Source organism: Lactuca virosa, chromosome 7 (genome assembly GCF_052849685.1).
Source record: "Lactuca virosa cultivar CGN04683 chromosome 7, Lactuca_virosa_CGN04683_v6, whole genome shotgun sequence".
NCBI classification, from domain to species: domain Eukaryota; kingdom Viridiplantae; phylum Streptophyta; class Magnoliopsida; order Asterales; family Asteraceae; genus Lactuca; species Lactuca virosa.
Window position 1 is genome coordinate 239,931,754 of NC_136432.1, and position 72,089 is coordinate 240,003,842.

The 72,089-nt window shown below is 36.8% G+C and overlaps 2 protein-coding genes and 1 long non-coding RNA gene across 14 annotated transcripts; all 3 read left to right on the forward strand.

Annotated features, from left to right (window-relative positions):
• The first annotated feature begins 17,960 nt into the window (after positions 1 to 17,960).
• Positions 17,961 to 18,494, forward strand: LOC145127661 (uncharacterized). The gene has a single exon (XM_079062814.1). It carries the CDS (start codon positions 17,961 to 17,963, stop codon positions 18,492 to 18,494), a length of 534 nt encoding a protein of 177 aa, XP_078918940.1.
• A 2,910-nt stretch (positions 18,495 to 21,404) lies between these two features.
• LOC145124260 (putative receptor-like protein kinase At1g11050) lies at positions 21,405 to 23,918 on the forward strand. The gene has a single exon (XM_079059530.1). The coding sequence runs from the start codon at positions 21,730 to 21,732 to the stop codon at positions 23,638 to 23,640; it is 1,911 nt and encodes a 636-aa protein (XP_078915656.1). The 5' UTR covers positions 21,405 to 21,729; the 3' UTR covers positions 23,641 to 23,918.
• A 5,950-nt stretch (positions 23,919 to 29,868) lies between these two features.
• LOC145124667 (uncharacterized) lies at positions 29,869 to 33,523 on the forward strand. Of its 12 annotated transcripts, none has more exons than XR_013715672.1 (11): positions 29,869 to 30,446; positions 30,716 to 30,787; positions 30,944 to 31,064; positions 31,147 to 31,270; positions 31,403 to 31,468; positions 31,554 to 31,614; positions 32,008 to 32,148; positions 32,225 to 32,458; positions 32,554 to 32,639; positions 32,849 to 32,897; positions 32,981 to 33,523. It is a non-coding gene; the product is annotated as an uncharacterized LOC145124667 (long non-coding RNA). The 12 variants fall into 12 exon arrangements; XR_013715673.1 differs by having other exon boundaries at positions 30,969 to 31,064; XR_013715667.1 differs by having other exon boundaries at positions 29,869 to 30,787; positions 31,211 to 31,270.
• Positions 33,524 to 72,089: the final 38,566 nt, after the last annotated feature.

Consider the following 72,089-nt stretch of genomic DNA (forward strand, 5'->3'; position numbering starts at 1 on the left):
AAGATTAAACAAGTTCAGTCCATATGAGTTTGGATTTGTCATAAACCTTATCTTGGGATAATGGTTGAAAATGACAGATTTATGTGGATAGGAACACATACACCATTAAATCTAAGTGTCATAAGGTTTCTCTCCATTTCATGAAAATGATTGTGAGGAAACGCTTTCACTAAGTAGATTTTAAAGGATTAGAGTTAGCAATGTGATAGTTGAATTCTCAAATTCGTTTATGATTACGGCATCCCTTTTCATAGTTCGAATTGTGAGAAATGGCAAAAAGTTTTAATATTCGGGACTTATTAGGTTAAGTTCTGAAAAGTTCAAACACACACGTGTGCTATTTAATCTAAATGGTGTATGGGCTTGATAAGTCTGGTATAGACTTATCAAAGCACCGAGTATCAGAAATCTGAAATTTGGTAAGAAAGTCAATAAATGTGGATTTCTAGAAGTCCAGTTGATTTCTAGGTACATGTCAGAGCTAGTGAGAGCATAAGTGTTATGCTCGTACGGATATAATTATCATGTTAGTGGGAGCATGATTATTATGGTAAGTGTTGCAAGTTACCAATGTTAATTATAGAAAACAAAAGTCTCAATTTGCAAAGATGCAGGGTTTGAAAAGTTGTTTTGCTATAATTAAGGGAAAGGAAATTATACTTCATTCCAATTCTAAAAGCTTAGATTGAGATTTTAATCAAATTTAGTCAAGTATATATATGAATGTTATGTTGGAATGGTTCAACATAAGGAAATTCTATATATGGAAATGTTAATTGCGTTCTCAAATTCGATTATGATTACGGCATCCCTGTTCATAGTTCGAATTGTGAGAACATGGCAAATAGAAACATTATAGTAAAAGACTGGTCAGGTATCATGTCTTTATGTGATACATTATAAATCGTATCCCATATGCTTCGGGTATAGGATCGATTGCATATGCTATAATATTTATGTGTTTTGAATTTTCCAAATGCCTAGGGCATTAAGAGCGAAAAAGGAGCAGAACTGGATATGACTAAAATGGTTAAGTAATTGTCGAGGACAATCTGAGGTTTACCAAAGCTTGGTTGCTTATGGACAGTTGGAAGTATAAGTTTTGGAAGGTCCATATTGGCAGGTTCTGAGAAGATGTGACTCTTGTTCAGAAGTGCTAGTCATATGGAATTATGGAAATGTCCCATAAGTGGAAGTTAATCATAAAATATGTGTAAGATTAGAAACCTTAATGCAAGAAAGATGTTCAAAGGAATGTACTTTGAATATGAGACTTCGCTTCCATGGAATTGTTTCAATAACCAATGTCCAAAGGGAATACTTTGTAAAGTTATTGGCATAGTTTTGTGACTTTGTGCATTGACATTACGAAAGGATTATTGCATTTAAGTTTAGAATCAAACAGATTATAGTAAAAGGCAAAAATTTGGAATTCTTACACTTACTATGGGGATTTGGAATTGTGAAATTAGCATCATTGAAATGTTTTCAATTGATCTATTTCACAAAGAAATGATCATAGATAAAAATAGTGTGCATGCTTGGAGCATGGGATAACTATTGTTTTAATTCAAGTATAAAGTTGATAATTCGAAACATTGTAAAATGAAAAATGAATAATCAATATGGTGATTAAATAAAAGGTGTTTTATTTACACTCAAAAGTTTTGGGGCCATGTAGGATTAAGTATTATTCTTGTGTTTCACTTTGCATGTTTTAACTTCCCGAATAATAAGATTGTTCAAATTATCCACATTCGATCATACTTTGGAAGTAGGTATGAAGCAAGACTGTCATGAGTTGGCTTGTAGATGTCTAAGGTGTTATACATAGCAAAAGTCTGCTACACCATTCATGAGTGCTTGTGAAATAAGATTTAAGCATTGGATCAACCCGCACTTACCTGAATCACTTCATGGAATTTATCACGAGTTATTGTGAGATGATAATATCATATAGTCTTCAAACCAAGATATATGAGTTGTTGATTACGAATTGGTTGTGCATTGATGATACGAAAACGCATCAGTAACTTGATGTTATAAAACGCATCGTTGTGCATGATTTAACGAGTAGTTAGTACAAGCATATAATGTCGAAGTTTATCTATTCCTTTTATCCCAAGAGGATTAAAAGTGATATCTTGGGCCCCTCGATGATTTTGTTTTGACCTATGTACCAGGCCCGGTCAGAACTAAATTGATGTTTTCAATTATATTCTATGTCAAACTAATCAGAAATCGGGAAACAAACTGCTGGACATAAAGTATAACATTGTTCCATGTATTTGTCGGGCTGATATCTTGTAGAACAGAGGATATATGATCACTTATCTAAGGAAAGTCACTGACTAGGTCAGAGTTCTACTGCGTCTTTTGAAAGCTTACGATTGCTAATTGGTTCTTGAAGTCGTACTTACAGTTATAGTTATTAGACTTATCCAAGTGGGAGACTGTTGGATTTGGTGTCTAAGCCCATAACTATAACTGGTATGTACTTGACCCGATAGTAGCATGGTCCTTTTGGGTTTCCTTCACCAGTGCAATTTGATAGGATGGACTTTTGAGAATAAGGTTATTGGTGATTATTAATATATTATAAGTATAATATATTAATTGAGAAATCATATTATTTAATTAGTATTGGTCAAGAATTAATTAGGAATTAATTTAGTGATCAAAAGAGACTAATTAAATATAAGGGGTTAATTATGTAAATCAATCATTCTTGTAATGTGGGCCAATGATCCATTAGGGTGGGCTAAATGGTTCATGGATAGTCCATGGAGCTTTAACCCATGGAGCCTAAGGGATATGGAAGGTTATGGAGCTTTAGGGTTTCATGGATGAAACCTTAACCTTTGCAACACTATATAAAGACCCCTCTAGAGCCAAAATCGTTGCCTAATGCATTCTTAGTGAGTGAGAAACAATTTGGTGCAAGATAACTTATTCTTTCAAGCCTCCTCTTGCATATGGTCTTTGTGACACATTAGAGGCATCACACTTGAGGTGCTAAAGCTTTCAATGGCCAAGAACTACAATTCCTAGTAAGAGGCAAGTCATCTAAGTAGTTGAATTGTTCAAATTGTCATATTGTATGCTAGTTGTAGGCTTAAAGCTTTGGAAACAATATTGCATGTATAATTAGACAAAACATAGATCCAAAGCTTTTAGGGTTGTATGTGCACCATAGGATGTTGTAGTATACAAAACCCAACAAGATGAATGTACTCCTGGATCTTGTTCCTCTTCCACAAGCTTGCTAGCTCCAAGCTCTTCCAACTATCTTCAATAACACAAAAACACACTCAAAATCTCAAAAGTGAAGCTCTCAATCGAATTAGGGTTTCTGAAGGGCAGGGAGGCTGGTAAGGGAGGCCCAAAGGGGGTTTAAGTGGCTTAAATAGGGTGCAAAACCCCGAAAATAGGGTTTCCTCCTGGCAGACCTACTCGTCGAGTCCATGCTTGGACTCGCCGAGTAGACTCTTTAAACCCCGCATCCTTTCTGGCATCTACTCGACGAGTTAGGGCTTCCAACTCGTCGAGTAGCTCAAGAATAAATACTTGATTAATAAATCAAATGTGTACCAGGAACGGTGTGTTACAATTCTCCCCCACTTGTTCTATACTTCGTCCTCGAAGCCTGCTGCGTCTAAAAACAACTCCGGGTAGTGCTCGCTCATCTCCTCCTCGGGCTACCATGTCCACTCTGATCCCTTGCGGTGCTGCCACTACACCTTAACTAACTCCACCCTCTTGTTCCTCAATTCCTTCGTCTTACGATCTAAAATCACCATTGGTCTCTCGATGTAGTTCGGGTTGTCGTCAACCTGAATGTCCTTAAGGGGTACCACTGCTGAGTCATCCACTAAGCACTTCCGCAACTGAGAAACATGGAACGTGCTGTGGATCTGGTTGAGCTCTGCTGGAAGATCTAACCGGTAAGCAACCTGACCCACCCAGGCCAACACCCTAAACGGACCTATGAACCTGGGGCCCAGCTTGCCCCGCTTCCGGAACCTGATAACACCCTTCCAGGGTGACACCTTCATGAGGACCATATCGCCCACCTAGAACTCCAAGTCTGAACGCCGCTTGTCGGCGTAGCTCTTTTGCCGACTCTGAGCAGTCTGGAGCCTGCTCCGGACCTGCTGGATCCGCTCGGTGGTCTTGAGTACTACCTCTGTACTCCCCATAACTCTCTGACCGGTCTCACCCTAACAGATTGGGGTCCTACACTTCCTCCCATAGAGCATCTTAAAGGGAGGTCGGTCTATGCTGGCATGGTAACTGTTGTTATACGAAAATTCTGCTAATGGAAGATACGTATCCCAACTGCCACCGAAATCTAACACGCATGCGCATAGCATGTCCTCGAGAGTCTGAATCGTCCTCTCACTCTGCCATCCGTCTGGGATGGAAAGTGGTGCTGAAGTGGACACGAGTACCCATCTACTCGTGAAACCGCTTCCAAAATCTGGAAGTAAAACGGACATCTCGGTCTGACACCACCGAGACAGGCACTCCATGACGTGCCACTACCTCTCGAACATAAATCTCGGCAAACTTCTCGGCCGAGAAGCTCTCATGGATCGGTATGACATGGGTGCTCTTGGTCAACCGATCCACGATAACCCATATCGAATCGACCCCACGTGCGGTCCTGGGAAGCTTAGTAATGAAATCCATGGTGATATCCTCCCATTTCCACACGGGTATGTCTAACGGCTGCATCTTGTCGTGCGGTCTCTGGTGCTCTACCTTGACCTTCTTGCAGGTCTGGCATCTTTCCACGTACCAAGCTACGTCCCGCTTCATGCACGGCCACCAGTAATCGGGTCGAAGATCTTTGTACATCTTCGTCACCCCGGGATGGATGGAGAACCTCGACTTATGGGCCTCATCCATCAAAATCTGCCATACTCTGCCCCAGTATGGAACCCAGACCCTCCCATGCAGGGTCAACAACCCTCGGCTGTCATAATCAAACGAGGCCACCCGGCCCACAATCCTTTCACACTTCTGACGCTCCTCCTTCAGGCCCTCGACCTGCGCCTCTCTAATCTGCTCCAATAGTGGAGTAACCACTATCATCCTCAGACAGATGTCTCGGATCGGGGCCGCAACCACCTTGCGGCTCAGGGCATTGGCCATTACGTTGGCCTTGCCCGGGTGGTAAAGGATCTCACAATTATAGTCCTTCACCACATCTAACCACCGACGCTGCCTCATATTTAGATTCGGCTGATCCATGAGGTACCTCAAACTCTTGTGATCCATGTATATGGTACACCGGACCCCATAGAGGTAATGCCGTCAAATCTTGAGGGCGAATACCACTGCCCCTAGCTCTAAATCCTGCGTCGGATAGTTAGCCTCATGAGGCTTCAACTGTCTCGAGGCATAAGCTATCACATGACCCCGCTGCATCAACACTGCTCCCATGCCTATGATCAAAGCATCACAGTAGACTACGAAGTCATCCACACCCTCTGGCAGAGTGAGAATCGGTGCCTTGAACAATCGCTGCCTGAGCGACTCGAAGTCTGCCTGCTGCTCAGGTCCCCAGCGAAAAACTACCGACTTCTTGGTCAGTCGGGTCAACGGAACTGCAATCTTGGAGAAGTCCTGAATAAATCTCCTATAATACCCTGCCAGACCCAGGAAACTCCGAATCTCGGTTGGAAACCTCGGAATCTCCCACTGCATCACAGCCTCTATCTTGGTCGGATCGACCAAAATACCCTTCTGGTTGACGAGATGCCCAAGGAATTGCACCTCGCGCAACCAAAACTCACACTTGTAGAACTTCGCATACAGTCTCTCCCTCCTCAGTGTCTCTAGCACCTCCCAGGTGCTCCTCATGTTGCTCCTGAGTCTTGTAGTAAACCAAGATGTCATCAACGAAGACTATTACAGACCGATCCAGCATCGGTCTGCACACACGGCTCATGAGGTCCGTGAACGCGGCTGGAGCATTGGTGAGCCCAAACAGCATCACCACAAACTCATAATTACCATAGCGAGTTCTAAAAGCTGTCTTCTGCACATCATCATCCCTGACTCGCATCTGGTGATACCCTGACCGTAGATCAATCTTGGAGAACCAAGATGCACCCTGAAGCTGATCAAACAAATCATCTATCCTCAGAAGTGGGTAACGGTTCTTCACCGTTACCTTGTTCAGCTCCCGGTAATCGATACACATGCGATGTGACCCATCCTTCTTCTTCACAAACTGGATCGGGGCTCCCCATGGTGAACTGCTCGGCCTGATGAAACCCTTGTCTAGCAGCTGCGTAGACAACTTCTGCATCTCGTGAGGAGCCAACCGATATGGCGCCTTGGCTATCGGAGCCGCACCAGGAACCAGGTCAATCCTAAACTCAACCTGTCTCTCCGGAGGTACCCCAGGTAAATCCTCTGGGAATACGTTCGGGTACTCTCGCACTACCGGTACATCATCAACAGTTGCCTTACCCTTATCCCGAGTATCCTTGACATAGGCGACGTATCCTGTACAACCCTTCTGGAGGTGGCGCCTTGCCCTCACTGCTGAACATAAGATAGGTCCACGCTGTGGCCTCTCACCCTTAATCACTAGCTCTCCCCCACTAGGAGTACGGACCCTCACTAGCTGCTGCTCACAATCAATCATTGTCCCATTGGAGCTCAACCGATCCATACCCACTATGACCTTATTCCCATGTAGGGGAATAGGAACCAGATCTACTGAAAATGGCTGATCGAATAATCGTAGTGTACATCCTCTATGAACCCTCGCAACCCTGACGCTCCTATCGTCGGCTATCTCTACATCAAGTGGGCAATCCAGCTCCCCCGGAGCTCTACTAAATCGCTTGCTAAGTGCGAGCGACACAAAAGATCGAGTAGCCCCCGAGTCAAACAATACCATAGCTGATATGTCGTTCACTAAGAACGATCCTATACACAAACATACAAACATGAGTAATAATCAGAAATAATAAAGAGATAATGGAGAAGATACATACCCGTAACCACATCAGGGGCTGCACGTGCCTCCTCTGCTGTCAACTGGAAGGCTCTGCTCTTCGCCGCTGGCGCCTCTGCCCGGCCCTGAAGGTCGTCTGTAATCCTCAAAGTGGTAGGAGCGGGTGCCACCACCTGTCCTGCTGATGCTAGACTCGGACACTGGGACTTCTTGTGTCCCCTCTGATTGCAATGAAAGCAAATCAGATCAGATGCTGCAGTGGTGGTGGTAGTAGCAGTACAATCCCTGCTGACATGTCCAGTTCGTCCGTACTTGAAGCAGCCCGAACTACCCACCCTACACGGCCCCTCATGCCCCCTACCGCACTTGCCACAGCGGCCTCGGCCCTGCTGGCCCTTCCCTCGGGAATCTACCTTGGGCCTCTTGCCCGAACCCTCCGTGCCAGACACTGTCTCTGGCTTCCTCTTCCTCTTCCTCTCCATATCCAAATCAATCTCCCTCTCACGAGCCCTCGCTATCATATCCTCCAGCGTCCTGTAGTTGAACCGGCTCACAAACTGTCTGATATCACTCCTCAGCATCTTATGGTATCAGGCCTTTTTCGTCTCCTCGTCCGCCACGTACTGCGGAACGAGAAGGGACCTCTCCCTGAATTTGGCGGTAATCTCCGCCATCGTCTCAGTCGTCTGTCGAAGATCTTGGAACTCCCTAGCAAGCTGTTGCACCTCAATAACAGGTGCGAACTCGGCCCTGAACCTGGTCGTGAAATCACTCCAGGTCATCGCATCCAACACTGCATCATCACCAATAGCTCTCCCAACCTCCTCCCACCAGTCACGTGCCCTGTCCTTCAGAAGACGGGACGCAAGCCTAACCTTGTCCCCCTCGGGACATCTACTGGTGCGGAACGCGTTGGAAACATCAGCCAACCACCTGCTGCTAGTAATGGGGTCCCGAGCCCCATGATAGTCGGGAGCTCCACATGCTATGAACTCCCTAAACGTCAGTGTGCGCGACCCCATCATCGCCGCTATCTCAGTATGAAAAGCGCTCTGCTTCTCATCCAGAAGCTCTAAAATACCCTCCTTGATCGACCAAAAGATCACAGGAGTCTGCTCTAGAATGTTGCGTGTAAACTCAGACGAAAGAAACTCCCTCGTCTGCTCATCCATCTGCTCGGATCCAGAGCCCGAGCCTGATCCCTCACCTGAAGTGCCCACCGGCCTAGGTCGTAGAACCACCATACTGAAAATACACCATAACAAACATCAGTATACTCATAAAATCTCGAGGGATCTAACATACTACAAGTTCCATGGATTCATCTCATCCTTTCCTGATTCGAGTACGAATCCTCTGCTTTCAGTAGTACAGGCCCATACTACCTTCCACGTCTATCCGTACTTTCCTCAAGAACTGCCTCGACTCCACCAAGTCCCTTCCACTACTACTACTGCTGATCTCATACTAAACTCTTCATGGGCTTGCCCTAGGGTAATCACCAACCCACTCTCCGCTATCAGCTGCATAAGAAGTCCCTGCTACCTCCCCCTAACTAGCTCGTGAATATTATTACATATTACTAAGACTAGATAATTCTTCGAATGAGAGATCCTACCCTACAACGGTTGGATTCAAACAAGAGTTGCGCAATAGAGCTAGACCTAACCTTCTGAAATTATTTAATCCTCGCAATATGTAACGTAACATATTCATTTACTAGTTAGTAAAAGATAACTAAGACTCCTAAGAGCACAAAGCAAGCAGCTTTCGAGCATCGAGTAAACATAATCAAGCATATCTCTTTCAGGATATCCCTGACAAATCTGTACTAGCATGCAGTTCATAAGCTGAGATACATATAACATGCACATAAGGCATCCTTCCTAGATCCTTAGTCCTAATCTAGCATGCAATTCTCATAAAGATGATACACATATAATAGGCACATAAGGCATCCTTCCTAGATCCTTAGTCCTAATCTAGCATGTTGTTCTCATAAAGCTGATAATCATAACATAAAATAAACTTGTATGGGTAATTTGGGAATACTTACTTGAGCTCGGCTGATTGCATGCACCACACCCTTTTCTCTTATTCAAAACTCATTTCTCTTTTCACAATTCTTTTCTTTTTCTAAAATTTCTTTTATGAAAATGATTTTCTTTGAAAATTTTCATACCAATTCCTTAGTTTGAGTTCAGACACACCCAAGAGCGTGCCTGAATCCCTCAAACCAAGGCTCTGATACCAACTTGAAACATTCCAAAAATACGGTCCAAAAATTTCGTTTTCAAATCATTATTAAAACCATAAATCCTCCATACTCATAAATAAAATCGTGTATCATGTATCATAAAGTATCATAATATCTATCACATGTCAAAATCTCATATCAAAATATCAGAGTAAAACTCTCAGGCTGAAGACTGTGGTGTGTGCCATGCGATCATCTCAAGCCCTTCCCCTTGCTAGTGGAAGTACCTGAAACCAAAACTGAAAACTGTAAGCACGAAGCTTAGTGAGTTCCCCAAACTACCACATACCATACAAATAACATGCAACTAGGAGATACGGGCCCTACCCACTCTCATGGAGATTCAGGCCCCGCCCACACTCCGCTGTCTAGGAGATTTGGTCCCCGCCCACACTCTGCTATCTAGGAGATTCGGGCCCCGCCCACGCTCCGCTGTCTAGGAGATTCGGGCCCCGCCCACACTCCGCTGTCTAGGAGATTCGGGCCTCGCCCACACTCCGTTGTCTAGGAGATTCGGGCCCCGCCTACACTCCTCTACTAACATGCATACGAGTATCACACAGACAACAAGTACATCTACCAATCAATCACATATCTATACTCAAATAATAATATAAGCATCGGGCCCCGCCCACTCTAAACTACAATGAGGTTCGGGCCCCGCCCACTCTAAGCTACTACATATCACTTATACGGGTCGGCCTTAGTGTCGTAGACCCGTTCCTACTGAAGGAAACTCACCTCGCAAGACTGACTGCTGAAAATATGAGTGAGAAATCCATGTTTGCTGCTCCGGTAACTCTCCGGCTATAAATTTCATAATGACACTTAGTCAGAATCTGATAACTATTCTTAGGGTAAAATGACCATTCTACCCCTGGTCAAAGTCAACATCTTGGTCAAGGTCAACTTTCCAAGTTGACCAGACTCGCCAAGTCAGCCTTGTGACTCGTCGAGTCCTAGAACTCAGAACCCTGGAATCGCGACTTGACTCGCCGAGTCACCCCATGACTCGTCAAGTTCCCAAGCTACTTGTTATCGCGATTCGTCGAACTGACTCGTCGAGTCATCCTCAGACTCGCCGAGTCCTGGCATAATCAGAAAAAGGACAAGATCCTCCTACTCGCTGAGTTCCTGAATCAACTCGTCGAGTCCTATGAACATCATCAAGGTTTCTTCAGACTCGCCGAGTTCCCTTATGAACTCGTCGAGTCCCTTGCAGATCTAACCTAGATAACTGGTTTCACACTTCTACAGCTCCAAAATACAGATCTCGGTTGTTTCCATGGTCCTTTTCTATAAAGTTGGAGACTTGATGGCTTTGCACACCTCAAATGGACCCAAAATCAAGTTATAGCAACCTACTTCCATAACCATGACCATGGCTTGGATGAAAATGGGTTCAAGACTCCTTTTATAACTCTAGAGGCCAAATATCACAGGAAAGAGGGATTGCTTAGCATACAACCCATGAGAAGCAACTTATCCCACTCAAAAGGGTCAAAAAGACCCACAAATCAACATTAAAGGAGATCTAAGCTATGGGTTATCAAGCTAAGAGCTTTTTACCTCCGAAAGCTGCCAAAGATGAATGTACTCCTGGATCTTGTTCCTCTTCCACAAGCTTGCTAGATCCAAGCTCTTCCACCTATCTTCAATAACACAAAAACACACTCAAAATCTCAAAGGTGAAGCTCTCAATCGGATTAGGGTTTCTGGAGGGCAGGGAGGCTGGTAAGGGAGGCCCAAAGGGGGTTTAAGTGGCTTAAATAGGGTGCAAAACCCCGAAAATAGGGTTTCCTCCTGGCAAACCTACTCGACGAGTCCATGCTTGGACTCGCCGAGTAGTCTCTTTAAACTCTGCGTCCTTTCTGGCATCTACTCGACGAGTTAGGGCTACCAACTCGTCGAGTAGCTCAAGAATAAATACTTGATTAATAAATTAAATGCGTACCAGGAACGGGGCGTTACACAACTTTTCAAATCCAGAGAAATACTATGGACATCTTAACCAGTCCGATAATCCAATCACTTCCCATGATACTACACCAATTCCTTTAGTTCTCATGCTGGTAACTAAAAACCACAAGCATTGCCATGCACTGACAAATATCCACTCCAATTTCCATTCTCAAAGAATTACTGAACTCTAACCGATTGAAACCCATACGGATATAAAACTCCCCTGGCACATCTAATGACCAAACAACTTATGCAACTGACACCACTATCTTCCTGTTGCTCTCCTCTCCTAGCAACAGTAGAGTTTGAACCCAAAAGTTCTTCCATACGAATCCGCCGATCATACCAGAACAGATGATAAAACCATTGAACCCTGACTTTATTGGAGAACCAACCCGCTAACCCTAACCATAGGTCCTCCAAGAAATACTCCTGAATTGATCCCAACAAAAGACCTGGAATAACAACAGGACACACTGAACCCACTCAACAAGGTACGACCCTCTGAAGATTTTTCGAAGACTCCCAGCATGCAGAATGGCATATCACAATCCTTGGCAATATAATCCAGGTAGTAGCAGGGGACCATCCAAAGACATAACTTACCCAAACCCAACAAGATTCCAATGTGATACAAATTCCCGCAAAAGCACCTGAAGGAATCCCGACCTCCTCCTCCTGAGGACATGGTGCAGAACTCCCCTCTGATCCCAACTAGTAAGAGCTAACAATAGGACCCTCCTTCCTGAAGGATTCTAGGGATCTACTAGCTTCGGGCTCTAGATGAGCCCCCTAAGAACCCTACCACAATAATGGTCCGAAAGGCCATGAGATGACCATCAAAGAGCTCCATAATCCCTTCTTTGGCTGAACCACAGACCACCGAGATCCGATCCAAAACATCACGAGTAATATCCTATGAGAAGAATTCCTACGACCACGCATCGATCAGCTCAGAACCTGCTTCTGAGCCGGAAACAGACTCTGAATCCCATTCTTGAGTGCTCAACATCATACCGAAGCAATATGCAAAAGATCTTAATATACCCAAGAATCCTTATCCCCACAGGCTTCTTAGATTCTCCTAGACTCTCCCTGATTCGAGTATGGATCATGTGCTTTCAGTAGTACGGGCCCAATACTACCTTCCACACTTATCCATACTTTCCTCAAGAATCCTCCCGAATCCTGTAAGTCACCTTCTCAAATCTATACACCAGACACTTGCAACCCAACGCAACAAAACCCACCGAAGAAATCCCTAGGATTTCCTAAGTTCCCGACCTCACCCTGCCATCAGCTGCTGAAGAACTCCTCATAATGTCAGTCACCCACCTCATGAATACAATCACATGCAACAATGCTTAGATAATCCTTCGAGTAACATACTCATCCCTACAACGGTTGGACTCAGACAAGAGTTGCGTAATAGGGTCAAATCCATCACTTTGAGATTATTCAACCTTTGTCACATGTGACTCGACATATTCACTTAGCAGTTAACTCCCATCACTTAAGAGTTTCACAAAGCACAGAGCAAGCAGAATTCGTGCAGTACACACCAAACCCACGTACTAGAACTCATACAAGGAGCTCCCACTCCCGCCACTGACTGCCCACACATCCAAATCGAACCCGATCTAGCATCCCATGCTTCCTACGCTACCAAGCATCACATAACAGGCCAACCTATCACTGGCTAATCAGAACTAGCATGTAAGTCTACAAGCTCATACAATAGGCAAACAAGGCATCTCTCCTAGCATTCTATCATGCAGAAACTGAGCAGATCCTTAGCCCTAACTAGCACGCGATTCACAGATTCATAAATCAAATCATAGCAGATAACATGTATGGGTATTCTGGGAGAACTTACTTTAGCTCGGCTGATTGCATGCACCACACCCTTTCTTATTTTAAAAAATCCTTTTTCTTAGAAATACTTTTCTTTTGGAAAAACATTACCGTCCGGTCGAGTCAGCTTTGCTCCTTTACCAAATCCTTAGTTTGAGTTCACACACACCCGAAAGTGTGCCCAAATCCCTCAAACCAAGGCTTTGATACCAACTTGTAATGTCCCCAAAAATATTGACATAAAATTTCGTTTAATTTATAAATGAAGGATCATCAATTACTTGTTTAAATAAAACAGATACATTATAATCAGAGTATAAACCCCAGAACAAGTCAAATGCGGAACAATAAGTGTGTGTGCCATGCAGTCAACACGAGCTCTTCCTTTAGAAAACCGAAGTACCCGAAACATAAACTGAAAACCGTAAGCACGAAGCTTAGTGACTTTCCCCAAGATACCACATACCATACATACAATAAACATATAGTAAACACCTAGTGGGGCCCCTGTCATCGGGCCCCATCCGACATCGGACCCCGTCCGGCATTGGGCCTCGCCCGACATTGAGCTGAGCTCGGTAAAACGGGCCCCGCCCAACATACAATAACATAAAACACATACACATGCAATAATCACATAGATAAATAGCATACAAATATTCATCGGGCCTCGCCCGACAACGGGCCTTAGCCCGGAAAACATATAAACACAGACACTTGCAAGAGTCACGGAGACAGCTAACATACTAACAACATAACATAAACATGGGCAGACATTGGTGCCTTCGACCAGCTAAACCCGGTGAGGAAACTCATCTCGCATTGCTGAAGTCCCGCGGATAAAACTCCAGTTGCTGGCTGACAGATCCCCGAACTGTCAACATCAAAACAATACCCAATTAATAATTGGGTTCCAATGCATAACCATAAATCCATACTTAGGGTTAGGGTTCCATCCTCCTTTAAAATGGGTGGGAAAGGGTAGTAACGGGTTTAAACCCGTCTCCAACATAACTTCATTCCATTTTTTACAAGATTGGTCCCTCCTCTCCAATTTTTTTCCAAAATAAATCTATAAATTACCATTCAACCCCCAGCTTCCAAAATCTTTTCAATTTAAGCCCAAAATCTACAAAACAAATCCAAATAATTTTTCTTTAGCCACATGCTCAATTATTCTTTACACCACAAACCCCGAAAGCACCCTTTAGACCTCCAAGACAGCTTATAATGCCAAATACATCCTTTGTCACTAAAACCCTTTATTTAAATTTCATTTATCGGAATAAAATAATACTTAAGATACATTCCCGGATTTAGGGTTTATTTTCGAAACTGGATGTTACAGTTTGGTTTTAGGAAGTTTGGGTTGGTTGTTCTGATGCTGAGGTAGCTGTGGGGCTTTTGTTGAGTAGTTCAGGTGAGTTTCCTTCATTATACTCGTGGGTCGAAGGCGCCAATGCCGACTCACTAGATTATGTTGGTAGGATAATAATTGTTTTCGTGACAATTTCCTGTATTACATGTATGTGTTTGTTGTCCCTGTGACTCTTATTGATATGCTTATTGTTTTGGTATGAGTATGTGAGAATTGCATGCTAGATTAGGGCTAAAGATTTGATCAGGATTTGCATGATAGAATGCTAGGAGATATGCCTTTATATGGCTGTTGATTGAGCTTTTGGAACTGCATGCTAGTATGGATTTTAGATTGTTTGATAGAATGTCTTGCTTTAAGTGAGGCATTGGTTTAGATTACTCGATGCTCAAATGTTGCTTGTTTTGTGCTTTTAGGGACCTCCAATAACATTGGATAACTATTAAACGAATACGTTAGGTTACATGTTGAGGGGATTAAATAATTTTAAAATGTTAGGTTTAACTCTATTGCGCAGCTATTGTTTGAGTCCAACCGTTGTAGTGTGAGACCTTGCAGTTGAAGAATTTTCTAGTTCCTATGGCATGTAATTGTATTAATGTGGTAGTTAGAAGTTTTTAGAGAGAGTCTCTTCTGCAACTAATGGGGGAGAGTGGTGTTAAGGGAACCTAGGAAAGCCTAGGAAGAGTGTTAAAATTTGGTTGTGTGAGAATTTTTGAAAGATAGATTCTAAAAGGAGAATCTAGGAAGATTAGCAATGTTGGTAGAAGTTCCTAGCATTGCAGAAGCAAGTTAGTTGGTGGATGCCTTTTATGTTTTATGGCCTATAGAATGTTATTGCCCAAATGTTGCTTGCTTTGTGCTTTGTGGAACTCATATTGATGTGGGCTAACTATTAAATGAATATGTTAAGTTACATGCTACAAACGTTAAATAATTCTAGAATAATTGATTTGGCCCTATTGCGCAACTCTCATTTGAGTCTAAGGAGTCGTTTGTTTTTTTTAAAAGAGCTACAACACCACTTTTGTCTGCGCCCCGCAGACAACGCGCAGACTTTTATCCCCGCAGATTGTTTGTTTTTTCGAAGGGCTAAGATCTAAAAACGTCTGCGCGAAGTCTTCACCACACAGACATGGACCACCCACTTCTAACATCTGCGGGATTTTAACCTAAAAAAAACGCCGCTACTTCCAGTCGACTCCTCCTTGAACGAACCCATCTTCACCATCGGCGCCTCAACCCTCGCTCCACCACCACCGATCTCCCTGCCGCACTCCACCGACCACAACACCGACCGTCGCCGACCACAACACGCCGACCAGAACGCCGGACTTCAGGCTGCGCTTCCTCTCGGCTGTCGGACCTGGTAGCTATCGAAGGTATGCTCTGTTTCCTTTTTTTTTTCAAATTTCACATGGAATTGGTGTTTATTCTTGCTGAAAAGTCTATAATCTTCTCAAATTTGTTGATTCATTTTCCTTTCTTGCATAAGCTTCTTGTTGGATGTTGCTGAAATTGATGAAATCAAGTGCTGGAAATAAGAAATATTGCTGTGAATGTTGTAATTTCTTGATTTCTTTTGCTGAAATTGTTTGTTTATTCTTAAATTTGATGTTTACTCTTGCTGAAAAGTCTATTATCTAGTCAAATTTCTTGATTCTATTTGCTGAAAATGGTTTTTTTTTTTCTTAAATTTAATGTTATTTGTTGTTGAAATTGATGAAATCAAGTGCTGGAAATAAGAAATATTGCTGTGAATGTTGTAATTTCTTGATTTCTTTTGCTGAAATTGCTTGTTTATTCTTAAATTTGATGTTTATTCTTGCTGAAAAGTCTATAATCTAGTCAAAATTCTTGATTACTTTTGCTGAAAATGTTTTTTTTTTCTTAAATTTGATGTTAGATGTTGCTGTAATTAATGTAATCAAGTGCTGGAAATAAGAATATTGTTGTGAATGTTGTAATTCTTGTTGATTTGTTCTTAAAATTGTTGTTGAATGTGCTTAAAATTGTCTCAAATTGTTGTTGAAAGTGCTTAAAATTGTTGTTATTTGTTGACTATTAATTGTCTCAAATTGTTACTTTTTTTTGTCTCAAATTGTTATTTTTTATTAGAAATGGGTGAAAAACAACAATGGACCAATGAGCATTTAAAATGCTTATTGGATACTTGTATTGAAGAAGTAGAAAGTGTTGGTAGAAAAGGCTTGAGTTTGCAGAAAGATTCATGGATAAGGCTTGGAAGAGTTCTTAAGGAGAAATTTGGGGTTGAGTTGACTCAAAAACAAATGAAAAATGCATATGACAATCTGAAAGCCAAATACACAGGATGGGTATATTTAAAAAACAAAACTGGTAATATATACAATTCTCAAACAAACACTTTTAACTTAACATCCGAGGAGTGGGATGATTTTAAGAAGGTACATATATTAATATATATAAAACATTTAAGTTTGAAGTTCCCTAATATTCTTATACTTTTTTTTTGTTACATTTGGGTTTAGGGGCATCCGAAGGCTGCTTCATTGAGAACAATTCCATTGCCTTTTCCAGATCTTTGTGCACGTCTTTTTGATGGAAATAGTGTCACTGGTAATTTTAGGAGTTACTCAACCCAGTCATCATCAGTAGCTGGAGCATCCTCTTGTCGTGTTCCACCACTTCAGATTACCGCCACCCCTTTTCATGCAATAGATGATGATGGTGATGACACTTCCCATCGTGAGCCACCACCTTTTGCTGCTTCACCTTCTGCTGCTTCACCTTCTGCTGCTTCACCATATACTGCTTCACCATCTGGTAACCCCAACAAAAGGGCTAAACCCTCAACTCCTATACCTCCTAGTGCCTCACCGTCTGCTTCTTCACCTGATGGAACTTCTATTACTGCTGACGATTTAGCATTTGAAATGAAAAAAGCTCTGCAAAGTTTGACTAAAGGGTATACAATTCCTCAATGTTTAGAGAAGTTAGAGGTGCTTCAATTAGGCCCTACATATCCTTTACGCTTTGTTGCATATCATATTTTTGGAGGGACCATGAACATGAGAGAGATGTGGATGCATTTGCTCGATATTCCCGAGATATTACGAGGATGGCTTGAGATGACGCGTACAAGTTTAGGAGTGTTGAAGGATGGGAAGATTGTCCGATGATTTTTCTAGTGTTGAAACTATTTGTTAGGTCTTATTTGCTTTTGTTGGAACTATTTTTTGTTATTTTGCTACTTGGAATATGGTTTATCTAATGTTTTGATAGTACTTGTAATATGGTTTATGTAATTTTTATTTGCTACTTGAAATATAGTTTATGTAATTTTTTTTTGCTACTTGAAATATGATTTTTGTAATGTTTATTTGCTACTTGAAATATGATTAATGTAATGTTTTTTTTTTAAGTTCTACTTTGTTTATTTTAGGTTTATAATGGATCACAATCAAAAGTTACTTCTCGTCATTCTTATGTACCTGTACATCCGTTATTTTTGGAAGAGGGGTGTGAAACGATTGCGGGATAATGATTCGGAAATGACGGGACATGAATACACATTGGAGTTATTACATCGTAATCGTTTACAATGTGTTGAAGTACTACGTATGTCCCGTGACTCTTTTGTACGACTATGTGCTCATTTTAGAGCAAATTACTCATTAAAGGACAGCAAACATGTATCGGTTGAGGAAAAGATGGCTATGTTTTTTATGATGATCGGCCATAATCAACGTTACGTGATTATCAAGCGGAGATTTCAACACTCGAAGCAAACAGTTCATAAATTGTTTTATGAAGTGTTGGAAAAAATGATGCTTTTCGCACAAGATGTTATAGTACCAACTTCTTTTAATCCGAATCCAAACATTCCAGGACATAATAGGAGGCTACGACGGGTTTTCAAAGGGGCGGTTGGTGCACTTGATGGCACTTTGATACATGCTGTTGTCCCTGCTAAGAAACAAGACTTATATAGAAGTAGGGGAAAGGGAGATTGCTACCAAAACGTATTGGCAATTTGTGACTTCAACATGATGTTTACATTTGTTGTGGCTGGTGGGAAGGGGTAACGCATGACTCTAGAATATTATCAGAAGCAGTAGCCGATCCACAAGCATCATTCCCGTTTCCACCACCAGGTAAGTTTTTGTTTTTTTAAATATTTTTATCTTACTTTGAAAATTGATTAGTGTTTTTCATTTTTTACAGACAAATATTATCTTTGTGATGCCGCGTATGCACACACTCGAGGATTTATGGCCCCTTATCGTAATGTGAGGTATTGGCTTGGAGATTTTCGTCAACGACGTGCGTTGACCAATAAAGAAAAATTTAACCACGGACATGCAAAACTTCAGAATGTCATTGAGCGTGTGCTTTTGGTGTTTTGAAAGCACGCTTCCCTATATTGAAGAGGATGGCACCATTTCCGTTTGTGACACAAAGAAACATTGTCATGGCATGTTTTGCGCTTCATAATTTTATAAGGAGAGAAGGACTGAGTGATGAGTATTTCGCACGATACGATGAACCCAATGTCCTGTTTCGAAATAACAATGTTCCCGTTGAGGATGGTGAAGACGAGATTCCAACACATGGTACTGCAGCAGACCGTGAATATATGACTCAGTTAAGGGATGAAATTGCTGATCAGTTGATGCACAATATAGATTGAATTGTTTTAAATGAAATTGTTATTGTAAAACCTAATTTTTTTTATTGTATGACTAATTTAGTTGCATGAATTTTATTTTCAATGTTATAAGACTATTATTATTAAAATTTTAGTGTTGAAAAATCATTTTAAGTTTGTAAAATCATTTTATTTAAAATTCAGTTTATTTCAATAGCTTGCAGACGTTAAAAAACAAACAGTCTTCTTATTGCAGACTGCAGACGTTTGGTCCACCTCTTCTGCTGCAGAGGCTTGCAGATGTGGTCCGCAGACTGCAGACATTTTGGCTTCAGAAAAACAAACATCACCTTACCGTTGTAGGGTTGGATCTTTTATTCGAAAGATTAATTAAGTTTTGTTGCATGTAATTGTATTCATGAAGTAGTTAGCTGATATTAGTAGGGGTTATTCAGCAGCTGATGGCAGAGTGAGGTGGGAATCCTAGGAGAGTCTAGGAAGCGCCTTAGAGGAAATGGTGCGTTGTTTAGCAGCGTATATTCATTTGAGAGCGAGTATATGTGACTGGATCAGACGATATTGGACATGAGTAATGTTTATCAATATATAATAATACAATAAAAAGTAATCTAATAAAAAGAAATTAAAAAATAATTAATGTATAATAATTGAATAAAATTAAAAATAAGAGATGCAAAAATAGTCATTCTAGTTTGGTTGCAGAAATGGTCTCTAAGAGTAAAATTGTCAGTTTAAAAAGTTAATAGCAAAACTGTTAAATTTAATATTTTTTGACAAAAAACACATTATGTATCCAAAATTGAACCACTTTTGCATCAAAAAACATTTTTGGACAACAACCACATAATTTTGACAACCACAATGACCATTTTTGCAATTTTGTTTCATCAAAATGTCGACTTCACAAAGATTTTTTTGAAAAACAAGTGTATCGATAAAGGAAATCGGAAAACACAAGAAATCATTCGATATAACTTGCGATGAAATAAAAAAAAACATATTGAAATGTATAAAATATTATGATGATGATCGTGTTAGCCATAATCCAAAAATGAAAACAAAAAACCTCTAAAAAAGAAACGAAAATTTTCAGAAATTAGGTTTTTCCACATACCTCTTCTTCGATTTCTCAAATCTTTGAATCAAATTGCACGTAATCTATGTTGTTTCGTGTACATTCTTCAGAATTTATCTAAGAATTGATTTGTATGGAATGCTAGCAGTGATTTTGATTGATCCGTATCGGAGGAGAGAATTGGGATACTCAAAAAACCCACCAGTGCCATTAAAAAAAACCCACTTATTTACAATAATGTCTTACGATCTAAGTCATCCATGATATTAATCTAGTGGTCCAGAAAGGGTTCTCGGGTTCTCAAGAATTTTTGGTTATCAAAAGATACCCAATGGAAAACCAATTACATAAAAGAGTGAAACCACCGAACCATCTACATCTACATCGAGAAAATTAGAGACTAAGGTCGTGTTTGTTTTTTGGAAAAAATTCTTTTCGACCTTTTATGTCTATGGGCGGAAAGACATTTGACAAAAATAATGTTTGTTTTTCAAAAGACAAAAGACATAAAAAAAAGTCTTTTTGTCCTCTTTTTTCTAAAGACAAAAAAATAGCTTTTGATTCTGGAAGACGTTTTAATAAGTTCTAACATATGTGATATTTCTTTTTCCACCCCAATGTCTCCATCACTATTGTCACCGCCACCGATGCCGCCACCTCCACTGCCACCACCTCCACCTCCACATCGCCACCACCTACGCCCCCACACCCCCACCACCCCTATCTCCGCCACCTCCACTACCAACAACAACACTACCATCGCCGCCACTACCAACACCAAAACTACCGGGTTTTTTTATGAAGATTTAAAAAACAAACAATTTTTATGAAGACGAAAGATAAGAAAAATAATTTTGGTCCATACTTTATTTCGTAGACATGGAAAAAAACTGAAAACATTTTACCTTTTAAAAAACAAACATCACATAAATCTTTAACTTTTTGTAAAAACATAAGGAAAATTTATTTAACTTTTTGTAAAAACATAAGGAAAATTTATGTAGTTTTGTGAATATTTAATCTACAAATTAAAATAAAAAAACAATAAAACCAATTAAAACATCTAATCAATATAAAAACGTGATTTACATTATAGTTTTTCATTATTATTTACAAGTTACAACAATATAAACAAATTAATCAAATTTCTATATAAATATATACCAAAATATGTTTTTTATATTAAAACAATGTAATATATTGTCTTTACGTAGTTCAAAATCCAAATACTACAAAACGAACATGTATACCTCATCACTTTTCGTGGCGACACCCCAACGAACGGAAGGGTACCTTTGACTCTGTTTATCGTTTTGGGAACATCACCATCACCATCACTATTTACTCCTCCCCAATCTGCAAATCGCTATCTCCTTGCCTTTCTACGATGTTGCTTTAGCCAGCCATTTACGAAAGCTTTTACCCACGTACCCAATTTCGACACTCCTACTTTCTTTTCTCCTCTATCTCTCTCTCTTTCCTCCTCTGTGTTTTCGTTTTTGTTTCATAGATCCCCATGAATTTCTTTCTCCCAAGTTGATTTCCATTTGCTAATTCCCAAACCCATAAATCAAACATGAATCTTTTAGTAACTACGTTTGTATTTGCAATTCTCTGTTGTTCATCCCTAGTTCAATCTCAAACACTCACCAATTCAACCTCTTGTCCCATAAACTACGACTACGTGCGCCGGATTCAATGGCCGACCGTCGACTGCCGTCATTCCCGTGATCCAACCAAAACCGTCACCAATTCCACCACTTGTTGTCAAACCTTGCTTAGCGTCTTCGGCATCGGCTTAGCTCAACACCTGAAAGAATCATCTCTATTTAAACTCCCAGATCTTGCTACATCCTCGTCTTGTCTCTCCGATTTTCAAATGAAACTCAACTCACTTTCCCTCCCCAATAACCTCGCTTCCTTTTGTTTTGACCCTATGCAGTTTGTCATTTCGTCGAACACCTGTGCTGCAATTCAGAACCTCCAAGATTGGCGCCGCAAGTTGGGGAATAAAACGGTTCTTGATTCGTCGTGTCAAAATGATCTCTCTGATCTTACTTCGTGTGATGATTGTGTTGCTGCTGGGTTAGCGGTTCACAAACAACTAAATTCTATGGATGGTAATTCTTCTCATTCAAGCGACTGTTTTTACTTCGTTGTTCTTTATGCTGCTGGTATTGTCAATGAGCTCGGACCTCAAAGTACTGGTGCTGTAGCTTGTACTTTCGGGATTAACTTCTTACCCAAATCCCATAAAAATACTCGTTCTTCTTTGATATATGGATTGGTTGGAGCACTTGTTGCTGTTGTAGTAATGTCTTGTTTCGTGGGGTTATACTTGTGGTGGGATAGAAAGAGGAAAAGGGAAAACACCGATGAATCAGGCACAGATGAATTCGAATCGACTCGGCCAAGAAGACGACCAAACACTGGTTCTATATGGTTCAAGTTTCACGACCTTGAAAAGGCAACCGATAACTTCTCCTCAAGCAATTTCATCGGTAGAGGTGGATTTGGGGTTGTTTATAAAGGTGTTCTCTCCGATGGGTCTGTTGTCGCTGTCAAAAAGATAATCGATTCAGAGTTTGAAGGCAACGATGACTTCTGTAACGAAGTTGAAATCATTAGCAAATTAAGGCATCGAAACCTTGTCCCACTTATCGGGTGTTGTATCCATGGCGAAGATGAAGATTACGAGAGGAGAGATGATCAAAGATTCCTTCTTTACCAATACATGTCAAATGGTAACCTTGAGGACCATTTATTCCCATCCATGAGTCGAAAACCTAAACTGACATGGCCTCAAAGAAAGAGTATAATCCTAGATGTAGCGAAAGGGTTAGCTTATCTTCACTATGGAGTAAAACCTGCAATTTATCATCGAGACATCAAAGCTACAAATATACTTCTGGATTCAAACATGAGAGCTCGAGTAGCAGATTTCGGATTAGCCAAGCAAAGTAGAGAAGGACAATCTCATCTAACCACCAGAGTCGCCGGAACCCATGGCTATTTAGCGCCGGAATATGCTCTATACGGCCAACTAACGGAAAAAGGCGACGTATACAGTTTTGGGGTTGTGATTTTGGAGATTATGTGTGGGAGAAAAGCTCTGGATTTATCTTGTTCAGATTCGCGTGGTTTCTTGATTACTGATTGGGCTTGGTCGCTTATAAAAGAAGGGAAATTAGGGCATGTTTTGGATCCTTCGTTGTTGGGAGAAGGTGAAAATTCGGAGACTATGAACCCTAGAGGGATAATGGAGAGATTTGTGCTTGTGGGAATTTTGTGTGCTCATGTAATGGTGGCTTTAAGGCCTACGATTATGGATGTATTGAAGATGTTGGAAGGAGACGTTGAAGTGCCGGTGATTCCTGATAGGCCAACGCCTCTTGGCCACCCTACTTTCACCGGAGATGGAAAATCTTTTAATATTTCGCCGGTGTTGAGTGGGCTGCAATTGCAGGCCACCGACATGCTCAGGTAGGTCAATAAACAATAAAACAAATGTTTAGAATTATAAATTGTGTTAATTTTAAACTGAATTTGGGAAAATTTAGGAAGGAATCGAGCATTAGATGTGACAAAAAGGGTTATGAAAACATGGACATTATTTTGTATTTTAGGAGTTTTATTATTTCGGGCGCGTCATGATTGGTTGAAATTTTTGTTGTTTTAGTAGCCATAATGGCTTTGGAGCAACTCTTCACGTGTAAATTGTATGTATAGTTTGGACTTATTAATAAAATTATTTTATTTTTTTTATTTTAATACTTTAATGTAGGGTTAATGACGTAGGAGGGTAATAAGATTTTAACTTTGTCCACATAAGGTCCTTAAGGTTTTTTTTTTATACATATTACACCAATATGGTTGTTATAAACTGTTTAAAAAGAATAATAAAGTTTTAATTTTGTCCATATTAGGTTCTTAAGGTCTTTTTTTGTACATATTACACCAACATGGTTGTTATAACCGTTTAAAAAAAGATAATAAGGTTTAATTGTGTCCACATTAGGTCCTTATTTTTAATATTTTTATCATTTCATCTAACATTTTTACAATTTATATTAGTATCTAGTTAGATGGCTTCATCATTTCATCTTTTCATTTTAGTCGCCCATTCACCACAACCACGATTTCAATCGAAATGTTACATAACAATTTTTTTTCATTTTTACGAAAAAAAAGCTAAAAATAATGAAAAGCTAAAAATATCGAAAAAAAAACCTCTTAATTATCGAAAAAAAAGCTAAAAATAATGAAAAGCTAAAAATATCGAAAAAAAAGCTAAAAATATCGAAAAAAAAAAAGAATGAAAATAATGAAAAGCTAAAAATGACGAAAAATGAAAAGATGAAATAATGAAAAGCTAAAAATGAAAAGATGAAATAATGATGAAGCCATTCTTTCGATATTTTATATTAGTATCTAGTTAGATGGCTTCATCATGAAATGATGAAGCCATTTCTAAAAATATCGAAAAAAAATATCGAAAAAAAAGCTAAAAATAATGAAAAATAATGAAAGTCTTAATGATTAAGACTATGTTTGGCGTCACAGCTAACTGATAAGCTAGTTTATTTTTCGATATTTTTTAAGTTGTCATGTTTGGGAAGCCAAAAAGTAGCTTATAAACTATCATTTTAAAAAGCTACTTAGACTAGTTTTTTAAAAGTTTTTTTTTAATTTCCAAATATACCTCTTAATTAATTAAGAAAACATATTTTTTAAATGTCATTTTATGTCATTATATAAATTCCGGATAGCTTATAAGCCAGTGGCAGAGCTAGAGTCAAAGTAAAAGAGTATCCCGACAAGTAATGAGGTATCCCCGATAAGTAATTGTACAAAAAAATTGTAAAAGAGTTGGATGAAATAATGAAGTCATCTAACTAGATACTAATATAAATTGTAAAAGAGTTAGATGAAATGATAAACATATTAAAATAGGAACCTAATGTGGACACAATTAAACCTTATTACATTTCTTTAAACGGTTATAACAACCATGTTGGTGTAATATGTACAAAAAAAGACGTTAGGGACCTATTGTGGACAAAATTAAAACATTATTACCTTTTTTTAAACGGTTATAACAACCATGTTTGTGTAATATGTACAAACAAAAACATTAAGGACCTAATGTAAACAAAGTTAAAACCTTATTGCCCTCCTAAGTCATTAACCCTTTAATGTATCAAAGGAATTTGGATTCTGGTGTGATGGAGTATTTCTTCTTCGATTCTGTATTTTTTTTTTTTTTTTGTTAGAACGTTTTTGTTTTGAATGATAAGAAGTAGAAATTTGTAACCCCCAAATTTGGTGAGTCGGCGTAGCAAAATGGCAAACTGTCGGTCGATAGGAGCTGTTCACCGGCAACATGGTGTTTTGCCGGCCGATTAAAGATGCCCTTGGACTTGGAGTGCCTTGTATAACTTCAATAAAAAATCTAGTGGGATAAGTTAATGTAAGCTATGATTAATTTTTTAGAACGATCTTGTATAACATATTTTTTTAGCGAAAATTACACTAATGGTCATTGTGATTTGTTGTTCATTTTTTTATGCACAAATCATGATTTAACTATGTTTTGTTGCACATTACGTCCTTTTGACAGACGAAGTCAATGAGGGGTTGTTAACCCTCACCTGCCCTAGACTTGAGGGAAAATTTGTCCACGTAAGTTATCTCATATGTTAATCGTTTGGATGTTTTTTATACTTATATAATAGAATAGAATTTGTTTCCTTTGGGTGATTTGAATTTAAGACATTGTATCATATAAACATACTATGTTATCTACTTATTTAAAGGTGTAAAGACAGAGAGGAAGAAAGAACATTTAGGCTATGTTTGGCGTATTAATTGAAAAGTTAGCTGTTAGCTGAAAAGCTAATTGTTAAATAAAAAGCTAGCTGATAGCTGAAAAGTTAACTGATAAAAAATGAAATTTGATAAAAATCAGCTGAAATATATAAAATTACATAAAATGACATTTAAGAGTATGTGTTTCTATAATAAAGTAAGAAGTATATTTGAAATTAAAAAAAAAATCCTAAAAAACTAGTCTAAGTAGCTTTTCAAAAAAACCTAGTTTATAAGCTGTTTTTTGGCTTGCCAAACATGACAACATAAAAAAAAACTCAAAAAATAAATTGGCTTATCAACTAGCTGTGACGCGCCAAACACAGGCTTAGTTTTACGTGAGATGATTTAATACAAAGTAGTTGTTATTAGTAATTTCTTTTTTTCGTTTTGATTAGTTTAGATGTGGCCAATGAGGTTTTAATCACTTGAAGACCATAATGTTTTTATTGAACAGTGAAGTGTAGATCAGTAGCAACCCCCTCTAGCTAAGTAAAAAAATAGAGAATTACTAATGTAGCAATTTTTCCTAATTAACTATACAAAAATTAGTAATTGTCCAAAAATAGCCCGCCAAAACCGTAGGTAATTAGAGTGTGATACTGTTTTGCCAAAGCGTCTACTATTTCGGGTTAACTATAAAAAAAATTCTTTTTTTTCATTTCGAAAATCTAAAACCGTAGGTTCTTTTATAACCTACAGTTTCCTCCCGACGAACTACGGTTTTCCAAACCGTAGTCTACGGTTCTGGGTAAAAAGTCTACGGTTTTATATATATATATATATATATATATATATATATATATATATATGGAGAGTAGTTTTACAAAAAAATATTTTTAACAAAATAATTGTCAAAAAACTACTCTACATTTTACAAACAATATTTTTTATCAAAATAATTCTCAAAAAACTACTCTCCATTTATTTAAATAAAAAATTAAAAAATTAAAAAAATTAAAACCGTAGACTTTTTACCCAGAACCATAGACTACTGTTTGGGAAACCGTAGTTCGTCGAGAGGAAACCGTAGGTTATAAAATAGCCTACGGTTTTAGATTTTCGAAATGAAAAAAAAAATTATAGTTAACCCGAAACAATATACAATTTGGCGAAACAATAGCCCATTGCCCTGAAACTGTAGATTTCCCCCTTTGACCGTAGTCAACAACGTGACATCCCCAAATTTATCGGCCAGAAAAGAGCGATTTAGTTTATGCTTTTAAAATAAAATCAGAATAATCTTCCAAAAGATGTTGCGGAATTTGTTCCAAAAACAAAATATAATAAAAATTTATCAAAGCATTTCTTAAAGAAATGTATTTTCTTTATATAACAAAACATCGGGATGTCATGTTCCGATACAGACCAAAAGCATAAATAGTACATTATAAGCCTTACAACAGATAGTTACATCTACTAGCCTATAATCCAAAAATCATTCGTCATCATCCCAATTATGCTATGGGTCCACTACCTGTAATATAAAAAACTAAGTGGGTCAGGCTTGGGAGTCTGATGAGCATATAGGGTTTTCAACCCACAAATAATAATAAATTTATTAATTTCATCAACCAATAATAAATTTATTAATTTCATCAACCAACAATAACCATGATTACCCGTTCCCGTTATCCTCACTTTACGTCCCTAAATACCTATCATAAGGGACCTAGTTTAAGAATTTTCATCGGGGTGACAACACTGATTTAGCGGATTCCTCAGCAATTTATGTCAAATAAGGCAACCATGTGGGGGATAGAGTATATCATTGAACACTAAGTTCACAAATACCTACAGGTTGCGAGCATGCTAGCGTTCCACTGGACTGTCTAGAAAGGTTCGTGGTCGTCATCTATACTCCGCTAGATGACTGAAACAACAACAATATCGAGGTCTCTCATCATTTTAATACACATCAACTATTTATCTACCCATGTTTTACCCAACATATTTGTAGATAAAAATACATATACAATTTAAAACTTGTATAAAACATCTATTCAACACTCATCTCAAATAAACAAACAATATAATTACACAACATGTATTTTATAGAAAATACTTCATATCTATGTGTAAGATGAAAGTGACTATACACTCACTTGATTTATCGATAATCGGGCAACACTTCCTTTCTTAAAACGATCGTTTCCGATAAAACCGGGATGTTTTCCCAAAAATCGGGCTTCACGCGGGCAGAGTTTCGTCTCGAAAAACTCTTTTCTCAGGATCTTTGGGCTCTCCGGGACTTGCGCATGATGCTAGGATGATATAATAGGCTTGGGGTATTTATTGTAAAAAAAAGGAAAGTGGAGGGTGAGAGGAGTGAAAATTTGTAACATAAATACGGTTGGCTTCGATCACTATTTATAAGGGACCGAAGCACCTAATTACGTTGGACGTAATTCTTCGGTACGCGGGGCGTACTGCCTCACACATCTCTTCGTTGGGCGTAACTTTGTACGCTGGGCATACGAAGGGATCATATCGGACGCGTCAAGGCTATGACACGTGTCTCTCATGCAAAGGAGTAGGGGAGGTGACTGACTCTGGAACACTTACACGAGTACGCTGGGCGTACTATGAATTTTCAAACTTCAAAATTTCGTAACTTTCGCATACGAGCTCCGTTTTTTACGTTCTTTATATACACGCGTAGGTGAGACCGTGCTCTACAACTTTCATTAAGACCCCGTCGGCTAATTTTGACTTTATTTTTAACAGGTCGGGACAGGAAAAACCCGTTAAAAATTCATAATTTTTTCATCCGACGTCCGTTTTCGTCTGTCTTTTTACCGTTGAACTACTATCAACAAGATCTTCGATTCTTGTTTAGGTTGTTTCGGCTAAAAATCACTCGATCTAAAATTCGAGTTTCAGGCTTCATACTGCTAAGTCGAAACTTAGAAAAATCATAAATTCCTCATACGAAGTCAGATTTGGGCGTTCTTTTTACGCACGCTCTCGGTTTAACGAACACTACGACTTTCGTTTAGATCACTAATGCTAAAAAGAACTTTATCGTAAATTCACTTTTTACGTCACACAGCGTCATGCCGGTTCTGTCGCGAAACTTCGACAGGTCATAATTTCTTCGTTATAACTCGGATTTCGGTATTCTTTATATCTCCGGAATCCTTGTTTCAACCACTACAACTTTCTTCATAGATATCGGGTTCATTTAATATTTATTTTCGACGTTTATTTTTTATCCTTAACTTATTAAATCATAATAATTAAGCATAAAACACATAATAATCAAATAATACAACTTATTATTTCAAAACAAGTTACAAATGTTGGCCTAGACTATTACATCATCATTAATGTCTAGCCTAGAAACACGGACGTTACATCAACGCTCGTTGATCGTAGTCAACTCTGAACGAACTACTCTTTTGTGGGCTATTTTTGGCTAATGTGTTTTTTCGGCTATTTTTGGATAGGTAATTAGGTAAAATGGCTAGTTTAGTCATTTCCTAAAAAAAATATCAAATGTGAATTTATTTCATGTTGTATATATAATGGAATTTAAATATGATTATGCAAACCATTATTAGAATTATTTATTTCACAAAAATATAAAAATTTGATACGGTGGAACTTAAAATCTGAAACTAAAACAACATAAAAGAACAATATTATTAAATATATTAATTGTAAGGCATCTTTGTGAAAAGTTTTTCATTGTCATTGGTTGTTTTTTTTTCTGCAATATTCGTTTTTCCACAAGATTTTTTTTAATATTATTAAATATTTTCTGCACTTAAAGGGCATCGTCTGTATAGTCCAATAAAAATGGGTTTGGTGTCCATACACGTGTTCCTTTTTCCATCGATTGAAACTAAAATCGGATTGTTCCCCACCGCCTCCTCACCCTATCAGTACACACATTTCCCTCTATTCATCCACACTGCCTCCTCACCCTATCAGTACACACATTTCTCTCTATTCATCCACAGTTTTCCCACCACCGCTTCTTACATCGATTTCTAGAAGAACACATTTTCTTTATATCTTTTGATCCGTCTCTTCGCCACAACGTCACCAACATCGAAGAACGACCACCCCACTCCCTAAAACGACGCAGTCCAACACCGTCGCCCCTCCCCCCCCCCCCCCCCCCCCCCCCCCTTCCTCCTCTGCTACCAACGCTCCTGGATTTCCCGTCATTGGGTTACTTTAGATGTGCTCTATAAAATTTTTTCTTATTCTCTAGGGTTTTTTTGTCTGTCTTAACTGTTAAGATCGACACCACCACCAAAGCACCATCGAAGCACCTCACCACCACCGCAACAGTCATCGCCTGCACAAACCATAGCCTTAGCAACTGAGTAGCGCGACAACCCCTTTTGGTGGACGTGCGGTTAACGGGATTCAACTATGACCACAGTAACAATGGATGGATCGTTTCTTTTCCAGGTAATGAGTATCTAGAATTTAGTGATTTTTATTTCGATTTAAGCTTTCTCCTAAAACACAAATCAAACTCTGATTTTTTTACCCCACATCTAATTTCATCAGGACCTAATATCTAATGTTTTAGGTTTTGGTTGCATTTTTTTTGTGATTAGTGGTTTTGCAGCTACCCCATACGTGAGCACTTACCAAATGACTACCAAATGATGAATATATTTTAAATTCTGAAGGCAGATTGTGATTTCTGTAAAAGATGTTTTTATTTGATATAGGATGTAGATGGTGCAACTCCAAAGGTAGGTCGAAAATCAGTGATGTATCTCACTCAATGTGCCTAATATGAGGTGATGATCATAAATACTTTTCATTTGATATTTTCACACTCAAGAATTATTTCTTAAAATCCACTAGATTTTGGTGTGCGATTGCTGGGCCGACTCTAAAACGTATAATGTTTTTTTGGCAAAATTGTCCTCAATATTTGTATTGGTTCGTCATAGGCGCTAAACAAGAAGAAATTGACAGGATCTGGCACCTATCATAGAAGAAAATAAGTGATTGTCGCGTCACAATTTTCCAGACACACACCATTACGCAATTGTTATTCATCGACTATAAATGGTAATTTTATTAAATAATTTCTTAGTTTCTTAAGCACAGGTACAGAAGAAATGATTTTCTCTATTTCTTTTTGGTCTTTTAGATTTTACTTCTCGCTTAATTCTTTAGTTATAAATGATAAATCATTTGAATGATTGCTGAAGCAGCAGCCTAGACCCAGTGAATCTGAGTTCGAAGTTCCAAGGATTTGAGTTTTGAGACTCCAGGTGATTTCTTTAATATTCAAATATTATACTATTTTAATCGAATTACCATTTTTTACATAACGTTCATTACATTTTCCATCTTTTCAAATGCTCTTTTAAATATGATACTTCATTTTGAATGGGTTACTACAGAAGTCACAAGTGACCGGTTCTTATCAATTTGATTGTGTGGTTGGCTTCACAACCACACTCTAACAGGTACTTCGTTCTCTTCTTTTTATATTTTAATTTTCTAACAAAGATGAGTGGAGGAAACTAATGGTGAAATGAACCGATTTCCTAGGCTTTTTTAAGGGGAATCCAAATGAGTAAAACTCCCATTCAACTTGACCACACTCTAATAGGTACTTGATTATCTTCCTTTTATATTTTAATTTTTTAAGAGAGAGGAGATGAGGAAACTAATGGGTGAAATCAACCAAATTCTTATGGTTTCTTTTCAACTGGAATCCAAATAAGTAAAACTCTCAAAATTTGGAATTATATTTTCTACTTCTCCATAAATCAGCAACGTTAAAAGGGAAAGTTCTTTGAATATGTTAATAGAAACCATAAAGATTTTCATGAAATTTCTTGAAATTCCACAAATGACATTGCTCTCTTTTAATAAAAAGAATTTAAGCAAGTAAGTTTAAATCATGTATTATTACTATTAATTACTAATTAAAAAACAATTATTAGATTTGAATGAAAATTAGACATATGACTATACTTAAAAACCAATCATTTAAGTGTAGGAGGTTTGGTGATTAAGTGGGTGTGAAAGAGAAGACTTACCAGTGAAAAGGGAATAGTGTGGATGTTTACATGTACAACAATGCCTGTGGAGCTGTAGGTTATTTGATTGCATGTTTGGGTCATCTCAAACAATCTTGAAGGTAATCATCGGTTTCTTTTTTAGTCCAAACCATATGGGTGTTTTACAACTTCTTAACCTCTTTATATTTTTTGCAGGTGGTATGAAGATAGAAAAGATTTCTCTAAGAATAATTGATAGCTTGAGTTTATTTAACTTTTCAAGCTCACTTAGAAAACCAGGATACTTTACATTATAGCACAAAGGGTGATAAAGCTTCCTAAAAGATTTGGGGTTCAGTTGCATATGATGATGATCTAATGGCTGCCAACACATCCCTAGAATTTTATTTTAATGATGGCAGTTGTCATAGTTTCTTGGATTTATTTCTGGTGCGTTTATGCTCTAGGTGGATGATTATGTTCAAGATCGTTGGTAGGAAATTTTACAATATGGTGACTATTTTGCCCCTGATTAGTGTTTTTAGGTGTGGTGCTGTTTTCGTGCTTGGTGTGCGAGGATTTCGTCTCTTTTCATCCGCCTTCATTTATGCTGGTTGTCTATGCTCCCAAGGTTGCTGATGCAAGAAATGTCAATATACTTTCAATTATTTGTTTGCTATTATTTTTTTAATGATTATTAAAAAAAGGATTTCTCCTTCTATTCAACTACCTTGAGTTATTTATGATTAATAAATTCAAATATTTTAGTAAACAAACAATACAAAGTCAATAAAAAAATATTCTTTTGCTTAATATTTTTCCTTTCTTTCTTATAAACAGAAGGATCCTACCGACCATTGATCTTGTAGGCAAGCATGCTTTGTTTGGGGTAAGTTTTATTTGGATTTTCACAATTTCATGTTCTTTATTCATAAACATGCTAATTATTTAATTATTAATTTTTTTTTGTAGATTTTCTATTTTGTTGGATTTGGATTAGAAAGAATGGGTGATGTAGATGCAAAACAATGAGTTAAAAGATGTTGCATAAGTGAAAACGAAGTAGAGGTCTAAAAGAAAGAAATAATAACATCCCCACTTCTCATCTCTTTCTAATACAATATAGCTTTTTTCAAAAAAAAATTTCTTATAAAGGCATTGTACTTTGTACAACTACCTGATTTTAGCATCATATTTTCCTTTTTTTTTTTTTTGCTTATTATGTCATAATGAGCAAGAATTTCGGTTATTTTTCATCTTGATACAAATGTTCATATTTTGACTAAATTGCAGGTTACAGTAACATCTTGATTATATTTCTTTTAACTTTTTTTTTTCTCATCAACCCATTGTATTTGGGTCCTAATTATGTATCATTGATGTTTTATGATAAAAAAAAATTATAGCTTTCATTGTTTCTTTCAAAGCTAACACCATATTTGATAAATTTGTCACTTTGATGAAAGAGAAAATGACAATCTCCTTTAATAGATCATTAGATTTTGAATTATTGTATAGATGAATGGTTGCCATTGTTTCATTTTGGATTTTTAGAGGCATGCCGCTAAGCATATAACATCAGGCAACACACTCATTCAAACATGTCGTTTTCTTTGGCGTATCCAACCCCGCAATGCGGAATTCTTCCCTAGTTAAGATTAATGTACTACAAAGAAAATATATGCTTAGATAAATTAAATCAATTATTATATTTAATTTAATAAAACCAGATGTGTTATTTAAAATTCAATCTAAAAAATATATAAAAATACATTATTATTAATCAAATTTCATATATGACGATATTAACTGAATCTTCATAATACAAATAAATGAAGTTTTTTAGCATAATGTTTAAACATATATTTCATGATAAAATAAAAATGTTAATATTCAAAACCATTTTTTTACACTTATGGTAAAAGTAATCAAATGATGCATATTCAATTTGTTATATATAGGGTGTAAGTGAGTCAAGCTACTCGTGAGCAATTCGGGATCGACTCGTTAAAAACTCGACTCGAGATTAAATTAAACGAGTCTGAGCCGAGTTCAAGCCTAAATACGAGGCTCATTTATTAAAATAGCTCGAGTCGAGCTCAAACCAATGTGCCCGCGAGCCTAAACGAGCCTATATATAATGTATATTATTATTATTATTATTATTATTATTATTATTTTTATATATTAAAATAAAAATATATTTGAGGAATTAGGGATGTAAGGTATTAGTAAATGAGTTTTTTAACGAGCTTGAACCGAGCCTAAACTTATTTTGGCTCATCATACAAAAAATAAGTCGATCTTGAGCCCGAGCCGAGCCTGTACAATTATTTAGGAGCTCAAACCGAGCTCGATGCAATAAATCTCAAATCGAGCCGAGCTTGAGCTTGATCCCCTCATGACTTAAACAAGCCCGAACCGAGCCTGGCTAAACTCGGGTTCGGCTCGACTCGTTTACAAGTATATATATATATATATATATATATATATATATATATATATATATATATATATATATATATATATATATATATATATATATATAAGGGTGAGATCCATTGAGAACTCATAGTTTCCCGAGAACCTGAGAACTAAATGTGGAGCGTTAGATCAAAATTAACTCATTAAGGGCATGATCGTCATCTTACCGATCACATTTAATGTTTAATTTTTTTTGTTATTGGAAATATTAATAAAAAGTTTTAAAAATTAACATAAAAAATAAAAATTCGGATTTTTTTAAAATAAATTTTCCATTTTTTTTAAAAAAATGGAGATTTTTTTTTTCAGAAAACAAGAATTTTTAAATAAAAATGAAAAAATATCCTTTTAAAACAATCGCAATTTTTTCAAAAAAACTGTATTTTTTTCCAAAAAAAGCTGTAATTTTTTCAAAAAATCTGCATTTTTTCAAAAATAATGCATTTTTCCAAAAAAAAACTGGAATTTTTTTTTTAAAAAAAAACTGCAATTATTTTTAAAAAACTGTATTTTTTCAAAAAAAAAACTACAATCTTTTTTAAAAACCGTATTAAAAAAGACTACAAATATTTTTAAAAAACTGCATTTTTTAAAAAAATTTAAAAATCACTAAATTTAAAAAAAAAACTAGAATATTAAAGAAAACTATAATTTTTTTGACAAAAAAAAATTTAACATTTTAGGTGCATATATGCATTTTTTTCCTTTTCAGATTCTTATATGTATATTTCTTATACTATAATATTCGTAAGTAAGTCATAAAAAATCTCATTTTCATTAATCAATCTAAAAACATAATACTACAAGTATTTTATTCCATACAAAATAAAAAATATATAAAAAAAACTACAAAGATTCACAGTGTTATCATTTCTTCATATCAAGATTTTCATATTTTCTTCAATTTATCACTTTTCACATTTTCAATATTTTCCACAAATTCTTCAAAATCTACAAGAAAATTAAAAAAATTGATTAATGCAAGAACACTCACAAAAATGCACATGTATATATCATGTAAGATTCACATGTAATTCATATGTGAAGTACATGTGATTTACATGTGAATCACATGTAATTTATACGTGAATTACATGTTATTTACATGTGAATCACATGTAATTCATATGTGATTCACTTGTGATTTACATGTGAATCACAAGTGAATCATATGTGAATTACATGTGATTTACATGTGAATCACATGTAATTCATATGTGAATTACATGTGATTTACATGTGAATCACATGTAATTCATATGTGAATTACATGTTATTTACATGTAAATCACATGTAATTCTTATGTGATTCACTTGTGATCTACATGTGAATCACATGTAATTCATATGTGAATCAATTGTGATTCATATGTGTCACAACTAGCATTTTAGCTAGGAAAATTCTATTCTCATGAAATCATTCAACTATTGTAAAGCATGTACTCTAAGTGAATATCAATCAATGCTCATTTAAATACATCTCTCATGTTCAACAAAGAGTTTGAAACTCTAAATATTCCGGATTAAGTCTATTATGGTCTAGGACATTCTTATTGGGCCTAATGGACCAATAAGTATCCAAGTTGACTATTTTGGGCCTAGAAAACCCTAAATGGGCTCTAAACGGACCCACATACATAAAACTCAACATTTTGGACCATTTGGGCCTAGAATGATTCATTCTAACCATTAATGGTCCTTATTGGGCCATAATTTATCCAATTAACCCTAATGGACCATAAACCCATTCCCTTATACTTTATTGGGCCGTGGATGTTTACAAGGGCCCAATGGGCTGAAAACCATTATTGGGCTCCTTGAATTCGAACCAACCTTAGAATGGGCCCACATTATCTCATTCTTATTCCTCCTAACCCAAAAACTCTCGGCCCAACATCACTTAACAAAAAAAAAATTGTATGGGGAAAAGGTTACACCTCATTTTTACATATAGGATTTCTATACAAATTATACCTCATGTATCTAAATCATGCATCCTAATCCATCATGCAATAACCTACTTGGAAAACCCCCTCTCTCTTCTTATTCCTCTCGGCCGAGAGCAACAAACACACACATATTCAAACTTCTCCTTCAAACTCTCTCTAATATCTCAAGAACACCTTCCTTCTTCCACCAAAATCTCGTGACTTGGGTTGTGCTTCAAGAATCTTCATCAAGTTTTCAACCTTTGGTAAGTTGTTATTAAACACAAACATCTACTTTCCATCTTAATATTAAGAACTCCTTCTTACATAGCTTTACTTCATGATCTAACTCCATAGAACACCTCTAAGTTCGAAAATCCACTCAAGGAGCTTGCTAGAGCCAAAAATCACATCATCTTCTTATATTTCTTCTTCAAAACCGAAACATCAAGCAAAGGTGAGTTCATACCCCCTTGTTTTCAGTTTTTACATGATTTTTGGGGGAGAATACAAGTAAAATGTGTAGATCTATGTGTTTTATGCATGTCATGTGTGATTTCTTAATTTATTTTGCAAAAATGTGTTAGATCTTAACACATCTCGACATCTTAAGCAACATTGAGTAAAGATCCATGAACTAAGACACCTTATACATCATATTATCAAGTTAAAAGTATTTACATGTTTAAGATATGAAAATTTAAAGCAAAAATCTTGTTAAGGGCCATATTTGTCAAGAAAACAAAAGATAAGGGCAAAAAGTGACATTTACGGTTTTATAAGGATCAAACAGATCATACTTATATAAAAATGGGTTTTTATGATAACCCTACTTTTCAAAGGATCAAAAGTGTAAATTTTAGTCTAATGGGCTTAATATTTGGGCCTCACGGTTTTAGGCCCAAATTTGCGAAAAAATAAGAGTTTTGGAGTTAAAAATGTCGTTTGATCAAAGTTTGAGACATAAATGTAAATAAACCAAATTTAGGAGTGAAAATAACATTTATTTCTAAATTGGGCTAAAAATGCAAAGTTTTTGGAATTTGGGCCAAAAATGTAAAATTCACGAAAAATGGGTCAAAAATGTAATTTTCTACAAAAATGGGCTGAAAACGCAAATACATGTATTTTTGGGTCAATTCGGTCAATTATTAAACATTTGGGCCGAAAATATAGAACTTTTATAAATTAATGGGCTAAAATGTTATTTTTAACTAAAATAGTCCAAAAATGACATTTTTGTGAAATAAGCCTTTAAATATCTCAAATTAGTTTTTAAGAGGTTTAAAGCGCAAGTTTTATTAAAATTAAGTTCAAATTATAGAATTACGACTTAACAAACTATACTTATAACGAACAAACGAAATACAACAATGGTGTAATTATTGGGCCTAGTAATTGCTATACATGTTTTTGGGCCTTCGTGGTCCAATTACACGTTTATTGGGCCCAATGTATTCATCACATGTCTATTGGGCCTAAGTGACCCAATTACATGCTAAATGGGCCTAATTTAACATTTACATGTTATTGGCCCTTAGTGGCCCATTTACATGCTAATTTAGCCTGGAAATAACTTACATGACTAATGGGCCATAGTTGCCTTTTCTTCATGTCTGTTGGGCCTTGTCTTATCATTTCAAACATTATCTAATGATCGAACTTCTAAATACATTTAACATTATACAAATTCATGTGAATACAAAATGGGATCTAGTGAGACGTGTCGGTTGACACCACTGAGTGTATGGCCGTAGCTTGTAGTTATAATCAGAGTCTCCTGGAGGGAGAGCGAGAGTTTGTGTATAGATCTATACGGGGGTGACTCCCCCACACCTGAGTTGTTCGCTACAGTTAGACTAGGTCAGTCTAGGGTGACAAAACCTTGAACGAAAATCCGGCATTTGGAAAAATGTTAAGACAGGCAAATCAGTCACTATCATGTATGGTTATAACGACTCATATAGAGATCCATTTCCATTAAGACATTACGGAAAATTAAAAACTCGTAAGTCATAATGATACAAAACCTTTCTACAGTGCAAGGACCGTGACATTTTTATAAATCAGAAAATATCGGATTTTCTGGGGAAATACTATTATTCAAATACTACTTACATACAACAGAAAAAATACAAATAAATTCGAACTGCATTTCTATATGTTACTACTATTGGATTAGTGTCTAAGTCTATAACTATAATTGATATATACTTGACCCGACCCGGCATGGTCCATTTGGGTTGCATGGCATCGGAACATTTGGGTAGACCTTTTGTGAGAAGAGGATATTTGTGACATATTAATATATTATAAGTTCTAATATATTAATATGAAATCATATTATTTAATTAGTATTGATCAAGAATTAATTTGGAGTTAATTTAGTGATCAAAAGAGACTAATTAAATATATGGGGATTGATTGTGTAAATCATTCATTCTTATATATGTGGGCTTATGATCCATGATTCCTTATGTTGGGTTTAACCCATGTGGTGACCCATGGATACTCCATGGAGGTTAAACCCATGGAGCATAAGGAATGGGTAAAGTCATGAGTTACATGGTGCAACCCTAATAGCCACACTATATAAAGACCCCATTGGTTGGTGAAATTGGCACTAGTGTATACACAAGAGGGCAAGCCGATTTCTAAGAGTCAAGTATCTCTTCTCATGGTTATTCCAAATGTTCATGATGTTGTGTGAACCATTTGAGGTGTCACACTTGAGGCACTAGGCTCTTAAGCTCCATGGAATCAAGCTACAACAAAGAGGTATGTATTCTATCTAGTTTTGTTATCCTAGTACATATGATTGTATGCTAGTTAGGGTAATACCTTGGAAAATTGATATTTGCATGTATAATAGAGAAAACATAGATCCAAGGTATTTAGGGTTGCATGTACACCTTAGGAGTGTTAGAATGCTCAAAACCCAACAGTGGTATCAGAGCCTAGGCTTGTTTTCATTTATACTTGATGCAAAGTGCTGAAAAACGAAGTTTTATGCTGTCTGAACAGTGGACTCGCCGAGTCCATAAAGGGACTCGATGAGTCCATGCCTAAATTCATCCAACTCGTCGAGTTGGTTCATGCACTCGACGAGTTGGACCCCCTGACAACATATCTTCGAGTTTTGAGGCTGGAATTGGTCTAGAATCATTACCTTAAACTGTTTTGATCCTATAAAACCTGTTTTTGATGTGGTAATGATTATGGTAAACCAATTTCAAAGTCATTATCAAAGTTTCAAGTTTTATATATGTTTTTATGATTCTTGAAAATTGTTGATTATGAATGTTCATGCTTATGAGTTTTGATAGATCATAGGAATTATGTGCAAATTGTTTGTTAGTGTAATTCTTGATCATAATGACATTGTATGGACTCCATAGCTCGTCCTCAAGTTATGGATTACCAAAAGTTTTTGTGTGTTACCTTGTTTTATGAGTTAAATTTAGATTAATGGAAAAATTATGTGTTAGTTGTTTTCAATCCAGAATTGATCTAAAAGTAGTCCATAAAATGTGTTTTTGTAACTTGTCCTCAAGTTATATGAAAAGTCACATTTATGAATCTTAAAACTCATAAAAGTGTCATAGGTTACAAAATGAAGAGTCTTTTTCTCATAAATAGTTTTATGGACTTCATAACTTGTCCTCAAGTTATGGATGTTCAAGAGTCTCTTCATTAAAGTTTTTAAAAACTTTAATTAAATTCATAAGTTATGAAAATCCAAGAGTTTTGAAAAGTTTCAATACTTGCCCTCAAGTTTTGGAATTTGTAAAGTTTTGCTTATGAATGCTTTAATTCCAAATCAAACCCTAGAATTTTAAAAGTTTAAAATTCAACCCTTATACTATTATTATAATGTTAATTATATAGATATGTAAAAGACAAAGTCAATCTTACCGTTAGTAGGCCTCATTCACGAAGCCGGTCTATAAGGGGGGTATAAAGTTACTGCCTATAAAATGGCAGTTTAATGGGTGTCCACTCTCACCCACCGCTTCCTTGACTGGTGGAGGGTCGTTAGCCGAACGGGTAGGATAAGGACTATATTCTCCCTTCATTAAAAGTATAATGATAAATATTAAGTAACTAAACATTTTTAAATTCCCAATCTTAGTTACTTAGGAAAATATGAAAAGGTGCTAACCCATGAAATTGCACTTTGCACCTTTGTTAAGTCGTTAGTGGAGCGTGTGTGGTTAACCGGCACACTAACATGGGACTGACAATGTGTGGCAAATGGTAACTTAATGTTTATCATAGATTGGTGGACCACGTGTGGTTAACCGGCACACCAATTAGGTGATAAAGTTAAGGGTACCAAGTTAACTTGCATGGTTATTCACATCTTGTTTGTGATCCTCGGCATCCCAGTCACAAACTTGAGAGGGCAAAATCGAGATTCAAACATACCATTGAAAGTTCAATGTATCTCAAAAGATCTAGGAGTTTCAAATCCAATTAAAAACTTAATTATATTTCGTTTTCATGGTGGAAATTGGTAAATCGTCATTTACCTACCTTCAACTATTTTATACCTTGGATTACGGCATCCCTCTTCCGGTTATAAATAGGTTGTTGGATCATAGCCTTAATATTTCATATTGGGTGTTATATTAAGGACTTTAAATCAACTAAACTTGAATTTATCCCTCATAAATGTCTATTTTAGACAACTATGGTCTTCCCAAATCTTTAGGAACAATCCTTCCTAATGAAGATGATATCCCACATGGAAATCAAGGTGAAAGATTAATCCTTTTGTTGTGCATTAATGGGACTGGAAATCATGCTTCACTTCCTCCACCTCCTCCAATAATTCTCCCTATCCCACAAGTTTCAAGACTTGAAAATTTCTAAGTCACTCAATCCCTATTGGCAAGCAAATACTATATGTGCTTACATCTTGGAGGTTAAGTCACATATTGGCAAGCCGGGAGAGTCGGGTGTCGAAGTCTCGAGGTAGCTGGCTGTTGACTTGGTTCTTCAGTCACTCCCTGATGACAGATCACGACATACCCTTAGTGATCTTATCTATTTCCTTGATGCCGCTAAATCAGCAATGAATTGGAGCATTGGTAAAGCAAATTAGATTGGAAGATCTACTTCCCAAACCTATTTGGACATTGACAATGGTGACATTGGAAGTCCAGAGAAGCTTTCTCTTCCCAATGGAAAGGGATTGGCCATGGTCAAGTCATTTGATTGATGGTAAAGAGAAATGCTAAGTCTGAGACAATCAAGTGTACCATTTCCAAAGGTCCATATGTTTCTTTTGCCAAAAGAAGGGGTATTGGTTGTGAAGCTGCCGAATTTACCTGAAAAGTTCATAAGGATGAAAGTAAAAAAGGTTTGACTTTGGTTCAGGTTAAAGTCCATTATCTAACTCTATGAAGTCTCTTTTGGAGATTCCTAATACATGATGTAATGTAATTACATTTTGATGTTTTGGAAGAATCAAAGGAAGCTTAAAGAAGGAGTGTGCTGATTCTGATCGCGAAGATGGATTTCGATCGCATGGTTCGATGATCAGAATTTTGAGCTGCTGCTTAAGAGTTATGATATGTTGCTTAGGAATAGATAACAGTATGTTTTTCATATGTATTTTCATTGTAAGGATAATGTTTTTTCCGCAAGTTTTAAAATAAAAGAAAAAGGTTTGTTTTTATTTATTTTATGTATCCTTACAATGGCATTTGTGAAAATTGTTGTTTATATGTTTCCATTGATAAGACTTATTGGAAAATGGATTCGATTCTTTCATTTGTGGTAGTGTCATAATTTACCAAATAAGGAAAGATTCTCATCACCCAAGTTTCAGTTGGATAGAAACTTGGAATCATGCAACTTGTATTGTGTGATGAATGAGAATTTTCATCTTTGGGAAATTAAGACTAAGTCCTTGTTCACATGTATATGTGAGTCAAGAGAAGGACTAAAGGATCGGGTGCACTAGGTTGTGCACTGATCAGGTCCACCACAAAGAATGATAAGATTATTCGTCATGATTTACTAAAGTTTAGTAAATATGGTTATGCATAAAAATTTAAGTGTACTTCTGAAACATTGGTAAAGTTTCAATGTATGGCAGAACGGATGAGAAGAATCAAATAAGGCAGAAAGATAAAAGTTTCTCCAATCTAAAGAGATGGGAGAGTACTTGAGTATCTTGTTTTATGATTATCTTACTGATTATGAAACCATATCACAATTGATCCTCTAAAGACACCTTAGTGCATCTGTGTGGCTAAGGAGAGGAATCATGAACTGTTGAAATGGTTAAATCAAAAGATAAATCATACTTCGTTCCAAAATCAAGTCTTAGAGTCATGCTCTAAGATTGTAACTTGAGTGACATAATCTTTAGAAAGTTTATAACACTTTTCAAATGTAGAGTAAGATGTTTCCTATTCTTGTACATTTGAAATTGGTAAGTTGTGATGTTTTGGATAAAACAAAAAAGTAATACCAATTGTGTGAAGTGTTTTCCTTGATAAGAATCCGCACTAATTCTTGAATATTTGTTTTGTCAAGGAATGGTTCTTGACAAAGAGAATCTTATATGTCAAGAGGTCAGTGGGAGTCTTAAAAGATCTTGAGATATTTTCAAGATCTAATCAGGAGTATTGTTTAATCACTAGCACACGACTTGAGGTTTGTAACCTATCGTGTTGACATATCTTATTTCTGTGCCTATTCCAGTTAAAGTTGACTAGGCCCTTGAGCTGCCAAGTGGCAAGAAATTAAGATTGAACAAGTTCAGTCCATATGAGTTTGGATTTGTCACTAACCTTGTCGTGTGGTTACGGTTTTGACAAATTCACATGGATAGGAATACATACACCATAAAAAATCTAAGTGTCACAAGGTTTCTCTCCAATTCATGAAAATGATGGTAAGGAAACGCTTTCACTAAGAAGAGTTTAAGTAGATAGTAATTGTGATTTTTGCATTCTCAAAGTCATTAGTGGAGCGCGTGTGGTTAACTGGCACACTAACATGGACTTGTGAGAATGGCAAAAAGGTCTAAACATTATGACTATGACATCCCTCTTCATAATTGTTTAGACAAACATGTGATCTATCTAAGGAAAGGTGTATGATTTTGATAAAGTCTTATCAAAGCAATCTTGTATCAGAAATCTGAGCTTTGGCAAGAAAGTCAATAAAGTATTGATTTCTAGAAGTCCAGTTGATTTCTGAGTACATGTCAAAGCTAGTGGGAGCATAAGTGTTGTGCTAGTAAGATAATAATCGTTGTGATAGTGGGAGCATGATTATTATGGTTAGTGTTGCAAGTTAGCAATATTAATTATAGAAAACAAAAGGTTCAATTCGATTTGAAAAGTTGTTTTGCTATAATTAAGGGAGATGATTTATACTTCATTCCAATTCTAAAAGCTTAGATTGAGATTTTAATCAACTTTAGTCAAGGATATATATGAATGTTATGTTGGAATCGTTCAACATAAGGAAATTCTATATATGTTACATTCTCAAAATTCGATTATGATTACGGCATCCCTCTTCATAGTTCGAATTTTGAGAACATGGAAAATAAAATTTTTTATAGAATGAATCGGGTCCCATATGCTTCGGGTATAGGATCGATTACATGTGCTATAATATTTATCCATTCTAAATTTTCAAAATGCCTAGGGCGTTAAGAGGGAAAAAGGAATAGAACTGGATTTGACTAAAATAATTAAGCAATTGTCGAGGACAATTTGAGGTTTGCCAAAGATTGGTTGCTCATGGACAATTGGAAGTATAGAGATAGGACCATATTGACATATTCTGAAAGGATGCAACTCTTGTTCAGAAGTGATAATCAAAATGGGAATATGGAATTGTCTCCATAGGTGGAAGTTATTCTTTAAATCTGTGTAAGATTAGAAAACTTAATGCAAGAAGGATATTCAAAGGAATGTACTTTGAATGTGAGACTTCGTTTCCATGGAATTGATCTCCATTGGAATACTTTGTAATGTTTGTTGCCAAGTCTTTGTAACTTGGGCATAGTCATTACAAGGGGATCATTGCATATAAGTTTAGAATCTAACAGATCACAGTAAATGGAAAGAGTTTGGTATTCTTACATTTACAATAAGAATTGGGATTGTGAAATGAGCATCATTGAAATATTGTCAATCGATCTGTTTCACAAAGTAAGGATCATTAGACAAACATAGTGGGCATACTTGGAGTATGGCATAACTATTGTTTGGAAAAACATAGTGTGCATGCTTGGAGAATGGCATGACTATTGTTTTAATTCAAGTATTAAGTTGATAATTCGAAACATTATACAATGAATAATGAGTAATCAATATGGTGCTTAGATAAAAGGTGTTTTTATTTACACTCAAAGTGTTGGGGCCATATAGGATTAGTATTATTCTTGTGTTTCACTTTGCAAGTTTTGACTTCCAGAATAACTAGGTCGTTCTTCCTGAATGACTAAGTTGTTCAAACCATCCACAGTCGATAATACGTTGGAAGTAGGTATTAAGGTAAGACTGTCATGAAGCTGGATTGTAGATGTCCAAGGTATGGGACATAGCAAGAGTTGCTACAACATTCATGAGTGCTCATAAGTTCTGAGTATTGGATTAAACCCACGCTCATTTGACTCACTTCATGAATTTTATCACGAGTGATCATGAGACGATAATATCTTATATTCTTCAAACCTAGAGATGTGAGTTGTTGCCTATAAGTTGATTATACATTGATTGTATGAAAACGCATTCGTAACTCGATGCTATAAAACGTGCCTTTGTGTATGATTCAACAAGTAGTTAGTACAAACATATGAGTCAAAGTTTATCCATTCCTTTTACCCTTAAAGGGATAAAAGCGATATATGTGGGCCCCTCGATGATTTAGTGATGACACCCTAAGTGCTTGGCCAAGCCTGGACTGATTTGATTTGTTTAATTAGCCGGTCGTCATAAATCAGAAATCGGGAAACAACAAATGGACAGAGAGAATGATTATAATCCATGTCTCAGTCCATATGATATCTAGAATTGAGGAATATATGATCACTTATCTAATGGACGCGTCATTGATTTGTTCAGAGTTCGACAGCGACTTTTAAGAGCTATAATTGCTAGTCGGGTTATGAAGTCATACTTGCAATAATAATTATTAGACTTATCCAAGTGGGAGACTGTTGGATTAGTGTCTAAGTCCATAACTATAATTGGTATATACTTGACCCGACCCGGCATGGTCCATTTGGGTTGCATGGCATCAGAACATTTGGGTAGACCTTTTGTGAGAAGAGGATATTTGTGACATATTAATATATTATAAGTTATAATATATTAATATGAAATCATATTATTTAATTAGTATTGATCAAGAATTAATTTGGAATTAATTTAGTGATCAAAAGAGACTAATTAAATATATGGGGATTGATTGTGTAAATTATTCATTCTTATATATGTGGGCTTATGATCCATGATTCCTTATGTTGGGTTTAACCCATGTGGTGACCCATGGATACTCCATGGAGGTTAAAACCCATGGAGCATAAGGAATGGGTAAGTCATGAGTTACATGGTGTAACCCTAATAGCCACACTATATAAAGACCCCATTGGTTGGTGAAATTGGCACTAGTGTATACACAAGAGGGCAAGCCGATTTCTAAGAGTCAAGTATCTCTTCTCATGGTTATTCCAAATGTTCATGATGTTGTGTGAACCATTTGAGGTGTCACACTTGAGGCACTAGGCTCTTAAGCTCCATGGAATCAAGCTATAACAAAGAGGTATGTATTCTATCTAGTTTTGTTATCCTAGTACATATGATTGTATGCTAGTTAGGGTAATACCTTGGAAAATTGATATTTGCATGTATAATAGAGAAAACATAGATCCAAGGTATTTAGGGTTGCATGTACACCATAGGAGTGTTAGAATGCTCAAAACCCAACAACTACTATGAAATACACACATGCATTTATACTCGATTTTCACATCATTTTTCAGACTTTTTACAGAAAATATTGGATTTTCTGGGTTTTACAAACGATACAAAGACTTTTATTCAAACATGCTTATGAACTCACCAACATTATATATGTTGACCGTTTTCAAAATAACTTGTATTCCCAGGTAATCGTTAAACTGAAGAATCGTCGACAGTATTTTGGGATTTCTTTTATGCATATGTCAATTCTCGTATAATTTATGTCTTCGGATTATGTAATGTAAAACAATGTACTTGATGTGAACAATGCCAGTTGTTATATGTAATGTTGGTGACGATTGTGTTATGTTTCATGTATATTCATTGTGATGATATTTCAATTTATAGTCACACGAGCCCCCGGACGTTTCCGCCGTCTGGTTCGGGGGTGTGACAAGTTGGTATCAGAGCATTGTTTATAGTGAACTAGCATATCTAACCATACATGATATGCAACTATAAATACAATGGGACTAAAACACTCTGAATAAAGTGCATACATTAAAACTATAACATTAAAAGTCTCTAGAGGAAATGGAATGCTGTGATTAAACCCGGGCAGTTATGTGGTTATATTGGGGGTAAATATAGCCAGATCAACTATATTTATTTAAAATATGACCAACATGTGTTTGGGGGTAATTATGGCGGGAAGTTGACCTAGAACTTACCTCATACCCAAAACTTCGCAGGAATTCAAACATAAATAATTAAAATACTATAAGAGTATTTTGGAAATACTATATGCATACGTGATTAAAATTTTACGACGTCTTGCACCCCTTTTCACCCTTCTCACTCCCAGTTTCTCGCACAACAGCCATGGATGGAGCGTATCAGGGCATTCAGTTCTACCAGAACCTAGTGGCTCAGGGAGAAATTGAAGAGGGCCCCGAAGTAGGACCCGAGGCAACTTCTGACCATGAGGAAGAGGAGTATACAGACATGGATTACGAGTTTGATGAGACCGAGAATGACGATGAGGACGATAAGGGCACCGAAGAAGTGCTCGACGAGCCCCCCACCGCATAAATGCATCAGGACCACCCTATGCCGCCAAGGGCCTCCATTAATGAAACCCGCTCCTCGAAAGAAGAAATCGTCGTACTTCGACAGCAGCTACTGGCAATGGAGACGCGAGCTGTGCAAGCGGAGCAGGAAAGAGATGAGGTCATTAGAGAAATGACAGAGATGGCTACCTTAGTAGCACATCATTTTGGAATATGATATCACTATTTCTGTTAAACGCATCTCGTCATGATTAGGGTTCACTCCCTCACTCACTAGTATCGTTTCCTTTTATATGTATGCCACTATATGTACTATCGGCCTTATGTTTAAGTGATCACACTACTCATAGGGTCGTCATGCTGCCGGATCTTATATTTGCCCATGTACTGTATGCCTTATGGCGAATTTCCATGTATAAAAACAATTAGTATTAATGAAGATGCTTCGAATCAAGGTTTAGGTTGTGTCCTTATGCAACACGGGAAGGTAATTGCATATGCATCCAGACAACTGAAAACTCATGAAGTAAATTATACCACGCATGATCTCGAACTGGGGGCGGTGGTCTTCGCCTTGAAAATTTGGAGGCACTACCTATATGGCACCAAGTGCACCATCTTCACAGACCACAAAAGCCTCCAACACATTCTAAATCAAAAGGAACTAAACATGAAGCAGCGGAGATGGGTTGAACTATTAAATGATTATGAGTGTGAGATCAAATACCATCCAGGCAAGGCTAACGTGGTAGCCGATGCCCTGAGTCGGAAGGAGTATTCAAGTCGTCACGTGAAGACTCTATCGATCACCATCCAATCTCATCTAGCCTCACAGATCAAGGAAGCCCAATTGGACGCATTGAAGCCGGAGAATGTCGTTAGTGAATCATTGCGTGGAATGGATAAGGGACTTGAAGTTAAAGAAGACGGAACCCACTACTTCATGAATAGAATCGGGGTTCCCAAGATTGGGGGATTCAGAGAAGTAGTCATGCATGAAGCCCACAAGACGCGATATTCTATTCATCCGGGGTCAGATAAGATGTATTTGGATATCAAACAACATTATTGGTGGCCTAATATGAAGGCATAAATAGCCACTTTCGTGGGCAAGTGTCTTACTTGCGCCAAAGTGAAAGTGGAATACCAAAAGCCCTCGGGATTGTTGCAACAACCAGTGATACCCGAGTGGAAATGGGAAAGGATTACTATGGACTTCATGACCAAATTACCAAAGACCGCAGACGGATTGGATGCTATCTGGGTAATCGTCGATAGATTAACAAAATCCGCTCATTTCCTACCAATAAAAGAATCCTAGAAGATGGAAAAGCTGACCCGAATCTACATCAAGGAGATCGTGAGACTCCATGGAGTGCCAGTGTCAATTATCTCGGATCGAGATAGTAGGTTCACTTCAAGATTCTGGCAATCTCTTCAAAAGGCAATGGGAACACAGCTAGATATGAGCACTGCCTATCACCCACAGACAGATGGTCAAAGCGAGCGCACCATCCAGACACTTGAGGATATGCTCCGAGCTTGCGTGATTGACTTCAGCAAGTCATGAGATGCTCACTTGCCTCTTATCGAATTCTCCTACAACAACAGTTATCATACGAGCATCAAGGTTGCTCCTTACGAGGCTCTCTACGGGCGTAAATGCAGATCACCCCTATGCTGGGCCGAGGTGGGTGACACCCAACTAGCAAAAGGGCAAGCACCAGACAATGCTCTCACAGGACCAGAATTCATCCGTGAAACTACAGAAAAGATAATCCAAATCAAAGCTCGACTTCAAGCATCGCGAGACCGATAGAAGAGCTATGCTGACAAGCGGCGGAAGCCGTTAGAATTTCAAGTCGGGGATCGCGTGTTACTAAAGGTCTCTCCTTGGAAAGGAATGATCCTCTTTGGGAAACGGGGAAAACTGAACCCGCGATACATTGGACCGTTCGAGATTCTTTCCCGGATTGGTCCAGTGGCTTACAAGTTGCAGCTACCTGCCGAGCTCAGCAACGTACACCCCGTGTTTCACATCTCAAATATGAAAAAGTGCCTATCAGATGAAACTCTTGTCATTCCTATAGAAGAGATCGAGATCAACGAGAATCTCCTGTTCATCGAAGAACCAGCTGAGATATTGGATAGGGAAGTAAAACGTACAAAGCAAAGCCGCATTCCGATTGTGAAGGTTCGATGGAACGCCAAGTGTGGACCGGAATTCACATGGGAACACGAGGATCAAATGAAGCAGAAGTACCCTCACTTATTTTCTCTTTCATAATCCTAGTTTTCAAAAGAATTTCGAGACGAAATTCCCTCTAACGGGGGGATGATGTCACAACTAGCATTTTAGCTAGGAAAATTCTATTCTCATGAAATCATTCAACTATTGTAAAGCATGTACTCTAAATGAATATCAATCAATGCTCATTTAAATACATCTCTCATGTTCAACAAAGAGTTTGAAACTCTAAATATTCCGGATTAAGTCTATTATGGTCTAGGACATTCTTATTGGGCCTAATGGACCAATAAGTATCCAAGTTGACTATTTTGGGCCTAGAAAACCCTAAATGGGCTCTAAACGGACCCACATTCATAAAACTCAACATTTTGGACCATTTGGGCCTAGAATGATTCATTCTAACCCTTAATGGGCCTTATTGGGCCATAATTTATCCAATTAACCCTAATGGACCATAAACCCATTCCCTTATACTTTAGTGGGCCGTGGATGTTCACAAGGGCCCAATGGGCCGAAAACCATTATTAGGCTCCATGAATTCGAACCAAGCTTAGAATAGGCCCAAACTATCTGATTCTTATTCCTCCTAACCCAAAAACTCTCGGCCCAACATCACTTAACAAAAAAAAAGAAATTTGTATGGGGAAAAGGTTGACACCTCATTTTTACATATAGGATTTCTATACCAATTATACCTCATGTATCTAAATCATGCATCCTAATCCATCATGCAATAACCTACTTCGAAAACCCCCCTCTCTTCTTATTCATCTCGACCGAGAGCAACAAACACACACACATCTTCAAACTTTTCCTTCAAACTCTCTCTAATATCTCAAGAACACCTTCCTTCTTCCACCAAAATCTCGTGACTTGGGTTGTGCTTCAAGAATCTTCATCAAGTTTTCAACCTTTGGTAAGTTTTTATTAAACACAAACATCTACTTTCTATCTTAATGTTAAGAACTCCTTCTTACATAGCTTTACTTCATGATCTAACTCCATAGAACACCTCTAAGTTCGAAAATCCACTCAAGGAGCTTGCTAGAGCCAAAAATCACATCATCTTCTTCCATTTCTTCTTCAAAACCAAAACATAAAGCAAAGGTGAGTTCATACCCCCTTGTTTTCGGTTTTTACAAGATTTTTGGGGGAGAATACAAGTAAAATGTGTAGATCTATGTGTTTTATGCATGTCATGTGTGATTTCTTAATTTATTTTGCAAAAATGTGTTAGATCTTAACACATCTTGACATATTAAGCAACATTGAGTAAAGATCCATGAACTAAGACACCTCATACATCATATTATCAAGTTAAAAGTATATACATGTTTAGGATATGAAAATTTAAAGCAAAAATCTTGTTAAGGGCCATATATGTCAAGAAAACAAAAGATAAGGGCAAAAAGTGACATTTAAGGTTTTATAAGGATCAAACAGGTCATACTTATATAAAAATGGGTTTTTATGATAACCCTACTTTTCAAAGGATCAAAAGTGTAAATTTTAGTCTAATGGGCTTAATATTTGGGCCTCACGGTTTTGGGCCCAAATTTGCGAAAAAAATTAAGAGTTTTGGAGTTAAAAATGTCATTTGATCAAAGTTTGAGCTATAAATGTAAATAAACCAAATTTAGGAGTGAAAATAACATTTATTTCTAAATTTGGCTAAAAATGCAAAGTTTTTGGAATTTTGGCCAAAAATGTAAAATTCACGAAAAATGGGCCAAAAATGTAATTTTCTGCAAAAATGGGCTGAAAACGCCAATACATGTATTTTTGGGTCAATTCTGTCAGTTATTAAACATTTGGTCCGAAAATATAGAAATTTTATAAATTAATGGGCTAAAATGTTATTTTTAACTAAAATAGTTCAAAAATGACATTTTTGTGAAATAAGCCTTTAAATGTCTCAAATTAGTTTTTAAGAGGTTTAAAGCGCAAGTTTTATTAAAATTAAGTTCAAATTATAGAATTACGACTTAACGAACTATACTATAACGAACAAACGAAATACAACAATGGTGCGATTATTGGGCCTAGTAATTGCTATACATGTTTTTCGGCCTTCATGGTCCAATTACACGTTTATTGGGCCTAATGTATTCATCACATGTCTATTGGGCCTAAGTGACCCAATTACATGCTAAATGGGCCTAATTTAGCATTTACATGTTAGTGGGCCTTACTGGCCCATTTACATGCTAATTTAGCCTGGAAATAATTTACACGACTAATGGGCCATAGTTGCCTTTTCTTCATGTCTGTTGGGCCTTGTCTTATCATTTCAAACATTATCTAATGATCGAACTTCCAAATACATTTAACATTATACAAATTCATGTGAATACAAATGGGATCTAGTGAGACGTGTCGGTTGACACCACTGAGTGTATGGCCGTAGCTTGTAGTTATAATCAGAGTCTCCTGGAGGGAGAGCGAGAGTTTGTGTATATATCTATACGAGGGTGACTCCCCCACACCTGAGCTGTTCGCTACAGTTAGACTAGGCCAGTCAAGGGTGACAAAACCTTGAACGAAAATACGACATTTGGAAAAATGCCAAGACAGGCAAATCCGTCACTATCATGTATGGTTATAACGACTCATATAGAGATCCATTTCCATTAAGACGTTACGGAAAATTAAAAACTCGTAATTCATAATGATACAAAACATTTCTACAGTGCAAGGACCGTGACATTTTTATAAATCAGAAAATATCGGATTTTCTGGGGAAATACTATTATTCAAATACTACTTACATACAACAGTAAGAAGACAAAGAAATTCGAACTGCATTTCTATATGTTACTACTATGAAATACACACATGCATTTATACTCGATTTTCACATCATTTTTCAGACTTTTTACAGAAAATATCGGATTTTCTGGGTTTTACAAACGATACAAAGACTTTTATTCAAACATGCTTATGAACTCACCAACATTATATATGTTGACCGTTTTCAAAATAACTTGTATTCTCAGGTAATTGTTAAGCTAAAGAATCGTCGACAGTATTTTGGGATTTCTTTTATGCATATGTCAATTCTCGTACAATTTATGTCTTCGGATTATGTAATGTAAAACAATGTACTTGATGTGAACAATGCCAGTTGTTATATGTAATGTTGGTGACGATTGTGTTATGTTTCATGTATATTCATTGTGATGATATTTCAATTTATAGTCACACGAGCCCCCGGACGTTTCCGCCGTCTGGTTCGGGGGTCTGACATATGTAACTCATATGTGATTCACTTGTGAATTACATGTGAATCTTATGTAATTCATATGTGAATCACTTGTGATTTACTTGTGAATGAAATCTGATTTACATGTAAATATGCGATTTACATGTGAATTGATTCATATGTGAATTACACGTGATTTACATGTAATTCACATATGAATCACATGTAATTCACATGTAAATCACATATAACTCACATGTAAATCACATATTTCCTTGTGAATGACATGTAATTCACATGTAAATCACTTATTTATATGATATTTACACGTTAATCACATGTAAATAATAAGCAATTTTTAATTGCAAAATGTTTTTTCTAATCTTTTTTTAAATAATAAATTTGGCATAAAAACTAAAAAAAAACACCTCAAATTTTAAAAATGGAATGCATCCATGGAGAAACATAGGAAATAGCCCAACACCAAGACCAGTTACAACTAACCTAAACTGGAAAAGTATGTATTTTTTATTCCATTTCCAAATGGAAAAAAAGAAAAGAAAAGAAAAAAGATTGCAAAAGTTCTTACTATTGATCCAGATGATGTCATTCTTTCATGGTATTAAGAGATGATCATGAATCCATATATTATTCCAGAATGATAAGAACTTGCTAAATATCCATGATCAACATTTAATAATTGCTTGAATCTATTACATCAAAAAACCAAAGCAAGATCAGATTTTGTTAGACAACATAGTAGTTGACTTTCTTTATACTCTGCATAGCCATCAAATGAATACATGCATGTTTTTAGTGGATGCAGTTTAAAATCATATTGTGGTGCATTTATATGGCTCTCTCCTCCTACATTTCTCAAAATATAACAAAAAAAAAATTGTTCAGAATCCTAAATTGGAATTGGTTCATCATTCATGATGTCAAAGTGAAGTTAACATGTGATATTTCTCATTGAGGCATTTCATCGAACATGTTGAGTGCAAACAAATATCTATATTTTTCTATAACAAGGCGTCTATTTTTATACATACAATCAACATAAGGATTTAACTCTTTTTAAAAACATATTGACTAAACAGGTTTAGCTTAACGATTAGGCAAAAACAATTCATAAAGGTCAAACAAAGGTCAAGAATGAATAATAGAAACAGATGATACCTAAATTTTCATCATCAAAAACCAAATTTAGAGTGAGATCGAAGCTCATAAAAATCTGATCTCGGAGGTTAGGCAGATAGAGACCCTCACCAGATCGAAGTGATCCACAAATGTGATTTGACGATTACTGTTGCAATCGAAGATGAAAAGAACGACGTCGATCTCCTGGCTCGTGGATTCGCTTTCGATGAAATGACATATAAGGACAATGGATCGGCAAGTTGTTGTTCATCGTCGGAAGAGGTAGAAGTGGTGGATGGAAGGAGGAGGAAGGTGGTGAGAGATTGTTTCCAATGGTGGGAGGAGTAGAGGCAGAGGTAGTATACCTGGATAGTGAAAAGGCGATTGTTCGAACGGAGAATAAAGTTTCTTTATTAATTGTCCTTAAATGATGCCCTTTATGATTATACGAACCTTATATCACTTGATATTCGCATTCGATTTCATTTTGGTTTTAACTATCCAAATGAATTTCTTACCTTTAGGAAACTCTATGAGATCCCATACATCGTTGTCTTTTATTGACTTCATTTCATCATTCGCGACATTGACCCCCTCTTGGTAGTTTGAACAACACATTTCTTGATAAAAGTTGATTAAATCATCTTCCTTCAAGCCAATGTGATCCTTATGTTCTTGGATACAATGAAAATTTTCCTATCCTTAATGGATCTCCTAGATGGAACTTGTTGAGGGTGTTGAGGTTGCTCTATAGTTGGTTCTTGATGAAGAATCTTAATGTTGTCTTGAACTACTATAGGTGTAAAACCTTGGTTATCGATGAAAGCATATTGTTCTTCACAGACAATAACCCAAATCTTTTCCTATCCCCCAAACTCAACATTGTCAATGAGTATTGCTTTTATTGCTTCAAAAAACGATCTATGTATAGGACTGTAAACTTTGAACAATAATAAGATACAAGATAGCCAACAAAATAACACATAAAGTTATAGAAACTTTTTTTTCATGTAGCTTATAAGGCCAAGCCTCAGTGGGAAAATCTTATATATATATATATATATATATATATATATATATATATATATATATATATATATATATATATATATATATACGTTCCTAATGCTTAGTCTTTTATTAGGCTAAAGCTTGTAAAAGGGTTTGGTAATTGCTTTACTTGGTACCTTATCATGGATATCATCAAATGTCTCCAAAGTTTCTTCCTAAAGTGACTCTAGTAAGGAAGATTGGCTAATCCTAAGTTATAAATATCTTATAAGAGTCTGTTGGAACCTGAAAGTGAACCTCTAGCAATCTCTAACCTTTTGTTATTCCGAAATCATTCTTACTTTCGAATTGGAATAGCGTCCGAAGTCAGTTTATGGTCAGAAGTGATGCTGGTGTCCAGAGTGGAAGAGATTATGTTCGAAGTGAAGAAATTGTTTAAAGATTGTATTTCCTTCTTGCATTTATTATTCTTGTCTTTTACTTGATGTAACAGTTCATAGGTTTAAGTTTATTTTGTCAAAATGGATAATCATAAGTGTCAGAAGTAAACACTTTATCCAGTCCTATAAGTAACTTAGTTTTTACAATGTAACTCTTTCTCCTATATAAGGAGCATTTAATGACAAGAATATGTGACAGATTGTTCGTCCAAAGATAGATACTTTTACATTTACTTCACTTGAACTTTTCTCTCAAATCATTCTTTCAAATATTCCTTGTGTTCATTTATTGTCTTTACCTTGATTATACTCATAGTTTCATATTTAATACTTGAAGTACTTTGTTGATCTTCATCTTCAAGTCTTGACTGGCCTTGCCAGACTCGACTGAAACATATAATCAGAAGCAGACATTGATCTTAAGCATTAACTCAAGGTTTGAGTTTTCAAGCCTTGTCCCTGCGCAATCAGATCCTTGTTCTCACAATGGGTATCAGAAATTGAGTGGTTGTCCTTTGAATCCATAACAACAGATTATAGTTGACTCGAGATTACCTTGGAAATTCGATCATTTCTGTGTTCAGGATAAAAGTTCTTCTATATACCACTTTTGCTCAAGATATCTTAACTTCAATGGCTACTTCTAATTCTCAACAAATGTACTCAATGCAAATAAAAAATAGCGTGGGCTGCCCTACACGTGCCCCACTACTAGTTGTTGAAGAGTATGATCACTGAAAAGTCAGAATGGAAATATTTTTACTTGAAAAAGAAAAATATGAATCTATCTGGAGATCTGTTAAAGAAGGTCCCCATGTTCCAGTACGAACCATTGTTAGAGATGCTGCTGCAACTCTCATGGGACAGGATGAACAACGTCAAGCACCGCTCACTGCTAATGATCTTGAAAAGCTGCATGCAGATCAAGTTGCCTTTTCCGAAATGGTGTTTGGTGTTCCACCTTCTCTCTTTGAGCACATTAAACTGTGTTAATCCGCAAAAGAGATTTGGGACACACTTCAAGACTTGTTCGAAGGGTCAGAGAATATGAAGGATAAACGTCTAACTTCCATTGTCAATGAGTTCGATACTTTCACTACAACACCTGGTGAATCTGTTGCCTCAGCCTCAAACAGATACCGAATTGTCGTCAACAACATGACAACTCATGGGATGGTCCGAACTCCACTGGAGTACAACCTCAAGTTCATCAACAGCCTTAGAAAGGGATGGGGAAATGTGAAATCATGATTTTAGAGTAATGGTTCTCTGAAAAAGCTGAAGCTCTACCAACTTTTCGATGAGCTTCAAGGTCATGAATCAAATGTTGCACAAACCTTATGTGAACTCACTGGAGGCACTCAAGCTCTTGTCAGTTCCCACGATCCACAAACTCAGAACCTTGCTGTTTCGGACCCTCTCTCTGCTTTTGTTCCTTTTATTCCTCATGTTCAACCCTCACCTCCAACCATACCTGCTCCCACCACTAACAGCTATCAATTAGCTGGTGACCTTAACTCTGAAGAAATAGACTCCGAACTCCATTTCCAACAGGAGTTTGCCTTACTTTCCATGAAATATAATCGTTCTTATAACAAGTCATATCACAACCGTTACCAGGCTCCTCACCAAAATAATCCTCAACCTTTCAACAAACCTTCAAAAAACCCACCATCCTACAAGCCTAATCTTCCTACACCAAATCACACCTCAGAATCATCACATACTCTGAATTTAGAAAACCCCAAGATTGTATGTCACAAATGTGGCCATGAAAATCACTTTGCCAAAGATTGTTTAGCCAAAGTCCCGCAGAAACCCAAGATCAAGGACTCTATGTACTATGCACGACGAGCTCAAGAAATGGCAGAAAGTGAAAAGGCTTTTGTCACCACTGTATCAAGGGATGTAGAAGGGTATTGGTCATCTGGAGATGATGATGGCGTAACCACTGGCAGGAATACGTGTCTAATGGCTCGACAAGAAATAGAATGTGATGAAGGCTATTGGTCTTCTGGGTCAGAAATAGATGATAAAGATGCTGAACCAAACTACTACTACATGGCTACCAATGACCCACTGGCAGAAGCATCGTTCAACAGGTAAAATGTATGACTACTATAATAATTTTGACTTATCTCTTTGTGAACCATATCTAACCCAGATCCAATCAGATATGAACATCATTTACAAATCCTATGAGTCAACCATAGAAGCCAGTGAGAAGAAGGAAAGTGAATTAAGTCGTCTTAGATTACGTTTTGAGGATAAGAAGTTGAAAATAGAGTCTTTAGAACGAGAGCTTGTAATGTCACAAGATGAATGTATCATTGTTAAAGACAAATGTGAAATCACTTATTCTGAAAGAAATGTTTTAATTTATGACAACAAACGTCTCAATGCTAAAATAGATGCTTTGCACAACTCCATTGACATTCTTGAAGCAAATAAACGAATGACTCACAATTTTCGTCATCCTTGGTCAAAAGCTCCTGGTCTCGGAAGTGAGTTTCCGAAACCTATTGGTCGTCCCTTGAAAGAGTTACAAAACCTAAATTTTATGGGAGACGTTCTGAACATCAAACATTTGGACACCCTTGTCTCACCTTTGTCACCTTTTCCTGAGACTTCTGACCAATTTGCATCACTAATTCCTGAGTTTAAGCCTATAGTTATCAAGTGTCCCGATTCCATGTCTCTTCCACCTCTAATAAACCTGAACCTGAATCGGACCTCCGAACCCCACTCTAATATTTCGAATTCTGTCGTTCAAATTCCGAACCACATCCCTCCTGACAACTGTTTTGTTGAGGAAATTTTTTCGGAGACAACTGGACCCGAACTCTATGAGTGTGTTTGGGCATACTTAGAAAGTGACGTTGATGATTCAATTTCATGTGATTTTGAACCCCAAGTGATTTCCAAAACTAAACTAGTTCCAATCAAGCCTGTGTTCAACAATCCTTCAGTAGGACAAACCTCCAAACCTTCCCTTCATTCCAAAAGGAAACCCATGTTGAATAGGAAAGATGTTTTTGATTCTAAGGTAGAAGCCCGAAATGCTCACAAAAAGGAAGTTAAGTCGAGACAAAGATGTTTTCAACATGTTTGTGTGCCAAATTTCAAGTCAATCCAAAGATGTATCATCTATTGGCTGTTAAGAAAATATTTTGATACCTCAAAGGTACAAAGAATCTCGGAATCTGGTATCCAGCAAATGAGAGTTTCCTCCTTCAAGCATATTCCGATTCAAACTATGGCGGTCTTCAGTTGGACAGAAAAAGCACATCTGGTGGCTGTCAATTTTTAGGTGGTCGATTGGTCAGCTGGTCATCTAAGAAACATAATTACATTGCACTTTCAACATCCGAAGCGGAATATATTGCTGCTACTAGTTCCATATCTCAAGTTCTCTGGATGAAATCTCAGCTCTTGGATTATGGTTACCGGTTTCAACAAATTCCAATCTATTGTGATTCTCAAAGTGACATTGCTATCTCGTACAATACAATTCAGCACTCTATGACGAAGCACATCGACATACGGTACCATTTCATTAAAGATCATGTTTAGAATGGTAACATTGAACTTATTTTTGTTCCATCTGACGATGAAATTGTTGATGTCATTACTAAGGCATTAGACGAAACCAAATTCAATGGTTTTCTGAACAAAATGGGTATGATGATGTCTGATCCTCAGGTCTTTCAAGAGGTTTGCACTCTCTGATGGCAATATCAGAAAGAGATAGTTCTGAAGCCAAATTATTTTACATCTCGAAACCATTGCCTCTCAGAATAAATAGGGTTATTTTACATGTCTTTTTCTCTAACCACCTCTTGGAGTTTTAAGTTGTACAACTTATCTTATCATATGATGTTCATGACCAATATAGTCAGATTGGTACTATCTTCATAAGATCATTCCAGAATTCAAGTCCGGAAAGGTATTGAATTCATCTCTCTCCGGAAGTTTTTCAAGTTTCACTCTGGAAGTTTTTCAAATTTCACTCCGGAAGTTTTTCAAAGTTCACCCCGGAACTTTTCAAAACTCATTCCAGAATCTCATCAAGTTTTTGCTCCGGAATTTCATTAACATTTCACTCCGGACTCTTGACTTCAAAATTTTCCAAAAATCACTCCGGACTCTTTGTGACTAAAATGCCTCATTCTGGAATATGTATCAAAACTCTTTCATGTTCCGCGATCACTAAATTTCATCCCGGACTCTTCATGATAAGAAACCTTTTTCAAAACATTCTGGAACCTCATTGTTCCGAAATTAAAACTCATGCTGAAGTCCAAAAGGTTTTAAGGTGAAAGGTTTCTAATGGTTACTTCTTTATTGATGATTATCCCTTTACCCTTGAAACTCGCACCTTTTGCACACGTCTGCAAAAAGCAAACATCATGTCATAGGCGACGGTTTCCATTCTTCATGTTAAATCATGGTTGCTTTACTTACATCAGGTCAACTCAGCCCCATTTTTGGCAACTCATTTAATGCGATCCGGTTCCAAATATGGATTTCATCATTACTTTTCGACCTGACCCGTTGATTTCCTGAACCCATAAAAGCCAGTCGAAACCTCTTTTACCCGTTACGCTCTCAAAACCCTCATCTTACTTATTCTCTCTCAGTTCAAGTGTTCTTCAAACTATCAACCTGCGACAATGGCGTCCTCCCAAACCGCTCCCAAAATCGCTAAACCTACACACAAAAAGAAATCATCAAAGGGTTCTTCATCATCCATGTCATAAGAACCTTTTCTCAGGGACACTACCCAACTGTTCTCTCTAGATCCAAACGATTATGACGAATCAATCCGTGTTATGAACGAGTTCATCGCAAATCATCCTATCTCTGTTCCTCTTACCAAAATTCCAGACCCACCAATTCCTCTCTGTCTACTTCATGCTGCTTTCGAGCGAATCAAGATTGACAACGTGATGAAGTGAGGAATCAAGTATGAATCAAATCAGAGTTAAAACGAATGTAGATTGAACACACGATGTAAATATGATCTGGTTTTAGTTCTATTATGCTTTCAACTGTTACAGAGAGAAAAATAGACAAGTTGTGCAAAGACTCTTATCTAACTCTAAGTAATGTCCCTATTTATAGGAAACGAGAAAGCACACAAAAAAATTACAAGGACTAAACAATACGCTTCGTTACATAGAATGCCTTGTAAATAAACTTAGGTCTTCGACATATTACAACTGGTCTTCGACCCTTACATTCTCCCCCTTTGTAATAATGTCGACCATCTTCAGTTCAAAAGAATCTGTATAGCATACATCATCAGCCTTCGAATTTCAGAGTACCAAGAAATAATCTTCTTCAACTCTTTATTGTCCCCTTCGTTATTCTTCTTGCAACTATTCATACGAACAATGAAGTTCATATACTGGGACGTTGTGTATCTCTCCACTTCACAAGCTTGGAATAAGAATCTCTTGGCTTTTCCATTTTTGTCTTTTCTTACAAAGACCATGCCAAAAGGCTTCAAGCATATTTGCCCATCAGCATACTTCTTCAACTCAGGTTGAGTCTTCATTGGTTCCATGGGTACTTTCATTTCTAAACCCTTCGCAGTAGCTAACTCCACATCTGTTAGGTCCAAACATTCATAGTAGTTATCTATGAATATTTTGATGTGGGCAAGACCAAGACGAAAAACATCTGGATCAGTCTCTCGAAGATATGAAGCATCTTTGTCTTTCAGGAGTAATGCAACTTGTATAAGATCATACAAGTTCATTAATGGAAAATCAGCTATCGAGAAATTACATTCCTGACCATTCGCCCTTGCAACGTAAAATCGAAGGTTCTGCATCATGTCTTCAAAAAGAACATCCTTCTTAATACTGATAAGCTTCTTTATCTTTACGAGGGACCAAATTTCCTCTGGAAGTTTCCCTAACACAGCATGAAACCTGAGCTTCATGTATATGTAATCATCTGCATTATCAAACTTCTCATCTATTTTGTACTGAGCCATGATAAACATCATTTCATTGATTGGGAAATCCAGTTGTCTCATATCAGTATTAACAACTACATAGCTCTGCTTTGGCTTCTTCTCAAAAGCATACATATGATTATATGCAACTCTTGCTTCAATTGTTTCATAATTGTAATGCTTCGCATGATCACCCTTGTTCATTCCAGGTGGGTCACTTGCACGAAGACTTAAAATGCTCTGAACAACTCTCAATTTCTCAATCTCAGCATCGGTTTCAGCTTTCTTCTCTTCTTTTGACTTTTCAACCATAATTGTTTTTCCTTTGTCTTTGATTGAGGAACCATCAACAACTTCCTTGGGCTTCGAACTACTACCACCTTCCCCAATCACAATTCCTTTAGAAATTGGTCTTGATATTGGCTTCGTAGAAATTGGCATTGTTGTCACAACTGTCGAAGTAATAGGCCCAGCAGTTGAAATAATTAGCTTTGACACTGGAATTGTTGTTTGAAAAATCTTCCCAACAGTTTTCCCAGCTTCATGCGAAACTTCACCAACTTTCGCATTACCAACCTTCTTTTCTCCCCCTTGCACCCCTGTGACAACAGGTGGGGCATCCGTTGGTAGAAGACTCGAAAACTTGGATAATGGAGCCAATTGTTTGTGCAACACAGCCTCGAAATGAGAAAACTTTTGAGACAATAATTCTGGAGTTATTATCGAAGAGGCAACATGTGTAGTAGACAACTCTTTCAACTCCTTCAACAAAGAGGTAAGCTCCACAAAGCTTCGACTGTTATCTGTTGAAAGCTGAGTAACTTGAGGACTCAAGCCTTCATACACCTTGACATATTTTGTGACAGCATCACAAATAATATCCACCTTTTGATTTAGAGATGCATAGTCTTGCTGAGCACTAGCAATCTCCTTAATCATATCGTCACGAAGTTCTTGAAGCTTGAGATTGACATCTTCGCGAACTTTCTTTACATCTTTAACAAACAGAACATGTCTTTCTTTTGCCACCCTTTGTAAATCTTGAACTTCACTCACAAAGTTCAAAGATTGAGACTTCACCCGTAATTCGTTACACTTATCACTTTGATCCACATTCTCCAAGATTTTAGATTCAGAATCTTGAAGCATGCCAGACACTTTACTAACCATCCTGGCTTCTAATGCTTTGAGCATAACGTCAAGTTCCAAACTTGAAAGAGATTGACTTCCCCCCATGTCAGCTTGAGACTGAATAATGGAATTCATCTTCTTATTCAAAATCTTAAACTGCTTCATCGTCATTAACATGTTGTCAGGGAAAGTTTCTTCTTCTTCGTCAAATTCCATCTCTTCAAATGTTCCCCCAAAACCCCCTTCGTCAACATCAGTATCTTCAGTTTGAAGTGGACCAGTGGTTTGTGATGAGAACAATGTAGTGATGGGTTGGGTGAGAATGGTTTCAAATGTGGGTGAATTTGTAGTGTTTGAGATAGGAACAATAAATGGTGGTAAAGAGACAAAAGTAGCAGAAGATGTAGGAATACCTTGAGTAGAAACAACAAGTTCCTTATTCGTATTTTCTTCACCCATATTGACATTTACATCCGTATTAGATACATGTGTAGTGATTTCTGAAGTTCGAACCTCCTCGATAATTGATTCAGTTAACGAAACTTCGAGTGGTGTGACCTTAGTCTGTTCAGGAAGTGATGTCGATTGGAGAATTGTAGCTTCAGGAGTTTCAGGAACTTTCTCCCCTTCGGATGATTCTGCTTGAAGAACCATCTTTCTTTTCTTCAACTTCTTCTTCGAAATATGTGTAGCAACATTTTCAGCTCTTCTTTTCTTAGAAGAAGGAGAAACAAGAGCTGGAACCTCACGAATAAGAATACCTTGATGATTAAGATATGGTTTACGAACCATAGAAGAAGACTTAAAGGAACCATCAGAAAGCTTTCGTGATCTACGAGACTTTTTCTTCACCCTTTGAAAAATACCTGATTTTGATGGAAGTGTTTCCTTTTCTTGAGTATCATCAACAGGCTCAACTGAGTAAACGACAACAGTCGAAACTTGTGCAACTGGCTTCGTCTGTTTCAGTGGTGATTTCTTTTTCTTGGGCTCTTGTACTGGTTTCTCAGGAGTAATTGTTATCTCCTTCTTTGACTTGCGAGACTTCTTCGAAGGACCAGCGGGTTCTTTTGGTAACAACTTCCCAGACCCATCATCAGGATTGATGGTTTCCAAGTACTCCATTAGAACCAAATTCGTTGGATCAACCCGTTGTAACATTGCATCTGGAATTCGTGCAATATGGGTAAAGATTTCAGCATCATCGGTGACTTCCTTCGGAAATTGATACTTGATGAATACAGCAGTCTCCTCATCAGTAGGCACCGCAATTCCCTCTTTGGCATAGAAATATCGAAGGATTAAACTCCAATACCTAGCACACGAAATTCCTTGAACTACATTCGTGTTTTCTACACTCTTTTGAAATTCCTTCCATAGTTGTGTAGAATAATCCACATTGATGTCATAATACAACCCAACTACCATTGCATACACTTCCATTCGACCTTTGTCTAAACCTACACTACGAGCAGTCAAGTAGCATAAAAAGATTCCGAAGAGAAAATTCCAAACAGTTGGAAGTCCTGACTTCTTGAAATCACTGATCTTGGTGAGTGGGGGTTGATAACCCATCTCATTAAACATATGGATGATTTGTGCAGAAGAAAGATCAATATAGATTGGAGAATTGGGGATGTCAAGAATCTGACAAAAGATCTTCTTGGACAATCGGATCTTCTTGTCGTTCACCAGTTGAAAAGTGATGATATCCATTGCCTTGTTGTACGTAGCAGTGGATCCTGCTTGAGAAAGACATGAAAGTGGTACTGCAAAAGAATTGAACATGGCAGTGGAAAGAACAGAACTCCTCAGTGCAACTACCAACATCTTCAATTCGTCTGGATAAAGAGAAACATCATCTTCAACTTGATAGTTTGTGCCTTGAATCTTCATTATGGGTTGAGAAGTAATATCTTCAGTGTTTTGGGATTGAACAACAACATCAGCAGAATTGGCCATGATTAGGGTTTGTAGAAGCTTTGAAGAACAACTGGAAATTTACAGAGAAATTAGGAATTTTTCGTTTGGAAGCGTAAACTGATAACACGCTTTGATTCCCCTTTTATATGTAACCCTAGTGTTTGAATTTGAAGCGGGATTGGCATTAAATGAAATCCGACGTGGCACCTTGAATCTCGCACCATACTGCCGATAAAGTAGCCATGCGTCAAAAAGTAGCTGTCACATCACCTAGAAACCCAGACTGAATATAGAACGTCTTTTCAAACAGACTGATCGTATATCCCAATTGAATTGTAACCGTCACCAGTCTTCGAATGAAGATAAGGCTCTTTCACTTTTGGGATAAAAAGTGAAGTCATGTGCCAGATGTTTGAAATCATCAGCCTGAGTTGGTATTACCCATAACCTCAAGGATTTCGTGAGTGCAGTGTTCCAAAGAAAAGATAAGAAGCAAATTAACAAAAAGTTGGATCTGTGATGTCAAAAGAATCTCGACACAAAAGCAGATAAACCCCAAGCAAAGGTTGCTTCGTTAATTATCAAGAGAGATAATCAACTACTTGTTTATGTTCCCGTGAATTTCAATCGAATACTTATAGAGAAGTATCGAAGGGCTTCTTTTATAAGGCTTCATGGGTAGTTTACAATTTCGTTACATATCAACCTTAACATAAGGTGAGTAATTGTAACAGAAATTACTTGTTTGACCAGTGTAGTCAGTGACAAGCATGCTTTGGATTATTTTGAAAGTGACTTCGAAGGCATATGAAACTCACACGGAAATCATATTTATGGAAAAATTGATACTGAATCCTGTTGGGTAACAAACATCGTGGGCTTCGATGGCTTGATCAAGATTACTCATAAGAAATAAATATGATTTGGAGTTTTGAAAAGTGGTACTGAAACAAATGTTTTGTCAAAACTGGAACAAAGTTCCCCATCAATTCCTTACAAAGACAGAATGTTGGGTTTCACTTTCATCACGGTCTCATGATGTCAGATCATTAACACAGAAGTTGGATATGCCTAAGTCATGAGTGGTTTGATCAATGACCTCTCGGACATATGTCATTGTGTGTGAAATGTGTTAAAACTTTGTGATGAAATAGATTGGTTCACGAAAACACTTGTACCTCTGTTATGATTGGACCAAACAGACAACTCTTAACTCATGTGAGAAGAGTAAGGTAGCTCATTCGACGAATGTGAATAAAAGCCTGAATTGGGAAGAAATTTTCGTATGAAAAATTTCATTAAGGCTTTCAAAAACACACATTGAGTCTATGGAGGCTTGGGTCGACATGCTGCAGCATGCTTCTAGGGACAGTCTAACTAGTACAAAGTTGTCGAAAATATACCTTCCCAGAGAAACACAAGCATGACCCTTGTATGTCCTTCGTGAAATCTGTACACACAAAAGATAAAGACCAAAATAACAAAAATCTTTTTGATGTTTTTGATTTTTCTTAAAAGAAACAATTAACAAACAAAAGAAAATCTTTTTGGATTTTGAGATTTTTCGTAAGTAAAATGACAAAACAGGAATGAAATCTTTTTGTTGTTTTTGATTTTTTCGAAAATAAAATGACAAAACACAAATAAAATCTTTTTGTTGTTTTTGAGTTTTCGAAAATAAAAATGAGATACAAAAGAAATTTGGAAAACTAACAAAAAGTGTTACTCCAAACCAAAATGCTCAATGTCACGAAGTCGAAGCATGTCGAAGTGTTGACTATTAACAGTAACCTCTGAATGGTTAATACTATTAGCCTCTGAATGAATCATGATGACCTCTGAATCGTCATACTATATAACACTTCGTTGTTATACACTCAAAATCATTCCTGGACTTGCTTCGATCATTCCCAATCCTGTCAAAATACGAACACATGATTTTTCATCCAAAGTTTTTGTAAAAATATCAGCAAGCTGATCCGTTGTTTTTACAAAATGGACTTCTATATTGCCATCTTCCACATGATCTTTGATAAAATGATAACGAAGAGCTATATGTTTTGTTTTCGAATGTTGTACTGGATTATGACAAATGCGTATAGCACTTTGAGAATCACAGTACAATGGACTCTTTTTCATATTCACAGCATAATCTCGTAACTGACTCTGGATCCAAATAATTTGTGATGTACAAGCAGCAGTTGCAACATATTCAGCTTCAGCAGTAGAAATCGAAACACACGTCTGCTTCTTTGACTGCCAACTAACCAACTTTCCATCCAAAAATTGACAACCACCACTTGTGCTTTTTCGATACAAAGTACACCCTCCTAGATCTGCATCTGAAAATGCCTGAATGAAAAATTCTGTTTTCGAAGGATACCATAATCCTAACGAAATTGTTCCCTTGAGATAACAAAAAATATTCTTCACAGCAGTTAAATGTGGTTTTCGTGGATTTGCTTGATACCTAGCACAATTACATACAGAAAACATGATATCAGGTCTACTTGCAGTAAGACAAAGCAATGAACCTATCATGCTCCTGTATAAGGTAAGATCAACCGCAGGCATTTCTAACGAAGGTGATAGCCTTGTGCCAACTGCCATTGGTACTCTTAGCTTCGTGCTATTTGTCATTCCAAATTTTTCGATGAAATTCCTTGTATACTTTTCCTGATTGATGAAAATGCCTTCTCTGCTTTGATAAATGTTTAAGCCAAGAAAATTATTGATTTTACCCATCATGCTCATTTCGAATTGGCTTTTCATCAAAATTTCAAATTCCCTAGACAAAGCAGGGTCAGTAGAACCAAAAATAATATCGTCGACATAAATTTGAACAAGCATTAGATGATTCCCAACTTTCTTTAGAAATAATGTGGGGTCAACTGATCCTTGTTTAAATTTCGACTGTTTTAAGAAACTGATAAGAGTTGTATACCATGCTCTTGGTGCTTGTTTTAACCCATATACAGCTTTATCTAAAATGTACACATGATCAGGATGCATTTCATTTACGAAACCTGGAGGTTGTTCAACGTAAGCAGTTTCTTCAAGTTCACCATTGAGAAAAGCACATTTGACATCCATTTGATAGACATCAAAATCCTTATGAGCTGCATAAGCTAAAAATATTCGAACAGCCTTGAGTCTTGCGACAGGGGCAAAGGTTTCTTCATAATCAATCCCTTCTTGTTGCGAATATCCTTTTACAACTAGTCGTGCTTTATTTCGAACAATATTTCCATCTTTGTTGGTTTTGTTTTTGAAAATCCATTTTAACCCGACAATCGAAACATTTTCAGGTTTAGGAATTAATCGCCAAACCTTGTTTCTTTCAAATTCAGCCAGTTCAGATTGTATTGCAACAACCCAATCTGAGTGTTCCATTGCAACCTTAACTGTTTTTGGTTCAATTTTTGAGATGAAAACATTGAACATGCAAAATTCTTGAGGAGTATTTAATACCTCATTCTTTGCACGAATCCGAGTTCTTGTTAATACTCCATCTTGTGGATTCCCAATGACTTGATCTTTTGGATGAGTCTTTGTCCATTTCTCTAACGGTGGATATGCCAGATCAAATTCTAAAGGTGCATCTTTATACATCTCTTCATTTTCAGATCCTACAACAGAAATATCTTCATTTAGATCATGAAAATCATCATTTTGATTAAAATTTATTGTATCATTTTCCTTATTTTCCTCCTCAACACGATTATCATTTTGATGCTCCCCCTCAACAACTTCATCCATTCTCCCATTCTCCCCCTCGAAAGAATGCTCCCCCTCAACTAGAGTATTCGAATCCAAGTGCTCTCCCACCACTGAATTATTATGCATACTTTCGCCAACTCCTGTAGAATTCGTTGTTGAATTAACATCTACAATAGTTTGAGGGATGTCCAAGTCATTAGTATGTTTCGAAGATTCAGAGTGATGATTATCATTCGCATGAACTTCAGCATCCGCAGTCCTGTCAGGAATACCAAAAATTAAATCATAATCAAAATCAGATGAATTTAATTCTTTAGTTTCATCAGATGATTCATTAATAATTGGTTTTTGTTCAAATTGCTTTTCAACTTGTTTGACATAATAATCATCAAAAGTAAGATTGAATGTCTCTTCGACTTTTCTTGTGCGCTTATTTAACACTCTGTATGCAACCAAATTGTGCGAATATCCCAAAAATATGCCTTCGTCAGCCTTAGCTTGAAATTTTGAAAGGCTGTCTTTAAGATTCATTATAAAGCACCTGCAACCAAAAACATGAAAGAATTTGACATTAGGTTTTCGGTTATTGATGATTTCATACGGAGTGATATTGAATCGACGATGAATGAAAGATCGATTTTGAGTGAAACATGCTGTCGAAACTGCTTCAGCCCACAAATATTGAGGAAGATTCGCATATGTCAACATAGTTCTTGCGGCTTCGCAAAGTGACCTATTTCGTCTTTCCACAACACCATTTTGTTGAGGTGTATAGGGCGAAGAAAAGTTATGCGAAATTCCTTTTTTGGTTAAGTATGAATCCAACGCTTTGTTCTTAAACTCAGATCCCTTATGACTTTTGATCTTTCGAACATTTTTCTTCAGACTCATCTCAATTTTCTTGATAAAATCAATCATTGTTTGAGCGACTTCATATTTTAACCTGAGAAAATACACCCAAGTGAATCGAGAAAAATCATCAACAATAACCAAAATGTACCGTTTCTTGTTGAGAGTTTCAACAGTTGATGGACCACAAAGGTCAATGTGAAGAAGTTCCAACGGTTCCACAATTTTCGAATCTATCACTATTGGATGTCCTTTCCGGTGCTGTTTCCCTTGTTCGCATGCTGCACACAATGTATCATTGTCAAACTTTTGTACAGGTAAACCTCGAACAAGATCATCAACAACCAATTTATTCAAATTTCGAAAGTTTAAATGCGATAAACGTCGATGCCATAGCCAGCTGATGTCTGAGGAAGCTTTCGAAAGTAAGCAGACTGAAGGTTTCCCAACAATTGGTTTTAGATCAAGAGTAAACATATCCCCATAACGTTTCGACTTCAGCAACACTTCGTTCGTTTCAACCTTTGAGATAATACTCCTTTCTTCGTTAAACACAACTTGATTGCCAGTGCCCACAACAAGTTGTGAAACACTTATCAAATTATGTTTCAGACCTTCGACATAAGCAACACGATTTACAGTAAACTGTCCATTCATTACTTTCCCATAGCCTTTCACTTGGCACTTGTGATTATTGCCAAACTTCACAACTCCTGCATTGTCTAAGCTTCAAAAATCTCTCAGATTTTCCTTTCGTCCTGTCATGTGACGTCAGCAACCACTATCGATATACCATTTCACTTCATATTGCTCGTCACATAGTACCTGCGATCAATGAAAGAATTTAGGTACCCAAGGCTGTTTGGGTCCTTGGAAATTAGTTTTGAAAACAGAATGAAATGCGGAACTTTTAACCCAATCACAAACTTTAGTTTTGAGACTATCAATTAAGTCCACATCACTAGGTAAAGGAACAGAAACATAAGTTTTTGTTAGTTTAGGATTGTCACTGACACATGCCTTCGTCTTTTTAGAATGTGTTTGTACATGCTTTTCTTTTGAAACTGGTTGCCAAGTTTTCACTGAAACATTTGAGTCTTTTGAAGATGAGCTTTTAGTTGACGAAGTATTCACATATTTCTCATAAGCTTCGTGAATTTGTTGTTGAGAATATTTCCTTGATTGATATATCCGTCCTTTTCCTTCAAGACAATGATCGATGTTTTGTTACGAGACAACCCTTTTGTATATGAAACTTTTAAGGTTTGTTTGCCTATAGGATTTGGAAAATTAGGTTTTTGTGGAATGAAATCAACATTTGATTTAGGTCGAAATGCCATAGCGTATCGACTTCCATCATTGTTTCCAACACTTAGATTTTGAGAAAATCGATTTGGAGATTTTTGTTTTTGAGAAAACCTTGTTTGTTGATTAGAAGAAAATCGTTGTGGCGATGGTTGATTTTGAATACTTTTTGAGGTATTTTTGTTATCTTTAGAAAATGATGATTTTGAAACTGTCGAAGAATTTGTTTTTGAATGATATTCAGATTTAGTTTTATTTATTTGAGCGGGATTTTTCTTTTGATCTGAATAAATTGTTGAATGTGAAGACTTGTTCTCAACAAATTTAGTCTTTGTGTTTTCAGTTGTTTTTAATGTCAAACCATTTTGTTGTTTTCGTAACTCTATGGTTTTCCAGAAAATCTTCTTTCGAGCTTGTCTTTTTGAAATTGAATTTTCTTTTGAAAATTTGTCAATTTGTTCTTTAAATTCTTTGGAATTTAATTTGACAACTGTTTCATTTTCCACAATAACCTCTTTTGTAACTTCTTTCACAATTTTCAATTTTTCAACCCATTTGCGTTGTGGTTTTGTCTTTGAAAAACATACAAATTTTGTGTTAAATTATTTTCAACAGTGCTTTGATTTGAAAAGAACCCTTCGTCTGTTGTTTTCTTGTTGTCATCTTCGACCATTTTGTTAAATTCTGGTTTAATGTTCTCAACATTTCTAGTGGTAACGAACACTTGATTTGGAAAAACAACATCATCAGTACACTTAAAATTTGGATACACCACTTGATTTGTTTCCAAATAATGGGCTCCTTTTTCAGACAACACTTTGTCGAAATTTTCAGTGTCCCCAAACACTTGATCAACAACCACTCGTGGAATTTCACTTTCTTTCGAATCTTTATTTGATGAGACATTTTTGTGCGAATCATCTTCATCATTTTCATCATCACTACTATCCGTTTGACTGTCTCGGATATCAACAAACTCAGAATCACAAACTTTCGAAGTTGAAGGTTTGTCAGTGTCAATCTCAACCACCAAATCCTTAATTTTTTCTTTCCCTTTAGATTTTGATGCAACATTAATGACAGACAACTGAGAACAATCAACATCCTCAATATCACTAATTTCGCTAATATTGGCAGAATTATCTTCAATATCAGCAAAGTTAGATTGAGAATCAGATGTTGAATTCTCAGTCTTTTTCAAAATTTTGATTTGTTCTGATTTTGTCAAAGTATCATTCATAATGTTAACTAATTCATTTGAATCAAGACATTCGTCAATTTTGACAATTCCATAAGTATATCTATCATCAGGAATTTTGTCAAACTCATCAATATTTTTCTCACAATCATACGAAATATTATCAACCTTCTCTCTCTCATATGCTAGAAAAGGTAATAATTTCCTATCTTGTTCCTTGCTAATATCACATGAATGATGCAATGCAGTTAACTTGCCATATAAACGTTTAGCAGAATTGCAGTAGATATTTCGTTGAGCTAATAAGAGTTTTACATCACTAGACAACGAATCTCTATCACACATAATGTTTGTTATTTGCAATTCTAAATACTCTATCTTGACAACTTTCGAATCTAACTTCTTCTGAGTCTCTAACAACTGATTGCTTAATTTCTTAGCTTCATTGCTAGCAGAAACAACCAAATTATCAAAATAAGCAACAATATCATCAAAAGCAACAATTTCAGAATCATATGCACTTAAA

Excerpts from the sequence above, each read along its gene's own strand:
- LOC145127661 (XM_079062814.1), top strand. The coding sequence starts at position 17,961 with ATGACGGGACATGAATACACATTGGAGTTATTACATCGTAATCGTTTA.
- LOC145124260 (XM_079059530.1), top strand. The coding sequence starts at position 21,730 with ATGAATCTTTTAGTAACTACGTTTGTATTTGCAATTCTCTGTTGTTCA.